This window comes from Thamnophis elegans, chromosome 8, assembly GCF_009769535.1.
Source record: "Thamnophis elegans isolate rThaEle1 chromosome 8, rThaEle1.pri, whole genome shotgun sequence".
Taxonomy (NCBI): Eukaryota; Metazoa; Chordata; class Lepidosauria; order Squamata; family Colubridae; genus Thamnophis; species Thamnophis elegans.
In genome coordinates, this window is record NC_045548.1 from 39,544,737 (window position 1) to 39,616,825 (window position 72,089).

Sequence of the window (72,089 nt, forward strand, 5' to 3'; positions counted from 1 at the left end):
TTATCCAATGAAGGAGTGCTGACAGCAGTAGGGTGGGACTTGTCAATTTTGGTCCATTTGAAATTTTGTTGAAGCCCTAAATTTAGTCTGACTGAATCATTTTGGTAAATAGTTCCAATCACAGTGTACTGTCTCCCGAAGGATATGCAGCGCTCTCTCTCTCTTTTTTTTTTAAAGTTTGAAAAACCATATTTAATAGCTGTTGACTGCTGAGTTTTACTATCATATTATTGATAGTTGATCTCTTCTTTGGCTCTATAAAAGTTCTTTAAGCTATGCTAATTACATGATAATATACTTTTGCTTCTATATGATTGAACTGTAAAATGTATTTTTATTTCTATAATTTTAATGAACATAAATTAAAATGCTACCTTTTAAAACAAAAAAGAATTCCAAATAGTTCAGAATCAATTCATAAAAAACATTTAAAAGCAGTTCCTAAATATTTAAACTATAAACAATTGACCATTATGCATTTAAGAACAACTAGAAATTTGAGAGAACCGGAAAATACCACTGCTACATAAATAATGAATAAAAGTCAACAATTCCTTGTACTTTGGGAACTTTGCCTAGAAAACAAATCAATAGTATTGACAGAATTTCCCTATCCTTTCATTCAGCCTAATTTTCAAACAAGCTTGTGCTATTGTATTATTTGAATCAAAATTTATATGTTTTGATCCACAGTTTGAATCACACAAATGTTATCTGAATATCCATATAGTATAAGCTGAAAGTATTTTGGTAATACAGCCAGGAGTCTTTATATTAACTTTATGAGCTGGCATCAAAATATTAATATTCGAAAAGGAAGATCTTACTTTTTGGGTCAGTTCTTCTGCTGTGGTGTTTGGATCATATGGAATAGGATCTCCAAAATAAGTCTGCAATTTAACTGGAAAGTTTCCATACATAGGGAATATTGGGAAACGAAAATGCTCATATATCCATCTTAATAATTCTGATTAAGTGAAAAAAGAGGGATTAATAGGGTAGCAGATACAATTGTGTATTTTTACCCATTTGGTCATTTAAAAAGTCCAAGTAGTAGTGATTCAATAAATAATCTGTATAAAATTGCTTCCTGACACAAATCTGAACAGCAAGTTAATGCCATCATCTTGACCTCTGCATTAGGAAATTAAGCTACATGGCAGTTTGCTAAAAATATTAAATGATAGATAAACATACAAGGCTAAAAAAACCTAGGATCTAGTGAAAGGAGAGGATACAGAAGAGAGGTAACTACAAGGAGAAGCAGTGCTTGTAAATAGTCACTATACTGGTTTGTAATGGTCTGGAAAAGTTTGGAGTCTCGAAGTCATCTTCATGGAAGACGTCATCTCTAATTTCACCTAAAAGGACTGAGACACTCAGAAATCTATAGAACAGTGATGGCGAACCTTTTTCTTATGGTGTGCCAAAATTGTGCTATCACGTGCATATGCGTGCCCACAACAATTCAATTCTCCTTGCCCATCTGCGTATGTGCATGCCCCCAGCCTCCGGAAGCTTTCCATGAAGCCTGGGGAGGGCAAAAACAGCCTTGCCCAGCGCCCTGGAGGCCCTCCGGAAGCCGGAAAAGGATCGTTTCCAAACTTCTGGTTGACCCTGCTGAGGCTTTCCTGAAGCCTGGGGAGAGCAAAAAACGGACCCAATGGGACAACCGGAAGTTCAAGAACAAACTTCCGGTTAGCCCATTGGCCCTGTTTTTCACCCTCCCCAGCCTCCAGAGGCTTTCCTGAAGCCTGGGGAGGGTGAAAACAGTCTCCCCTGGCACTTTGGAAGGCTGAAAATCAGCTTGTCAGTATGCGCATGTGCGCTGGAACTGACTGGTGTGCCAGCAAATATGGCTCCGCATGCCACCACGGCTATAAAATGTTTTTTCCTAACACAAATCAGAACAAAGTAAGGATGTTGTGCCAGAGTTCTGTGGAAGTCATTACCATAAAATTTGGTGATGTCCATTAGCCCGCTTAGTGATAGCACTTACTTATATTCTGCTCTATAGTGCCTTATAGTACTCTATGAATAGTTTACAAGTGTCAGCATGTTGCCCTAATAATCTGGGTCCTCAATTTACTGACCTTGGAAAAAAGGAAGGCCTAGTCAACCTTCACCTAATCAGAATCAAACTCCTGGGCTGTAGCCAGAGTTGATTGGCAATACTGCATTCTAACCCATGGTCGAAAAGAAATATGCTTCCACCGCTTATCTGTGAATATTGTAGAGGTAGGTTGGCTATTAAATAGCTGCTTCTTGCTTTATCAAGAACTGTCCTTATGAGTTAAATTTGTCAACAATAATTTTAATTTATATCTGCTTTATTTTATATAGCAAAGGTATATGTTGCTGCCTCATATTTTCCCCACAACAATTCTGTGATGAGTGACTGAGCCACAATCACCCAATTGGGTGTTATGCCTAAGAGAATACTAGAACTCAGAGTGACCAAGTTTGTAGTCAAGCAACTTAACCACTATACTAAACTGGCCTTGTAATTGAGTTTGTCAATGTTTTCAGGTTTTTAGATTATAAAATTAATCTCTCAAAGAAGACATATCAAACCTCAAAAGCAAATGATAAAAAATTATCTGTTGTCATGCAGAACAGCCAACAAATTCTACATGTCCAGACTGTAGTGTAATGTAGTGATTAAAGAGATGAACATGGATTCATCTGTGGTACTTAATTTTGGCTGTCCTTCATGCAGATCTCATGACAACTTTACATTAGACAGATTAATATATTGCAGAGTATTGTTGAACTGGCATTAAAAATGGGGGAAATCCAGATATTTCCAAATTTCAGCTGCCGCAGAAAGACAATATATAAATGAAATAACAACAGTTTCCTCTTGTATAACAGGGCAAGCAACTTATTTATATATTAGAGCAGGTTATTAAAAACCAGAGCATTTTATTTAAAATCACTTCCAGCACTATAGGCATGAGAGTCAAAATGAGCTCTAATCAGGGCGAACAAAATATAATAACAATTGACTTAATACAATGCAATCCAAATAAAATTGCATACTTATTCCTCTTCCAACTACTCGAAAATTTTCCCGAATATTTCGTGTGAACATAGGAATGATGGGCTGAAAGAATAGATTAATGGAGATATGTATTAATTTATTTCCCATAATAAACTGATTTTTTTTACTAAATTACAAAGTTATATACTTGGATCTAAAAGCAGATAAGACAGATTAACTGAAAAATGAAGAGGAACAAGTATAGGAAGCTATTTCTTTGTCACATTTCCATCTAGTAGTTGATGTAAGAAACTAAAGTATCTTTTTCTTTTTTTGCAAGCACTCAGTGGGTGAATTTTGTAATTTACAGGGAATTTGAGTCTTAGTCATCCATTCTGAGTCAAAGCTTTTCATTACAAAATTAGATAAGTCTCCAATTATTGCAATTTCAGTCTTCTATCAGGATTATAGGGCTGCACTCTGAGAAGATTTGAACTACAATGTTAAGTGAATTGATTTTTTGCGCTGCTCTATATACCTGCAATTTTATGCATGAAGTTCATCACATTTCAGAAAAACAACCTTGTCCTGCAAGCAATTAACAAAACAGAAAATTATCTAGGATCTTCTTAAATTTTCTCTTTCATCAAAGACCTTATGGAGAAATCTGAGGTGCTGGTAATAATCATTTTGTCTGCATTAAGAATGGGAAAAGCATTTTGCAAAGTGTATTGGCACATGCAATGCATTCATGCTTAAAACATTCATTCAGCTGCTTTCTCTGAAAGCTCAGACAACTCCTTGAAGCATTTCTTATGTTGTCTATAAATGTATGTGAGGCAATATTTTAAGTGGCAATATCACCAAAGCAAAGCAGCTGTGCATATACATCTGGGAAAGTTCCTGAAAACCCACAGAAGCTTCTGAGGGCTGTATCTGCTTCGCTGCTTTAAAAAAATGGGGTTTTGCTGATGCCAACTGGCTTTTCAATGTGTCCCTGTGAAGACTGCAGTTGAAACAGTTATGCATTTGTCACTACAAAAGTATCACACAACCAAAGAAAGCATAAGAGAAACCCCAGAAAGACTACATTAGAATTTGATTCATAAACTTTGGGATTACCGGTATTTGAATTGTTCAATGTCAGCTATAATTAGAGTTAACCTGGTATTAAGTAAAAATTACCACATTTCATAATCCCATAACATTTATATAAATATTATGGGAAATTTGTATTGAGAAATCTGAAGAGATACTTTCTCTTTTGCCCTTTTTAATGATATTTATGACTCTTTTTAATGTGTATAGTTATAGAATTACATCAGCTGAAAAGCCAAACAGAAGAACAGACTAGAAAACTGCTCCTTTCCCATCCATTGCCCAATGTCAAAACCACTTTTTTCCTAAATTCTTTTTTTTTAAGTTGTTTTGAAAACTTGGATAAATTTGAAAAAGACTGAACTATTTTTAATTGATTTTTTTTAAATACCATGTTTCTTATTCTCTTTTACCCCTGAAATAAGCACTTGGCTTTATTTTCGGGGATGTCTTATTAGTTTTGAAGTACAGAAGACGGCAAGCGTTGTCAGCTCATGGCTGCTTCTGTGTTGCTTCTGTGCATCACTGCACCTGTCACTCTTTTTGCAGCAGCCATTAGCATGACAAAAGGGGCACCGTGGCGAGGATTGCAGGAACAGCCATTAGGTAAGGATGTGTGGAGTGCATGGTACATGTTCCCCCTCCCTTTCCCCCCCTCTGGCCTCACCTCCTCACTTCGTGTTGTTTGCGCAGCAAGCAACCAGAGGAAACGGTGGGGACCGACTGCATATGCAGTTTATTTTTGGGGAGGGCTTATTTTCAGTAGAGGGCTTATTTTAGCACATCCGCTCAGAAGCCCGATTTGGCTTATTATCTGGGGAGGTCTTATTTTGGGGAGAACAGGGTAATATTAAGTGATTAAAATGTAAATTAAATTGATTTGCATAAGGAAGCATACTAAATCAAGGAACACGTTTCATTACAGTTTCTAGAAATGTGTGAAAATTATTTTTAAAAGGATCAGAGTAAGTGGAACCTGATACCTCAGATTCTTGTAAAGCAAAGTGAGACTGTAAATAAGCTCTATAGATACAGTCTGATACTGGTGTGTTTCTTTTTCCCCTCCCTTCAACAGTTCTTTTATAGTGATGTATAAAGTAAAAAATTACATTTTTTTAAAAAAAAAACTACATGATTTTCAACATTAAATTTCCCTTTCTTGCTTCTAAGCATTGCATACATAAACAGCTGTAATCTTATATTCCAGTTATTCCCACAGAATACTCACCACTTTTGTGTCAATGGCCACTTGAGCAAACCCTTTACGATTTTTCCACATAATAGTATAATTTTCATCACTGAACAGTGCTTCCCGTACTCCCCCTGGTGAAATTGCTACCAGTCCTCCATTTTCTAATACTTTTCTACATTCTTCCTGCGATCCATGCAGAACATGGATCACGTCAATTAATAACTTTAAACCTGGAATTCATAAGAATCTGTTGTAAGATTAATATTGATATAAAATTATAATCTCTCCATAGATACTATATTTTATCAGAACAATGCAGAATAAACAATCAATTACAAAGCAGGTGTAAATTATGAGAAAGACATAAAAAAGGATTAGATTTTCATCAATCTATATCTAATCAAATACTTTCAAATCAACAGTGATAAGAATTATAAATGTACAATTTTTTTATAATGATAGTTTTATCCTAATAAGAAATCTTCAAAATCTTTCTTATATTTCATGATAAGAAATTTGAAATCCAAAGCCAATACAATGGTATATCTAAGTTACACTGCAATTCACTTTTCTTTTAAATAGAATGCGGCTGTATAAGACTTCTGGATAGGAAACTAAATTTTAACAAGCCATACTGGATTAATTAGTAACTGAATTTATTGTTATTTAAAATAAGAAAATAATTTAGTTTACTGCTATCTTTCAATATATATCACAACTTAAATGTGAAATAAAGCTTATCCATATTGTACATTATTTGAGATGTATAATTTTTCATAATTGCTCGGGACAATTACCTGGAACTAAAAACACAAAATGATCAGCAACAACATGGAGCATTCTTTTTTTCCTGATCAAAACAGTGGCTACCAAGTAGAAAAAGTCTACGGGAGTTACTCCATGATAAAAAATAATAATTGCTGGTCCATCTGGTAGTTTTTCAAGACCATGCACCTCATAACCTGTTATGGACAGAAACATTCACAGTTAGCATTTGATACCAGTTTATTTAACAAAATATTCTTAAGATATTAAAATTATGAAACTATAATTAGTTACGAAACTAATTATGATACTAACTATAAATACATTACAGTGCATGGCAATTATTCATTACATTATAATTCCATTTCAGTTGAATATCTTTGTATTAATATTCACTGATTTTTTTATTACTCATGCCAATCAGATATTTGTGTATTGTGAGGGAAGACGCAGGAGCCATGGATCAGAGAGCAAGATCTTTATTTCAGATGACAGCGATTCCACTTCGTTACAAACGGTCACGGTATTTATACTCTCAGGCACAAGCAACTGTCATTAACTGTCACTTTATTATCCAATCACAGGCTGTGCTGTGTCCCAGCCAATCAGGGCGCAGCAGAGGCTGTTGCTGGCTATACAACAATATGGCTTTTTTGTTTTGGAGAATTATCATCTTCAAAATGAATTTGGGCTAGCTGATGAAAAATAACACAGGTCTGCGACTAAAAAGCTGTTTGATTATTTTCATCTAATTTCCATGTATTTTGGTGTGCTGAAAACAAATAAAATATTGAAAAAACTCCTAGACGTCATGATTTGCCACAACATACAAAATTGTCTTCAAATTTATCATTTTTTTTTAATTTTTGGTATTTTTTTTTATATTATGGGTTTTTAACCAAATTTAAAGTCCAAATTACTATTAATTAAGTCACATAAGTACATTTAAGATATAAAATGTCAAAAAAAAACACCTTAAAGGGTTTGTCCGAGTTCTGTAAAAAAAATATAGTACTGTAAATCTGATGGTCAGCAATATCTACATAAGCTAAGCAAGTTTTAAGTCTATGCTTCTAATGGTAGAAGGGGTTAATCTTTCCTGAAGAATCCAGTGGGAGGGAGACACAGAGCAGATAGCAGCATCTCCGATCAGTGCAGGGGGCGTGGCCAGCACGGTGACGTCGCATGTACAGACACAGAGCTGCTCTCTCCTGCATGCCACACTTGTGCACGAATCATCATCAGGTTCTTGGTTCTAGGCTGTTCACACGTTTTCATCGCAATTCATGTTAGCTCGTCATTCTTCAACCGTTATGTTATGGCTCCGCGAAAGTGTATTAATTCACCAGACAGTTTCTGTTTCATCTGTGGTGAATATACAGTGTTGAAGCAACAGCAGAACATTACAGACTTTGTGAAAAAATTATACTTTGCATACTTTGGACTAAAAATTAGAGATCAAGATAAAGTTTGGGTGCCTCACAGTGGTGGGTTTCAAAATTTTTTGGAACCAACTCTGTGGGTGTGGCCTCCTTTGTGAGAGTGGCTTGCTGGCCATGTGACCTGGTGGGAGTGGCTTGCCAGCCATGTGTTCTCTCTCTCTTTCTCTCCTTCCTTTTATCTCTCTGTCCCTTTTTTCTTTCATCTCTCTCTCACTCTTTCTTTCTTTTTTCTTTATTTCTTCCTTTCTTTCTCTTTCTCTCTCTCTCTGTGTCAGTCTGTCAGTCTGTCTTTCGGTCTGTCTGTCTGTCTGTCTCTCTGTGTGTGTGTGTGTGTGTGTGGCAGTGGTGGGTTTCAAAAATTTTTGGAACCTCTTCTGTAGGTGTGGCCTGCTTTCCAGGTCCACTTGTGGAACCTCTTCTAACCGGTTTGGTAGATTTGATGAACCGGTTCTACCGAATAGGTGTGAACTGGTAAGAACCCACCTCTGGCGCCTCATAAAGTGAGCAAATGGTGTGTTGAAGACTTCCAAAACTGCTTCAAGGGTAAGAAAAAAATCTTTCCGTTATGGGATTCCTATGGTACGGCAAGAGCAAAAGAACCATAGTGATTACTCGGATCAAGGCTGAAAAGCAGGAATTTATTATTGCCAGGAGTCTCATCTTCATGGTTCAGACATCGTGAAAAGGAGTTTGTTCCTTACTTCACCCAGGAAGACAAGTTGGTTTATTGCATCGATATCGAAGGTCTGATGGGTCAATTTAAAATCCAATATGATTCAGAGCAATGGTGTCTTTTTATGGATTCTTCAAAAAGAAGTCTCAAAGCAGTTTTACTCCACAACGGTTTTTACGCTTCCATACCTGTAGTTCATTCCGTACACTTGAAGGAAACCTACGAGAACTTGAAATTGGTTCTTCGTAAACTTAAATATGAAGACCATGGTTGGCAAGTGTGTGAGGACACGTGCATGCTGCTTGGGCAAAAAGCTGGGTATACCAAATACCCTTGTTTTCTGTGTCTATGGGACAGTCAAGACCGACAAAATCACTGGACCAAGAAGAATTGGTAGCTGAGGGTGCTAACAGTCGGTGAAAAAAAATGTCCTCTGAGAAACTTTGGTACCTTCCCACCTCTCCACATAAAATTGGGATTGATGAAGCAATTTGTAAAATCACTTCCAAGAGATGGAGAATGCTTCAAATACTTGGTCACCAAGTTTCCATGCCTGTCGGAGGCAAAATTGAAGGAAGGTGTGTTCATCAGAGCAGGCATTAGAAGGCTTATAGTTGATCAAGAATTTGTCAATACCATGACGGATCCTCAAAAAGAAGGGTGGATTGCATTTAAAGAAGTCATACAGAAATGTTTAGGCAATAACAAAGATCCTCAGTACAAAAAGATCATCGGAAGAATGCTGAAAGCATTTAAAACTTTAGGTTGCCTGATGAGTTTGAAAGTGCATTTCCTCCAGTCCCACCTTGACTACTTTCCTGAAAATTTGGGAGCTGTGAGTGAGGAACAAGGTGAACGATTCCACCAAGACATTAAAGAGATGGAAAGGAGATACCAGGGAAAATGGAGCATTACAATGATGGCAGACTACTGTTGGATGCTTCAGAAAGACATTCCAGATGCTACTCACAAGCGTAAATGCACCAAGAGGAGCCTCACAAGGAAGAAGAATCGAGTTTAGTGTGTGTAGTGAGCTCATTTCAGTTCAAAAAAGATTTTCATGAAAATATTGTAATAAAACTTTAATTTTATAAGTCTATTTCCATTTATTTTGAGGTATTGCCTTATTTAACAATTCAGTGAAAGACAGAAAAGACAGAAAATCCCTAGCCCAGTGAATCCTACTAACAAACAGCCAGTCCTATTGCACCATGTGAACTTATTGCACGTCACACCAGCTCTGCTAGTCAATCATAGTATGTTGTTGTAGAGCTGTGATGGCGAACCTATGGCACGCGTGCCACAGGTGGCATACGGAGCAATTTGTTAGGGCACGTTGCCCTGTCAGCGCCAATGTGCATGCTAGCTGGCTAGCTGACTTCGGCCTTCTTTTAAGGCAGTTTTTTGCCCTCTGAAGGCTTCCTTGAAGCCTCCGGAGCGTGAAAAAATGGCTCTACGGCCAAACCAGAAGTCACTGTTCCTGAATTTTCGGGTTCCCTGCAGGGACATTTTTCGCCTTCTGGAGCCTTCAGAAAAGCTCCTGAAGCCTCCAAAGGGCTTCCAGGGTGGGGAGGAAGGGCTGTTTTCTGCCTTCCTGGGCTCCTAGAAAGTCTCTGGAGCCTGGGGAGGGCAAAAAAAGCATGCCAAACCTGGGAGAAATTGTGCTGGTTGCATGCATATGCACATGGGAGGGTTTCGCACACATGCACATCTGGGTTGCACGTATAGCATTATGAGTGTGGGCATGCCTGCACACGACCCCCCTGTGTTCCCCCCACTTTAGGCACGCAATCCGAAAAAGGTTAGCCATCACTGTTGTAGCGTTATTTTTCATTCAGGACTCTGACAGTCCACGGATAAAAACTGTTGTTCAGCCTGTTTGTGCAGCTGCCTATGCTTCTATATCCAGATGGTAGAATAACGAAGGCTGACCAGGGTGTGAGTCATACCTGAGGATTTTCCTCATTCTTCTAAGGCAGCAAGCCCTAGTGATGTCGTCTAGCCATATCAGGGGACAGCCCACGATACACTGATCCCTAAAAGACCCCATAAAGCAGAAGGCACAAATAGATCTTTTGCTCCTAATTAATGTTTTGTTCCCAATTAACCACAATCTCTTTAATGGACCCTCTCATCCACAAATGCATTAACTACTGCTAGCACCCACCATCACATTACCACCTGGGAAACCTTTACTGACCATGTGGGACATAAATCTAACTCATAGGTGGTGCAGCTCACATTCCTTGAAATCCTGTCCACTTCCTCAGGAACAGGGTCAAATTCCCATGGCAATAAGTCACATAGACACTTTCTTCATTTCTGCATCTATAAGACTCCAGGGGTTCTGGGGACCAAAAACATAGAAAGTCCAGCCAGCAGTCTATCATCCTTCAGACAAAAAGGTCCAGCCATCACTCTTGGAGCAGTTCAGGAGAGTTCATGTTTTCCACAACACTATCACACAGCCAGAGCCATTTTAATAGAAGCAACCATATCACAAAATCATACTTGAGCTTCTGAAACACACCATATACCACTATCATTTTGTTAGGGGAACATTTATCCTATATTTCTATATGCCCTTTTTAACAATATTTATTTATGCATTATCAACTTAGGAAAGGTGAAGATTATAAACTAAAATAAAATGAATCTCTGACATAATACTAAAAGCATTATTTTGAAAAATTACAGGAATTGGAACTAAGCATTAAATTATCCAATGACTTTTATGAATATCTGTCCTTCAGACTGAGGATAATGTAATTCACAACTGTCATGCACAAGAATGGTAGTATACGTACCATTCCATATTCTTCCATGAGCATACCACATAGTTGCCAATGTTTGTCTTGCACCATCCCAGAAATCATTCAAATAACCTTCTTTTATGTCTGTCTTTCTTTTGTAAATATGAACAATGATAGCCGAAATGTAAATGAGGAGGATGATAATTGTTGGAAGCAAAAAAACTAAGAGTAGTGGCATAAATAGCCATGTGAGATAGATGAGGTAACTCAGATATTCTCCCAAGTTTTCTACTCCAGTCCATTCTTCTAATATATAAAACATGCATGTTAAATAGGATATCTGTTCTGTACCGCAGGATTCATTTTGGTGTATCATGTTCTGTTTAAAAAGGAAATAAAACATAAAGCATTTTAAAAGTCTAGACCATCGTATATTTGTCCTTGAATTGTTAATTTGACTTTTAATTATTAATTTGAATTATTAGAGAGAAAAATACAAGAATGCTAATCTACATATGTTTCCTAAGAAATGAGTCCAATTAAACTTAATAAAGTTTCATTCCAAACAAATGATTATAGAAATGCATAATATACCGCATATAGAACATACTATATTGCATATAGTAAATAAACATGAACTATAGTCATGTCTAAGTGCACCATCTGATCTAAGAACAACATATTTGAGATCTTGACATACTTGCTTAGCTTGAAAGTCTTGATTCTAACTTCATGTACTACTAAAAAACAATACAGGTTTTGTAATAAATATTATTCAAAGCTTTCGTGTGATCCCTTATTTTAATGTTGTACTTTGTATCACACTTCTATTACACTGTATCAAAAGGAAGTCACTTCAAGCAATCCAAGAAGATATAAAAAGTCAACTCCACGTCCCTACAAAATATAAGAACATACCCTTATTTTTAAATATGCATTTTATACACAATAGTCCAATTCACGCAAGGCAAAATTATTGAACATTCAAAAGGAGACTGAATTGGTGATATGTTCTTGAAATGACCTCCTATCTCCTCTTGCAATTTTATATAAAAGTTTGAAAAGGTTGCTTCTTTACAGCAAAACCACAAAGAATCTTGTGGCACCTTAAAGATTTCCAAATTATTACCATATTGATTTTTTCTGTGCTATAGTCTATTAGAGGAAACATCAGTCAAGAAACTGACTAGGTATACATAATAAATTTGTTCATGATTGGCATGTTTTGGACGGGCAACATTGCCATCTGTCAGAAATTATTTTGGGAACTTTTGCACCAAGCAAGTCAAGATCTGTTCTGATTGACACATTCATTAAATAATCTAGATCCATTGGGAATTAAGAAACACACTTTTTTTTGATGATTTTCATCCACCTGGGATTACTGGTTTACTGGGAGGAATTAATGTTGCAACTCATCAGGAGGGTAAAAGACAGGGAAAGCTGTTGGATATGCTTAATTTCAAGAAAGAAAGGTGATCAGATGCAGCTTCTCCTCTGCTCTTCAAAAATTTCTGGCTGGTACCGAATCTTCTGCAGGTTCACCTGTCCTGTAAAGGAGTAGATTCACATTTTAATACTAAAGCTGAGGTGAGCTGAGAAGGGGAAGGGCCTTCGGTTGCTTTTCCTTTGATCCTATCAAAACCCTACCAAAGTTAAGACCAGCAAAGCTTTGAATACGATCATTTCTTCACTCCAGCATCCGCAGGATTCCTTTCCCAGCGGCAGAGGGAAAACATCCTCGGGACTCCCGCCTTTACAACGAATTCCCTTGGGAGCCTTTCAAGAAGCAGAGCTGCCTCCCTTCAGGTAATCCCTTCAGGATTTTCTTCCGACCGGAGATGGGAGATCCACGGAGAAAAGCTTCAGGACAGACGGGCAGGGAAGGGCCCGGAGCTTCGCAGGAATAGAAAGGGGGGGGGGCGCCTTGGCCATAGAGGGTGCAACGACGCTGGTCAACCAAAAAAAACCCAATGCCCGCGCTCTCCCCCTCACCGGCCGGCATTCAGCTAACCCGGGACAGCCCAGCCAGGAAGTCCGTCCGTCCTTCCCCTTCGCCCTCTTTTAAGGGCAGGAAAGTGCTTCGCCGTCCGAAAGACCCCAGCTTCCCTTCTGATTTTGCTCCCCACTCTCAGGAGGGCGGCATTGGGAGTGTGCGCTTCGAAGGGCACCGAGGCTCCTTTGGAGCCCAGCCAGCCTCCGACCCTACCGTGCTTCCCAGAGGGGGACTCGCGAGCGCGCGTCTCGGAGGGGTCGGCTGCTCGAGTTGCGGGCTGCAGCTCCGCCATAAGTAGGTGCGCAGAGAGATCCACTGTCTTTCTGCAAAAGGGATGGTGGAGAGCGGAGTGAAATCGAATTAAATGAACGAATAACCCCGAGCCCTCGCCTTTTCCCACAAGCCCCAAGGCAGCATACCAGTTTTCCCCATTCCAGTTGTATCCTTCTATAAAGTTATTGGCACCGCCCCGTTGCTCTGCAGATGAAATGAAAGTGTGAAAAGCCGGAATCAGACAATCCGTGGTTTCACCAAATTGTGGTTCAAGGAAATACTTTGCCTGCTATGTAATCACCCGATACAGGCGACTCCGAATCAGGAAGCAGGCGGCCTCTTTCAGCGAATACACAAAATATAGATCGGACTCAGTGAGTTAGAGTAATTCCACAGTCCCTCGCCTTGTCACTCTACTATATTCTGGCTCTATCAAGTTCAAGGTGCCCTGACGCTGCCGAAGGGAAGGCAAGACTTTGGCGCATGCTCGTTTTGTTTTGTGGCACTTCCTGTTTTTTTCATTTGCTTGACGGTTTTGCTCGCCGAGGCGTAATATTATATAGCAAAATGCAGAAAGTTTATGACCCTTGTGTTATAATTGAGGAGGGTCTGTTTCATCTCGTGTTTACTTTCTAATGCACAATATTCTGTATGCTTGTATTTCAGATTAAAATGTCTTCTGTTGCTTATACTGCTGTTTCTGGACAAAGACTTTTACTTCAATGAGTAAAACTGGTACAATTCAGAATGAAGCAGATGAGCCTAAAAACGTCCAGCTTGTCTACATTTTAAATTGATCTAAGACGTAAGAAGATGCCCGCATAACTTTGACTAGAAGACCATTGTCCCCCCTTTTCTGATTCCACTTTGAAGTGCTACTGCTGAGCATGAATGGCTGCCTAACAAAAGTTTCTAGCAAAACATAGCAAGTTTAGGTGTGTAGCTGCTGTCCTTAGTGGTCACCTGAGATGCTGCAGGAATGTCTCCCTCATCATTTCTCCAACTAACCAAGGATTTTCAGGAACATTTGTGTTTCAGGAAGAATTTGTGTTTATAACACAAATAATCTGTATCGAAATCCCCGTTTTATCACATCACTTTTCCGTACATATCCAAATATATACCAGTGGACTTCTGACATGTCCTGAATGGCCTTGCAAGGATAGTTAGGCAGAGAGACATAAACCCTGCCCATAGCTTTGACCTATTTTTTTCATTATTTTTTAAAAAAATAAATCAATGTGTGAAAAGTGGCACCTGGGTGTCATACATTCTAATACAGTTCTAATGCGTGTGCTCACATTTGCAAACTGGTAGCAAAGGTAAGTAGATTTCACTCCTGGGTGTAAGGTTAGTGTTAATATATTTCCTTCTTGTGCTATCGGACATTTCTTAACCACTTTTTAAAAATTTGCTCTGAATTGATAATAGTGCTATACTTAAGGAAATTTGTGTAATATCATCTGCATCCCCAAACATCTCTCATTACAAATTTTCCCACCAAAGCTTGGGTTCGTGTTTCTTAAGCTTTCCTTCTAGGTGAAGCTTTGTGATGATATTCCATGAATCATTTTATTGTTATGGGCCATAATGTCCTTATTTATTGGCTGTCATGATGCTGTAAAGAAAATTTTCATCTTCATTGTCACTATTAAAATTACCAGCAAGTTTACATTTTTGAAGCTGTCATCTCTGCCAATTCAAACATTTAATGTAATTTATCTGGGCACTGACTTTTGGTTTAAAATATAAATATGCATACATATTTTTTGAAAAAAACCCATTGAAATATGTCTTTAAATCTGCTTATCTTTGAACCTCAAGTTGGATAAGAGGATTTACATCTTCATCAGTGTTTGGAAATGTGTAGCTTAATATTAAACTCTACCCTTCTGTTTTACTTGATGGAAGATCAAAAAAGTCTGGATGACTGAACTGAAAATGAATACCTGAAGTCAGACTGCTTAAAGAGAAAGTTCCTTTTAATTTTCAAAAGTATAGGATAGAAGGCTCCTGAAAGGTAGTCTATGAAATGTCCCGAGGAGCCTAAATTAGGACATGTATAAATGAAAAAGAAAAGTATGGTTTGTGGAAAACAGTTGTGTGTATATGGGTTTGTGTGTTTGTGTTGTTCTAATGTTCTGGCAGTTCATCAGAAGTTCCTTTTATTATTTGTCTTCTAAAACTATTGAATATTAGTTTTTGTATGCTCATGAATTACGTCTTTTTGAGATTTTTGTTTGTTAATCCAAATCCTCATTTGGTTGCATTGCTTCTAGCAATGCTTAGTCTTGCAATATGGTATTTGTTTCCCAATGTTACCAGCAGATAAAATTTGAATTTCTAACAAAAACAAAGCCCAACGTCAGTTTGCACTGAAAGTAGTTTATATCAGATTGGTTTCCACGCCAATATTTTTTAAATTTATTTCAGTGTTTTTATTCATTTATTAGTCAAAACATCTGTTGAAGTCCAATCTTAAGACTATTTGCACAACCTGCTACACCAGAGTTACACAAGTTGTAGATGGAAAAGGGCCATCTTAATTAATTAAAAATATTAGCTTTCTGCAAAGAAATAGCTGGTATGCCAATTATAGGTAGTTCTTGATTTATGACCACAATTGAGCCCAAAACTTTTGTTGCTAAGTGAAACATTTGTTAAGTGAATTTACCCCCATTTTATGACCTTGTCCCAGTTAAGTGAATTATTTCAGTTGTCAGTTTAACACAATTGTTAAGCAAATCTAGTTTTTCCATTGACTTTGCTTATCAGAAGGTCATAAAAGGAAATCACATGACCCGGGGACACTGGTCATAAATGTGAGTTAGTTCCCAAATGTCTGGATTTTGATCATGTGACCATAGGGATGCTACCATAGTGGTAAGTGTGAAAAACAGCATAATTTAATTTTTTCAGTGCCGTTGTTAAATTTGAATGGTCACTAAGTGAACTGCTGTAAGTCAGGGACTACCTGTAATTGTCTGATGGCTGGTGGAGCAGCAACAGAGCTGGTGGCATTGGTAAGGCCGGGAGGTGTTGGAGCAATGTGTCTTTGTGGCAATGGTTGCAGATCCTTCGTGAGGGTGAACTATCAATTTATTATTAAAAATATGGCTGATGAGCTGCATGCAGACCATGTCTTCTACCAGCCTGCCCTACATGCTTATCCAGACAGACCATCAGTTTGAACACATTTGATACAAACAAAATTTCCTTCCATTCTAAATATATCCCATAAAAATTTACTTTGTTAAAAATGCCTGGTGAAATACAGCTTCAAGATAGTCTACAAAGATTGCCTGTTTCACAAAAACCCAATAGTGAAATTATTTACCACTCCAATACATATTGCAGTGAAGCACAACACAAATGCCATCTTGTTCAATATGATTTTAATATTTTAAAAAATATATTTCTTAAGATTTATACAACTGCCTATCTCACATTAGTAATTCTGGATGGCTTACAATGTTTAAAAACAATACGGTAGTAAAATGCACAATATAAATAGCAGCCAAGGAACCAAATCAGTCTAAAACATATTTATTAGTGTGATTAATGAATCCAATAAAATGGCTGCATTGAAATTCATATACCAGTATATAAATCACATTTATAAAAAGCAAACACAAAATAATTCTTCCCTAAATTCATCCTAATTTAGTATTGCTATGATTATGTTCATATCATTCAATTACGGAAAATATTTGTTTTAATTACGCTCGCACTGTTTTTCTTTGACAGAATCTGCCTTTTATCCATTTTGCACATATGAAGATGAAGAGTGTCTAAAATCTCCACCCCAATTGCACACGTGTAACTTCACCTTAACGGAATTTTGGATCTACTTATATACAACTTCTCAAATTACAACTCATAATAAGTCTAGTATTGTATCATTCACTAATCATGACCTACCTACCCGTAAGCATACCAGTTTCTAAGTAACATTTCAACCTTGAAATAAAACCATGTTTTAAAAGCCTTATGAAGTGCTTTTTTCATGCAAATGAAAAATCGCATAATACTTTATCCTTTCTTTGCTAGAAAAAAAGTACAATACTAAATTAGAAAATAATATAAATTAAAATTTTTGATATCCTGTATGATTGTCAAACTCATAATAATTAGCAGCGTGTTGTCTCACTTGGCCTAATCATAACATTTGACCAATTTACTCCTTTTTCTTTTCTTTGTGAAATCTTTCCAATAAAGCTCGACAGATGCTTCCAGGAATTTGCTGGTGCTTTCTAATTAATGACTGGAGAGCAATTTGGGTCTGAAAATGACAGTTTAAAAAAGGAAGAAATGATTCATTATCACAATTATGTTGGACTATTGTGTATAAAATGCATATTTAAAAATAAGGGTATGTAAATAAATGTTAAATTTATGAAAGCTACATCCTTGGTACTCTCAAATCCAAATAGTATTTAGGCCCGATCTGTTCTGTGTCCCCAAAAGGCTCGGAATAAAGGGAGGCATTATATAAAATTATAGCTTTTTATTCTCATAGAAAAGTATACAGGCTAGAAATACCTTGAGAAAGGATGTGGGGGTCCCTTTTTCCAATTCCCAGATCTAGACTAAATAAAGTCTGTCAGATTACAACTCTTATATATATATTTATTTTTAAACTAGCCAATAACCTGGCATTGGCCAGGTATTTATTTATAGCGGGGGAAATGTCCAGCCCAAACGTAATTTCTAATGTTGGATTTTCCCCCTTACCAGAGGGAGCCCTCTTGAGGAGTACTGTGAAGTCGTTACCATGGCAACTCCACTGCGCTGTACAATAGAAGCCATTTTACGGGAATACAGTAGAAGCCATTTTAAGGCACAACAGGCTGTATCTTAACACAACACATATCCTGAGGGGTGTTAGGGGTGTCTTACACTCACAGTATTTTTTTTCCAGAGAAAGTCATCTGCGCACCATTTTTGGGTGAAATTGCTTGAGGCGTTCCAGAGATAGGTTGAAGGTTTGAAGGTTTATTTTATTTATATGCCGCCCTTTTCCCTGAGGGACTCAGGGCGGCTCACAAACCCAAGGGGGGGGGAAGGTAAACACAAAGGAAATACAACAAAAAGGTACAAGGGAATTTAAAAGACAATCAACAGTCACACAATTCGAGAGGGGAAGGGAACTCATCAACCCCAGGCCTGCCGGCACAGCCAGGTTTTAACGGCTTTACGGAAGGCCTGGAGAGAAGTGAGGGTCCGAATCTCTGCGGGGAGCTCTTTCCAAAGGGCCAGAACAGCCACAGAAAAGGCCCTCCCCCAGGTAGTAGCTGGATGACATTGGCCAGGAGATGGAACCCAGAGGAGGCCTAATCTGTGGGATCTAATGGGCCTTTGGGAGGTAATTGATCTCTGGAGAGCCAGGGATGGAAGTTATGCCTCCGTCCTAGTGCTCCTTGACCTCTCAGTGGCCTTCGATACCATCGACCATGGTATCCTTCTGCGACGACTGCGGGAGGTGGGGGTGGGAGGCACTGTCCTACGGTGGTTCTCCTCTTACCTCTCGGACAGGTTGCAGTCGGTGTTGGTCGGAGGGCAGAGATCGACCCCTAGGCCCCTCAAGTATGGGGTGCCGCAGGGTTCGGTCCTGTCCCCCCTCCTGTTTAACATCTACATGAAGCCGCTGGGTGAGATCATTCGACGGCACGGGATAAAATACCATCAGTATGCGGACGATACGCAGCTGTATCTGTCCGCCCCGTGCCAACTCAATGAAGCGGTTGACGTGATGTGCCAGTGCCTTGAGGCTGTTAGGGACTGGATGGGGGTTAACAAGCTTGTTCTCAATCCGGATAAAACCGAGTGGCTGGTGTGTTTCCCTCCTACTAATTGGCCAAGTTTTCCATCTCTCAGGCTGGGGGGTCAAACAGTATGCCCCTCAGACAGGGTACGCAATTTGGGAGTCCTCCTGGACCCACAGCTGACTTTTGAACATCACTTGTCGGCTGTGACCAGGGGGGCATTTGCCCAGTTCGCCTAGTGCACCAGTTGCGTCCCTACCTGAACCGGGAGGCCCTCACAACAGTCACTCGTGCCCTTGTGACCTCTAGACTGGACTACTGCAGCGTGCTCTACATGAGGCAGCCCTTGAAGAGCATTCGGAGACTTCAGCTTGTCCAGAATGCAGCCGCGCGAGCGATTGTGGGTGCACCTCGGTTCACCCACGTAACACCTATCCTCCGCGAGCTGCACTGGCTGCCTATTGGTCTCCGGATACGCTTCAAGGCGCTAGTCGTCACTTATAAAGCCCTTCATGGTATTGGACCTGGGTACTTGAGAGACCGCCTGCTGCCAATCACCTCCACTAGACCGATTAGATCCCACAGATTAGGCCTCCTCCGAATTCCATCTGCCGGCCAGTGTCGACTGGCGACTACCCGGAGGAGAGCCTTCTCTGTGGCTGCTCCGACCCTTTGGAACGAACTCCCCGTGGAGATTCGAACCCTCACCACCCTCCAGGCTTTCCGCAAAGCCGTTAAAACCTGGCTGTTCCGACAGGCCTGGGGCTAAAGAGTTGCTGCCTCTGTTTCGAATGGTATGACTGTTGTGTGTTTTTAAATTATGTATTGTTATGTTTATTTTTTGTCTGTACCCCCCCCTTCCCTGATTTGATTTGTTAGCCGCCCTGAGTCCCCTTCAGGGGAAAAGAGCGGCATATAAATATAATAAAATAAAATGAATGAAAGGAATTGGAAGCAGGCGGTCTCTCAAGTACCCAGGTCCAATACCATGAAGGGCTTTATAAGTGACGACTAGCACCTTAAAGCGTATCCGGAGACCAATCGGTAACCAGTGCAGCTCGCGGAGGATAGGTGTAACGTGGGTGTACCGAGGTGCACCCACAATCGCTCGCGCGGCTGCATTCTGGACGAGCTGAAGTCTCCGAATGCTCTTCAAGGGCTGCCCCATGTAGAGCACATTGCAGTAGTCCAGTCTTGAGGTCACAAGGACATGAGTGACTGTTGCAAGTGCCTCCCGGTTCAGGTAGGAACGCAATTGGTGCACCAGGCGAACCTGGGAAAATGCCCCCCTGGTCACAGCCGACAAATGATGTTCTAAGGTCAGCTGTGGATCCAGGAGGACCCCCAAATTGCGAACCCTGTCTGAGGGGTGTAGAATTTCACCCCCCAGCCTGAGCGATGGAATACTTAGTCAATTTTTGGGAGGGAAACACACCAGCCACTCGGTCTTGTCTGGATTGAGCGCAAGCTTGTTTACCCCCATCCAGACCCTAACAGCCTCCAGGCATTGACACATCACGTCAACCACTTCACTGAGTTGGCACGGGGCGGACAGATACAGCTGCGTATCGTCAAGGAGCACTAGGATAGAGGAGTGACCCCTATCCCTGGCTCACCAGAGATCATCGATCAGTGCGACCAAAGCAGTTTCCGTGCTGTAACCAGGCCTGAAACCAGATCCAGATAACCGGCGTCATCCAAGGACCGTCGGAGCTGAAAGGCCACCACTTTCTCAACAACCTTCCCAACGAAGGTACAGTACACACGTGGAGGCACTCACCGCTCCCATGACCTTGTCCACTTCATCAGGAGTAACAAGTCCTGACCGATATGCTAGAACATACACACACACAGCCATTTTTATATATTTTTAAATTAAATAAAGCCCTTCTACCACCTCTTGCTATATTCAACAGAAAAGTAACAGTCTTTCAGGTTTTGTAGTTATATAATCCAAGGGCTTGAAATGAACATTTAATATTAGAACCATTATTAAAAAGGCTCAATAAAGAACATTCTCCCTGCGTCAGCTCAGGAAGTTCGGGATGCCCCAGGAGCTGTTGATAACAGTTTTACAGAGGAATTATTGAGTCTATCGTTTGTACTTCTATACTGGTTTGGTACAACAACTAAACAACAGGACAGATACATTCTCCAACATAGTTAAGACTGCAGAAAAAACAACTGCAACCAGCCTGCCTTCCGTAGAAGACATGTATATTGCGCAGATCAGAAGGGAACTGAAAATATATCTACTGACCACTCACATCCTGAACCTAAACTGTTTCAACTCGTTCCCTTGGGACAGTGCTATAGGACATTATATGCCAAAACAACTAGACTATAAATTTCTCACGGCAAAATACTGTGATATATTAATCTATAAATCATAACTTTAATCTATTAATAAACCTGGGGCCCTGAATGTGTTAAGGGCCCTGTTTCCTGCTGCTATGTATGTTTTTGATGTTTTTATTGTTTCTTATTATTTTAAAATGTTTTAGTGTTTTAACCGTAATCTATTTCTTGAGTTGCCCAGAGTCAGATTGAAATGGGCAGCTATAGACATTGAAAAAATAATAAAAATGATAAAATAAATAATGTTTAGAACCCACAATAGCTAGAACTTGCCAATCTATTCAAAGAATATAACGTCATCTAAAATATTTTGGCTGGTTTTATTTGAAGCTATCTGTTTGTAAGTACCAAACTGTTTTAAGATTAATGCCACTAAGTATAATTTCCACAATTTAGTAATAGAATTTGGCCACTACTGGATTTTACTTGCACTGTTTTGAAAATACAAAAAAGAAAATACCTTTCCAGGAATAATTTGAATTATAGTAGTCTTATAAAAAGCTTTGAGACATTAAATTAATGTAATGCATTAATTAAAATAGAAATGTTTGTTGACAATTATGCAGGAATTGAAGATGTTTAATAAACAAATGGTACCTTCTCAGCCAATTCCTCAGAAGTTACATTTGGATTATACAGAATGGGCTCTCCAATGTAAGTACGAAATTTGACTGGAAATCCACCATACACTGGAAGGAAGGGAATTCGACTATATTCATATAGCCGCCTAGCTAAAGCTCCTGTGAAAGAAAAATAAAGTTAAAACCAATACCAATTTGAATCAGTTTAAATATCTAAACTACATTTTATTGGAATCACTCAACAGAACTATCGTGGCTCTTTAGCTGCAATATAGTCATAAAGCTATTCATTTAAATAAAAATTATACACACCTGCATGCATATGCTCGTGTGTGCGCGCGCGCACGCACACACACACACGCACACACACACGCACACACACTTTCTGGCAAGCAAAAAATTAAAATGCAGGCGTTTCTATTTATTATTGCATCCCAAAGTCACTCTCTTAAATAAGGGTTTAACAAAATCCATTGTTTGGAGAATAAGGAATCTATAGCAGATTAACACAGGAAAAATTGTTGTAAGAAACCATATTCTCTATTTCCTGGGTTGTATGTTGGCTTGTGATTTCACAATTGGAAAAGTTTTTATGAAAAGCTTTACATTGGGCTTCAGCAGAAACCCAGATTCAGATATATAAATTCTTTCTACATTGTTCAGTTTTGTACCATAGTTCACAGGCTGCACCAGTCAGATAGAGTAGGGATAATTTTTTTCCAAACAAAAGGAACCAACGAGAAAAGGGGCATAAGGAAAACTACCTTTCTATCCCGTTCCTCAGGCAAAGCGTAATTCATCAAATGCTTCCTCTGGATTCAACCAAAATTTCACTCGAATGTAGTGGATTTCTCTTTGTCAAAATTTGAATTAGCAGATGCCCATATACCATGCCTGATGCCTCTATCTATAGATTCCATGGCTGAGTTTTTTAGCTAAATATTTTATTACACAGGCAGTTAAACTAAATAGTAATTATGGAAATACTCTGCAAAGGAAAAAGAAATCCCATGGACAGAAATACATATATTTGTTTATTCTAATATGATTTATTTTGTCTCCCCCCCTCAAAATATGAGTACTTAAATTGCTGTTTTTAAAATAATTTTATATATATGCTTACAGATTCAACCTAGAGATCTGTGAGAAATAGAATCTGATTCTAAGATCACTTTTGTTACTTGTTTGTGCCTTAAATCATACTTTTTTCTTCACAGGAACTATATAAATTTGCCTAGCATTGAGAAGTCTGTCTCAAGAACATAACCCTTCTGCACTCGATTTTACTTTATTAGTATAATTTAAGATGGAAACTGTCAACAGCAATTCTTCTAAGGCAGGGCATGGTAATCTTTTCAGCTGCTAGATTTTAGTAATTTTAAAATTAAAAATGTAATTTTAAAGATCTATAGATAATATCAAGAGTGATAACTTGAGGATGCTCTCCTTTTTTCAGCACATCAGATTATCTGCTATCAAAGTGTGATCTCCTTTACACTGAGTTACTGTTAATGAAGCAGAGACTGAAAATTTTTGACAAGGTTAGGATCTTTCAATAACAACAATGAAGCAACAATTTTCTCAGCAGTAATTTATAGTTGAGAAATACCAATAGTTTTGGTTATTAGGCGTAGCATGTACCAGTATAAGAGGAACCACACATACATACATACACACACACACACACACACACACACACACACACACAGACATAATGTATTGCCAGTTTATTTAGCAGCACAAATGCAACATATATATATATATGGCTTACCAGGGGTTGTGACACTAATATATACCTTCTTCCCTGGCTTCAGCTGATAAGGAGGAAACCTGTGGCTTGATGGCTAAGACGTTTGCCTAAGATGCAATGCAGCACAGGTTCGAATCCCAGTAAGGGTATGGCTAGCTGATGAGAGCTAAATAACTTGAAATAGATCTATACTAGTCTCCCTTTATTTATTTATCAGCACAAATTAAAAACATATATATATATATGTGTGTGTGTGTGTGTGGTGTGTGTGTGTGTGTGTGTGTGTGTGGAGTGCTGCCGTTGTTTCAGTAAGTGGATTGATTGGATGTATGGCTATATCATGATTGGTCAATTGGTGCTGATTGGTGCTGGCTTTGTGTCCATTGTTGCTTTGAGTTGTAACGGCCTGGGTGGTGGGTGGGGCCCGTTTGTTGACTAGGGCTGCTTTCTAGATGTCTGGAAGGCGGGAGGTATCATCATATTTATTCATGTTGTGGGGGTGTTTCTCTATTTCGATAGCTTCCTGGTTCCTTCAAAATTAATTTCATGTCCTGTAGCTTTAAGGTGCGGAAAAGGGAGGAAGTTTTTTCTTTTTTTCTCCAACCCTACGCAGAATCCATCACCTCACACATACAAAACTCACTCCACTTCATAGAAACAATAAAGAAACAAAACCTACAACCCAGCGACCTACTCGTGAGGTTCGATGTCATATCCCACTTCACCCAAGTGTCTATAAAAGAAGCCTTTACAGCTATCCAGAACAAACACAACCCCCCTAAACACATCCTGGACCTGACCAACCACTGCCTAATTAACACATACTTCATCCATAATGGACAAAGATAAACAGATAGAATGAGCACCCATGGGATCATCCCTCTCACCCGTCATCGCAAACTTATACATGGAACATTTTGAAACTAACGCCTTAGATAAAATCTGAACACAAACACAAACTCTAGCTTAGATATGTTGATGACACTTTTGTGATTTGGCCACACGGGAAAGAAAAACTGGACAACTTCCTCACACATCTCAACAGTCTACACCCCAAAATATAATTCACTATGGAAATAGAAGCAAACAACAAACTACCCTTTCTGGATGTCCTAATCTACAAAAAACCCAATGGCTCCCTAGGACACACCATCTACCGGAAAAAAACACACACCAACTGCTCTTAAACACACACCAACTTGCACAGATCAACTCTGTAGCCAAGACCCTCATCTCCAGAACCAAACGCCTAGCCGACAAAGACCACCTGAAAACTGAATTAAACACTCTCACAAACGTATTAATCTCCAACGGATTCCAAAGAAAAATAATTACCAACCTAATCCAAAGGGAGACTCCCCCCAAAACTGAGACATAGAACAGGACAAAGGCATTGCCCTCCTCCCTTAAATCAAAGACACCACAAATAAAATCAGCAAAATTCTCCACAAAGACAATATAAAGACAGCCTTCAACACTGACCAAAAAATAGCCAACATCTTAAGAAACCCCAAAGATGTGGGCGGAGCCTGGATGCCGTGACGAGACGACATGCGATCTCAAAGCTCTGAGATCGCACTCGATACTTTTATTGCTGCGGGGTTCTAATGGACCTAAATCATCCCGAAGAGATGGTGAACAGGAAGATTACATCTTGCTGATCTCGGGGATATCACAAATCTCTGAGAAAAGCAGGTTTAAAGTCTTCGTCTGGCAGTAAAAATTCCAGTCTTTTAAGGCTGACAAAGTCAGTCTAGGTACACCCATGTTACACCTATCCTCCGTGAGCCGCACTGGCTTCCCATTGGCCTCCAGACCCACTTCAAGGTGCTAGTCGTTACTTTTAAAGCCCTACATGGTATTGGACCTGGCTACCTGAGAGACCGCCTCCTGCCATTTACCTCCCAACGACCAATAAGATCATACAGGTTGGGCCTCCTCCGGGTGCCGTCGACTGGACAATGCCAGCTGGCGGCTCCCCGAGGGAGGGCCTTCTCTGTAGCTGCACCGGCCTTGTGGAACGAGCTACCTGCAGAGATCCGGACCCTCACCACTCTCCCGGCCTTCCGTAAAGCGACAAAGACCTGGCTGTTCTGGCAGGCCTGGGGCTGTTGATTAATTTCCAGCCCCACTTAATGGAATGGATGTTGTATTGATTTTAATTCTGTATTTTTAAATATTTTAAATGCTTTTACTTGTTATGAGCCGCCCAGAGTCCCTAGGGAGTGGGCGGCATACAAATCCTATTAAAATTTAAAGTTTAAAGTCAGGGCAATTTGAAGAAGACGTTTTTTAAGTTGGTAAGAACCTTTTATTGTTTAAAGAAAAACGTACTGCCTAAAAATTTTTAAAACTAATTTAAATTAAAGAATAGAAGAACCTAGCGGCGATTTTGATCTTTTTAATGGTTTTGGACAGTGGTTATCTTACTCTTTAAATGTTATTCACATGGATTGATTCTAAGTAAACCTTTTCAAACGGATAGATTACTCCAACATTTCTTCTGATTCTCTGTAAGCTAGCTGTAAACTAATTGACTACAATTTGACTGTTTACATCTTGACACTTTTATTGCTTGGTTGTTCTGGCTTAAGATATGATAAGATTGTACAGCTGTTCCCTTTGTAGTCTGCTTTCACTTGCGAATGCTTCAGAGCTTTTAAGAAAAAATACAACTGCGTATAAACATCCCGTCTTTTCAAGCGTCTCTCTAAGCGATACTTTCAGCTTTGAAGAGGCTGTCTGATACAGAGGACAGAATTCAGAGAAAATTGGATTATTTGGTGTTTTTGGCAACAAATTATGAGGAAAAAACTGAGGATGTTTTCCAAATACAAAATAAGATGAAACGCGGAGATAAAGAATTTGAGCTTGTTGATATTCATGACAATTGGTTTATCTCTGAGGGAGGAAAGAATGGAATATTTGAAGAGGAGTTAAATGGAGAGAAAATTTACTTCAAAAGACAGGGCATAGAAGGAGAAGAAAATATCAAAGAATTTATGGACTATGAAATACTATTTGCAAAACATTTGATACCACTGCTGAGAATTAAAGACAAGCTGATAAAGGAAACAAAAAGAGGGCATCAACATTATATGAGAGATACCACAAACAAGAAGGTGCAAAGATTTCTTTGTATGGATTCGTTCAAAAAGATGTTTGGAGAATTGGATCCACAAATGGCAGCAGATATAAGACTGTTCTGTTATTGGAGAGATACAGGTTGATAGATGGAAGAGTATAATTCAAAATTAGCTAAACTTAGTTAAATCCATTGGTAATAGGTATAGTTAAATAAAAATTGATAATGATAGTAATGTATACAATGTTGAGTTATGATAAGTAATAATTGGATATGAGAAGGGGAGGTTAGAAATATTTTTGGATTATATATAAAGATTATTAATAACAATAATAATTATAAAAAACAAAACTATATACAGTTAAATTTTAACTAATGCTATGATATAGGATATAGTTAAATAAAGAAAGGATAATGATAATAAATTATATACATGGAGGATTAGAAAATTTTGGTATTAAATATTATGGATGTTTAGCTAAAACAGGATATGAGGATTTAATGTTAATGGAGGATTTTATAAATAAGCAAATGAAATGCCACCATGTGGTTATGGATTGAATCTTGGTATATTTAAGGATGAAGGATGTTTAAATAACTGTAGTCAAATAAAAGTGGAGGTATGATGATGTTAATGTAGTAAATATTTGAGTTAAGATATTTGAATTAATATGAATTATATTTGATGACGGTGGAAGAGATGCACAAAAACTTTTTGTAACCAGCTGATATACTTTTTACAATATATGTTTGTTTTGGAAATAAATAAATAAGTAAAAAATGTATTTAAAAAAAAAAAAGAAACCCCAAAGACAAAATCCAGCTAGAAAACCCAGGAGTCTACGAAATACCCTGCAAAATCTGCCCTGCAACATCCATAGGACAAACGAACAGGAGAATAAATGCACGCATCGCAGAACACAAGAACGCAGTAAGAATAAAAGAAAAAACTTCCTCCCTTTTCCAGCACCTTAAAGCTACAGGACATGAAATTAATTTTGAAGGAACCAAGTTAATCTCCAAAACTGAACACTTCAACAAGAGAATAATACCTCCCACCTACCAGACATCTGGAAACTAGCCCTATTCAACAAACGAACCCCACCCACCGCCCAGGCCTACAACACGAAACAACAATGTACACATAGCCAGCACCAATCAGCACCAATTGATCAATCATGATATAGCCACACATCCAATCAATCCATTTACTGAAACAACAGTAGCACTCCACACCCCCCACCAAGATTTATAGAAAGATGGCAGCTCCGATCACACTTTAAGCCAAAAACACCAACCTGAATATGGCGAGTGAGATCTCGCCGAAACGTTGCCAAGACAATCTCAATCTTACATGGGAAAAGATCCGAATACAACAAGTACAGCACACACACATACACAACACACATACACAATTTGTCTTGTACAAGGTTGGAACATAGAATCATAAGCTGGAAGGGATCTTGGAGGTCTTCTAGACCAGTGTTTTTCAACCACTGTGCCGCGGCACACTAGTGTGCCGTGACATAGTGTAAGGTGTGCCGTGGGGAAAACACTTTATATATAGTCAATATAGGCACAGAGTTAATTTTTTTTAACATTTTCTAATGGTGGTGTGCCTCGTGATTTTTTTCATGAAAAAAGTGTGCCTTTGCACAAAAAGGTTGAAAAACACTGTTCTAGACCAACCCCCTGTTCAAAGCAGGACACCTTGTACTATCCTGGTCAAATGGTTGTTCAGACAATTTTTGAAAACCTTCTCTAATGGAAAACCCACAGCTCCAGGAGACAACCTATTTGATTAATTGTTCTCACTGTCAAATTACCTCCTAAATTTCACCTCTATTTAACAACCTTCCACTTATTTCTTGTCCTGCCCTCTGGTGCTTTAAAGTCAATTCTCTTTTTTCTCTAGTACTAGAAACTGTTACCATATCCCCGTTACTCCTTTTCTTTGGTAAACTAGATATATCTAGCTGGTCATCATATCATTTAACCTTCAGACCTTTTATCATCTTCATTGCTCGTTGCAGTTTCTAGGGTCTCACAATCTTATTTGTATTTGGCAACCAGAACTGGATACAGTATTCCTAGAGCAGTATGTAAGGGTATTATCATTTCTCATAAAGTTAATGTTATCTCTCTGTTGATGCAGTCTAGGATTGCATTGGCCTTTTTTGGTACCTGCAGTACATTGCTGCTCATACTTTACTGATGTTCCGCTAGTACCCTTAAGATTTCCTCTCACAGTTACTATTATTGAGGCACGTATAGCTTATTCTGTACCTATTGCATTTGGTTTTTCCTACTTAAGTGAGGTTTTAATTCATAATTTTAAATCCCGTGGACCACCAATATGAATTTTAAAAAAAGATAAAGAGCATTTAGTACAATATAAAAAATGCAAATAATTTTTCTGCGGACCCCTAAAATTTTATTGCGGACCACCGGATGATGTCCGCTGCTCTACATGGTACCATATCCATAAATGTACTTCTACTATATTCCCTCATTGGATGTTAACCTTTTTCTGTTGACAGATGAAAGCACCACCTGTAATCCTGTCTCTTTGGCTTTCCTGCCTAATTGCCCATCATTCATTGAAATTGTTTTCAGACTCTTAGTTGTATCAAATTTCTGATCTTTGCACCTGGTAAACAACATACTTTTCTTAAAGAAATTGTATGGTCTACAAATTGATGACTGTTCCTCTGAAAACTGAGTCATCAATTACCAACATATGCCTTTTTTCTTTGGGAAAGTCTGAGCTACTTTATTTCTTGTTACTGAAACCTTACTTCTTATCACTGAAACATTTGAGAAAGTCTTTTCTTCAGCTATGTGTTTCCTTCCTGAGGGACAATATGAAATTGACTGCCTAGTTTTAGAGAAGGCTTGGGTTGCTTTCTCAATCTTTCTGTTCTTTACCTGACATAGTACTCTTATTCTTCCTCTTGTCTGGATAGACACTTCTGATTTTAACAGTTCATCATGTTCTTCAAATTCACTATTGAAACTTGCCTAAACCATAAGATGGGTGGCAAATTAATCTGATAAATAAACAAACTTGAAAGTGTTTAGTATGGGTGTGTCAGGAATTTCTGTGGCTTGACTTGCCTTCAAATTGTTTGCCTTTTCTTCACTAATCTAACCAATTTACACCTATTGCAAGTGTCAGTTGAATCCTACATAGATAGGAATACAGACATTGCATAGACATTGCATGTAACAATGTTACTAGACTCTTTCCCCATGGCTTTGTTATTTTTCATGCAAAAAATTATTCTATAGTATTTTTTATAACTCCATAAGAAGCAGGCAAATAGTGGTTTTTCTCTTGTGGCACTATTTATAAATACTCAAGAAGTAGAGCAGAGACTTTATTAAAAAAGTAGAAAACATATCTAAAATAAAATCAAGAAATAAAATAGTTTTTATAAAAAGGGAAAAATTATACGTATAGAAATAATAAAAATGAAACACACACACACATTGTAAAACAGAAAAATACTAACACAGAAGAGTGCTATTGAATATTTCTTTTGTTTTCTTCATTTCCCGCAAAAGGACATGTTTTGCAACACCATTAAAAAAAAAAACAGAAAAAAGAAGGTAGGTTATAACTTGAAACTCAAAGAAACATGGTCAGGGAATTTATTTGGAATGAATTTAAGTCTTCAGGGTCAAATTAATTGCATTCTAAATACTGAAGGAACATCTCAATAATCTAATCAAGTTAACAACCAAGTAAGGAAAGATTTCTGCAAGAGGTAACAAGCTAATCAGAATTTACCAACAGTGCAAAGATTCAAATGAAGACATTACATAGCAGGATGCTGTAGCTAGTAATAACTTAGTTAACTCTGTGAGAACTGATAAATTTGATTCTGATTTCAGACTGCCACAAAAATTCTGTATGGGAATGCTACAACTAAGTTCTAACAAGACAGAAAGCAGATTAACAATTTATAGCATAAAATGATGAGTTCAGGGTATGGATTAATGAATAAGATACCTGGGATGTAAAGAATTAATTAAAAGGACTGGAAGAAATTCAATATATCAATCACAGATGAACAGATGTAGATGAACCTGAGGGAGAGGTCAAGTGCATCATCACTCTCGAGCCCCTAAGTCCAGCTCACTTGAATTCACTTCAACCATTAGTAGTTCAGATTTTTAGAGAGTTAACCTACAATAAACCTTATTCATTTGAACCAACTTGGCTTCTGATTTAATGCGCTTGACATACTTCACTTTGCTACATTTTTGTTTCAAATATTGCTCTTCAGTTTTCAGCAATAAGCAGAGAACAGGGTGTAGCAAATTGTAATAGGGTTACAACATCTCTTTGCAAGGCACTCTGGAGAAGCCTTGATGCATATCACGCCTTAAAAGCTATAATTATTGTGCAGATTTCCTTCTTCCCTCTTCATTTTCCAAATAGAGAAAAGGGTAAACAAAGCAGCTATTGTTTTGCAGATCCTCGACAATCTAAAATGCTCCTAAGTGTTTGGAATGGTGTGAAGCTAAAGAACAAACTCAGCATTGGTATTATACTTCAAGAAAACCTCTTTCTTCACATAAGAAGCACAGTGATGACTGTGTATTACGCATATGTTGTTTTAGTTTCCCAAGAAAAGTGTTCTTCATCAAGGCAATTAAAAGTACAATAATTTATTACTTTATTACACTAGTAGACTCAACCGTGATCTCAGTTAAAACTCTGCTTCCCAAAGAGAATGGGGCTAAGAACCTCTCTGTGTCGTATACACTCTAAATGCTATGCAAAACATAGAGCTATACACTGAACAATAAATAATTTTCAAATTAAAATATGCAATATAAGTATGCCTTACTTGATCGCCCAAAGATCCAATATCCTTCGCGAACATTTTGTGTACACATGGGTATAATAGGCTAAAGAAAAAAATAGATTTTTTTATAAAAAATAATTATATTAAAGTATTAAGAGACCATCAGCCCCTATTTAATTTATTTATTTATACAGGTAGTCTTTCAACTTACAACAGTTCATTTAGTGACTGTTTGAAGTTACAATGGGACTGAAAAAAGTGTCTTGGGACAGTTTTCACACTTACAACCATTGCAGCAACCCCATGGTCACATGATCAAAAATAAGAAATTTGACAACTGGCTCATATTTATGACATTTGCAATGTCCCTGGGTCATGTGATCACCATTTGCGACCTTCTGACAAGCAAAGTCAATGAGGAAGCCAGATTCACTTAACAACAGTGTTACTAACTTAAGAACTGCAATGATTCACTTAACAACTGTGGCAAAGAAAGTTGTAAAGTGGGGCAAAACTTATAACTCATAAGTCAAGGACTACCTGTATTTCATATTTCTTAATTTCCCATTTCCCTTGTAGAGGGGCTCTGGCCAATACACAATATCTTTAATACAATGAAGCATTAAAATTAGAATAATTTAAAATTAAAAGTTTTAAAATGATAAAAAACATCATTATAAATTTTTTAGAAGGTGAAGAATTGGTCCAAGAGGCACATGTGGCTGTTTTGAATATGTAAGTGAGGAGTCAGGTTCCTCGCCATTTTAAGCTACTCTTTGCACAAAGGTTGGGATAAACATTAAACTCTGGGGCGCCCCTTATTTTGATTCACTGAGGTCTTTTCACAGAGCAGGTATCGTAATTTCTTACTGATCTTGCTTAGTTCTGATGCACACACCTAACATTCTTACCTTTTCTAACTCAACCTGCACTTAAGATATACCTAATTATTATCACTGATTGACCATAGTTTTTCTTAATATTTAAGGACTTTGCCTTTTAGCCTCATAATCTTCAATTTCTATATGCTTAAAACAACAACAATCATAATGTAGTGATGTCTGGTCAAATAATTTTATTACATTTTGCAAAGCATACACATAAAAACAACAGCATAAACTAATGATCAAGAAAAGATAAAGAGTAAAAAGAGAATAAGGATAGAGAAGTATAAAGAAAAAGAAAGGAAAACACAAATATATACAAACAATGACACCTGGCTGCTTCCATGGATATGAAAACTCTTTTTTCTATTTTCCCTTTTCTTTTGGAAAGAAAATGAACATTTTGTTACGGTCTTAAACTAAGAGTATATAATTTAGTAATGTTTGGATTGCAGTCACATTAAATATCCACCCAAATTAAATATCAATCAATTATTCAATCATGTAGCAGGGAGTTCTGGATTATATCTTACATTTGTCTTGCTCAATGTCCATAATATATTTGGTTATTCACAGTTACTTCTATGTAGTATGCATCTCATGAACCAGAATGGCTTTTTTTCAAGCACAAATTATGAAGATAAACTATATATAAATATAGAACATGCAGTACTCCTTCTAAAATGGAAGCAATAATGTAACCCAGAAAAAATAAGGAACTTTTTTAGGGCCAATGACACACAGGAAATTTGAACACTTGCAGTATATACTTTCATAAAAGTTTTCTGTTGCATATTGTTTGTTTGTTTGTTTGTTTGTTTTATTAGTTTTGTATGCCGCCCACTCCCGAAGGACTCCGGGCAGCTCACAATAAAACAGGGAAAGGGGAATAAATAAGACGATACAAAAAATTAAAAAATGCACAACATTCACAATTGAAGCAGGGCTGGATATTTCAACAGCCCCCAGCCTGTCGGAACAGCCAGGACTTGGTAGCTTTATGGAAGGTCGGGAGGGTAGTAAGGGTCCGGATCTCCACGGGGAGCTCATTCCAGAGGGCCGGAGCTGCAACAGAGAAGGCTCTCCCCCGGAGGATCGCCAGCCGACATTGGGCAAAGGTCCCCCTGGTCACAGCCGACAGATGATGTTCTAAAGTCAGCTGCGGATCCAGGAGGACTCCCAAATTGTGAGCCCTCTCTGAGGGGCGTATAATTTCACCCCCCAGGCTAAAGAGATGGAATAGCTGGACCATCTTTGGGAGGGAGCATCAATAGCCACTCGGTCTTGTCGGGATTGAGCGCAAGCTTGTTTGTTCCCATCCAGACCCTGACAGCCTCCAGGCACTGGCACATCACTTCTACCACTTCACTGAGTTGGCATGGGGCGGACAGATACAACTGTGTATCGTCCGCGTATTGATGGTATTTAATCCCGTGCCGACGTATGATCTCACCCAGCGGCTTCATGTAGATGTTAAATAGGAGGGGGGACAGGACCGAACCCTGTGGCACCCCATACTTGAGGGGCCTTGGGGTTGATCTCTGCCCTCTGACCAACACCGACTGCGACCTGTCTGAGAGGTAGGAGAACCACCGAAGAACGGTGCCTCCCACTCCCACTCCCTGCAACCGTTGCAGAAGGATACCATGGTCGATGGTATCGAAGGCCACTGAGAGGTCAAGGAGCACAAGGATAGAGGAGTGACCCCTATCCCTGGCTTGCCAGAGATCATCGATCAGCGCGACCAAAGCAGTTTCCATGCTGTAACCAGGCCTGAAACTGGACTGAAAGGGATCCAGAAAATAGGTTTCATCCAAGGACCGTCGGAGTTGAGAGGCCACCACTTTCTCTTATAAAGGGAAGGTTGGAGACTGGACGATAGTTGCTCAAAATGGCTGGGTCCAGAGACGGTTTCTTCAGGAGGGGTCTCACCACCGCATCCTTTAGGAGGAGCGGGAAGGATCCCTCCCGTTAATTATCGTCTGGACCCAACCACGTGTCACCTCCCTGCTGGTCAAAACCAGCCACGAAGGAAATGGGTCCAGTATACAAGTGGAGGTGCTCACCGCTCCCATGGCCTTGTCCACTTCCTCAGGCATGACAAATTGAAACTCATTCCATAAACTCTGCTCAAGACCTTCCCACGGTACCTCGGCTGGTACCGTGCAATTGGAGTCCAGGTCTGTCCGTATCTGAGCGACTTTATCCGTTAAATACTGAACAAATTCCTCAGCTCTACCTTGTAAAGGTTCATCCGCATCCCTCCCTTTCAGGAGGGAGCGGGTTATCCTAAACAAGGCAGCTGGGCGTGATTCAGCGGATGCAATAAGAGTGGCAAAATGCAAACATTTCGCCGCCCGTATTGCCACGAGATAGGCTCTCATCAGTGCTCGGTCTGACTCAGATTTACTGGCCCTCCAGCGGCCCTCTAGGCGTCTCTTTTGGCGCTTCATCTCCCGGAGTTCCTCAGTAAACCAAGGAGCTCTCCTGGATCCGCTACCTTGGAGAGGTCGCAAAGGCGCAATCCGGTTTAGAGTCTCCGTCGCCGCTATATTCCAAGCAGTGACTAAGGACTCGACTAGACTGTGGACAAGAGTGTCAGGTATCACCCCAAGCGCCGTCTGAAATCCCATAGGGTCCATCAGGCGTCTGGGGCGGAACCATCTAATTGGTTCCTCCTCCCTACAGTGGGGGATTGGTTTCCGAAAGTCAAGCCTCAGTAGGAAGTGATCAGACCATGACAAGGGCAAGATCTTAATACCCCTCAACTTTAGATCATGCCTCCACTGCTCCGAGAGGAATACGAGGTCAAGTGTGTGACCCGCTGAATGAGTCGGACCCTGGATTACTTGGGTCAAGTCCATGGCTGCCATGGACCATGAATTCCTGCGCCCCATCAGAGCGTTTGCCGAGCGTAGGCAGGTTGAAATCCCCCAGCACCATAAGCCTGGGGAACTCTACTGCCAGCTCGGCTACTGACTCGAGGAGCTAGGGGAGGGCTGTTGCAATGCTGTTGGGAGGTAGGTACGTTAACAGCAAGCCCACTTGACCCCCAAGGTCCAACTTCACCAATAAGGACTCACACCTGACAAGCTCCAGAGCAGGGATCCTACGAGGAACTAATGACCCTCGGATGATGATAGCCACTCCCCCACCCCTTCACTGGGGCCGTGGCTGGTGGAGCACCTGAAAACCCTCTGGGCACATTTCAGTGAGGGGGACTCCTCCCTCCGGGCCCAGCCAGGTTTCAGTAATACATGCCAGGTCTGCCCCTTCGTCTAATATTACGTCCCGGACGAGGGGAGCTTTATGAACCACAGACCTGGCATTTAGCATATTCAGAAAACAGCTTCCATGTGGACATGACAAGTCACAAAAAGGCCTATTTATAACAATGGGACTTTTTAAAATTGCAATCCACAACCAATGGTGGGTTCCTACCGGTTCGGCCGAACCAGTAGTGGAACTGGCAATGACCCAGGCCTGCCACGCCCATGAACCAGATCCCCAGTCAGCGTTGTCAGTGCCACCATCTTGTTTTTCAGTTCTGCGCAGTGCAGAACAATTTTAATTGCACTGTGCATGTACACACTGTGCGCATCAACATGTGTGCAAAGCAGTAGTGTCGGCCAGAACCCACACCTGCCTACAACCATATATTCTCTAGAATCCAAGGTTTGTTTCTGCATCATCATCATCTCTATCATTCCATTGCTTTGTTGAGACACATTCCTATGTTAAACCATTTAACACTTAACTAGCCACCCTGTTATTTGTAAGATGAGTGACCACATAAATTTCTTTTTCATTTCTTTTCTAAGAAAAGTTATGAGAGGTCTAAACAAGTTTCTAGAAATGTACAACAATAGCCTGGAATTTTGGGTTCATGGCATGCCCATTTGCTATTTTCTAAAAATAGTGGTAAGTCCTGCTTGACTGTCTTTAGACTGTTTTAACACAAACATTTCTTCTACTAAAAAGTTAGTATTTGCACATGGCATCATTTATTTCATAAGTCTCTTTAATAAGCCTTTGGGATTTGTTGCCCACATGATAGCTCATTGGTTGTCTTCATTCTATGCTTTCACATGACCGTATTTTTCGGAGTATAAAACACACTTTCCCTTCCCAAAGATATTGAAAATTTGGGTTTATACTCCGAATATAGCCCCACTCACCCGCCAGCCCCCAACCTTCGGTCTCAGCGTGTCCTCTTCCTGTCTGCAGAGATTGCCACAGACAATGGTTTGCATGTTTGGGCTCCACGCCTCACGTTTTCAGCCTCCAAACCCATTCAAGGCTGTTGCGATTGCCAGACCACATCGCCGCCAATCAATGCCTGGGCATGTCACATTTTCTGGGAGCAATTGGGGTGTTTGGAGGCTGAAAATGCGAGGCATGGAACCCAAAATGGCAAACCGGAACAGCTGCTGCCTTCTCTTACCTCTGCCATACTAATTGCAGCTTCCTGCAACAATCAGCTGTGCTTTAGAAGCTGCTTTTCAACCCCAACGAGGTGCTTGAATGCTTGTTCACAACCAGCGAACCAATGTGCTAAAGCTGTACTGAAGGATACTGGCCATTTTCAATTTGAAACTATGAGACAGCTTTTGGATTTTTTTCCTCTTCTTTTTTCCCCATTAACTGAACAGTGGGAATAAACGATAGTGCCATCTTGTAGTACCAGAGGAAATATACTATCATAAGAACAAAGAGGGAGATTAGAAGGGAATAGCCTTGGACAATGTCTAGAGACTTGGTAAACAGAATGGTGATAACAACTACCTCCTAAGAAAAAAAAACACCAGCTGTGTGCCTATCTTTTGTTTTTGTTTTTCTTCTTTTTCTTTTCTGTCTATAACATTGGGGTTTTGGAACTGTGGAGCTTTTGCTTTCACTAGGATTTAATTTTTGGTACTTGGATTTATTTTTTGGTAGATACTCTTGTAAGTCAACTTTTTCTTTGTTTTTTCTTTTTCTCTTTCCACTTACTTGTCTCATACTCTGAAAAATACAGCATTTCACACATGTATTTCAAGACAAGTATTCTCTTTGGTACTCTCCATTCAATCTCTGAAGTGTACTCAAGACAGAGATCTATAATATACTTAATCTTTGTTTAGGTTAAAATTGAGATCAAAGCCTTATCACTGAAGTGTCAAAAATAGTTGGATTCTGAGTGTTAATTAGTCTCTCTTCTTATATTGGAGATTAGTTTTCATTTAAAAAAATTTTCTATTCATAGATAAAGTCATTTATACCAAACAGCAATCTGGATGGTCTTTTTTTCTATCTGAACATATATTTGAGGATCAGAGCATGTAATGCTTGAACAGAGAGTTGGATTACAGTTTTGGTCTCCTTTTTTCCATAAGTATTTGCTGTTTCAATACCTTTAAATTGTAAATTTCTACCACTAAATGTGTACCAGTAGCATTTTGTAGGGACAATCTGGTTTCTTTAAGAGACAAACAATCTCATTTCTTATGGCCAAAATAATTTGTTCTTTATTCAATAATGCAATTGAATGTAGCACTAGGAAAATATTTACTCTTACTAATCATTCAATTATTTTGGATTAGGTAGATGTAATCTAAAGATAAAACTTTTATTACCTTACTTTTTTATGGCCCTTAACAAGCCTCAAGTTTCTTCAATAGAATTTAAAAGACGTTACTTTCTTAATCCCTGAATGTAAATGTATTACACAATTCAAGGAAATCTCTAGCCACTGCCTAATACAGTGCTATTTTCTATGTGATCTCTTTTTCATGGAAGCTAATTGCTGTCATGTAATCCTTGCTGTTAAGAAATCCTTGATGAAAGCATTGCCTTTGATTTCCTCATTCCCAGAAAGCCTCAAATTTGGCAATGACTTCAGAGCATCTTTTTAAAAAAGAAGAGGAAGAAGAAAAAGCTAACAAAAAAGCACTATTCTGTAAAGATTGCTCAGTGATGTTGCAACTGATCTTCCAGTCTTTTGCTGATTCTGTTTTACGGTGCAACAATAATTAGTGTAAAACAGTGTAAACACTGCAAAGAAGGTTTAGTAAACCTTTTAATAAATAAACAAGGTTTTTTAAAATGTTTGTTTTTTTGTTTTAATCAAACCTTTGACTCTAGCATCCATTACTGCTGTAGAAGAATTCACTTCTGACCCCATGTGTTGTGCATTTACAAGAAAGCTACAGCATGGTAGAAAAGAGAAGGAAGGTAGTTTAAAACTGATAGGGTGGAACTACCAGCAGGTCAGAGAGCAAACATTCAGACTAGTTACAAGTACCTGGTGTACCCCACAATTACATAGGAATCACAGGACAGACAAAGAGGACAGCAGCATTTAAGTATCACCAAAGGATAAAACACAGGTCCTGAAGAGCCAATTCAATGGGAAGAACAAGAGATACAACATCAGTGTGTATGCCTTACCAGTCTTCAGTGCCATGGCAAGGCAAAACCCTACATGGGATGTACCATTGACAGCTGAGTTCCTGAAATGCTGAGGGCAACAGCTGACAGCTGAAGGCAATGCTACTTGCATTGAAGCACCAATTATAGCAGCACAATAATCACTAGGGCTAGGCAATAGATTCATAAAAGCATGGATCAACTACACTAGACAGGACCTGATATTCAGACTATGCAAACAGAACATAGAAGATTTCATTTATTCCTCTTTCATCCAAGTTACTGTTTTCTATGTGCTATAATCAGTCCCAGATAGGCCCATAGATACTGAACTTCCCTACCCATCCTGCCTTGGTCAATTGAGAATTTTACATAATGCTTTTAAATAAGGTGATGATAAAAATTAGATTATCAGTTTTAGTAATGTTTGTGACAAATGCAGCATTTGCTATTAATGGTAAAGTCAGCCGGTCATTTTGGCCAGAGTATCACAAATGGAAATGAAGTCCCACTTTAATGCAAGATAGATACACTGTTCTAACAAGAAAGATAGTCTTGTTGCAGTGTACAGGTAAACTTAGTATATTTATTTTTGTATAAAAATAAAGTGAACTGTAAATGATTGAATAAGATTAAAATGCCTCTTCTTGATTATTAAAAAATACAAAATACTGGATCTGAAGGGATAGAATGAAAGAAAAAACCCAGGTAACAGAAAAAGATTTGAAATGCTAGGAATCTGAGTGAAAAGGACCCAATTATGTGAGACTTAATTTTCTCTCCAAGTTCTGTACAGTAGTACATCGGTACTTGGGAGGTATGATGAGTATCAGAAATGATGACTACCAAACAATTATTCCCAGAAGGAATAATAAAGTGAGTCATAAGACTTGTGTCTTATATTTGTGTGTTAAGTAACAAACAAACAATGATACCAGGACAAAATTTTCAAATCAAAATGTATTGGTAACTAAATTAGATGAGTTTCAAAGCAATTGACACCAAGGTACCACTGTTTTTTTCTATTTGCATGATTAGTTTTATTAAACATTCTAATATGGCCCCTTCTTGATATTTTTGAACTTTCCCTCCATACTGAATACCTGGTTCAATCATCATTATGTACACACAAAATGCCAATTATGTAATAATAAATCTTTGGAACAGGTCGTATTTCCATTTTTTAACTGAATGAATATCTAATTAGAGGGTTAAAATATAAAAAAATGTAGTTGTTTGCTAAATAATTGAATATTGAGAAAATATTTGAGATATTGAAATATTTATCATTAAGATAAGGTAAGAACTATTTTCTTTCATAGCAGTAAAATCACAGAAGATATGATATAAGCAATAGGGGAGGTATAGTATGGACCTATGTTAATTGAAGGAAAAGAGTTTTGATATCACGGCTATGAAGAATTAAGTCAAAAACTATTCCCTTTTGTTCCAAAATTAGGATATATGAACTAGGCTATTACTACTTTATTTATTTAGCTCTCAAACAGCAGTTACAGTAAATATACTTTGTCAGCTGTTATCTTCAGAAAAACCTATCATATTAAAGCTAAGTTTTCCAGTTGGTTAGCATCATGTTCTGTCTGATAAAATGTAATCAGCAAAAATTTAATAATGATATGAACACCATACTTACCACTTTCATATCTACAGCTAACTGAGCGAAACCTTTACGCTTATGCCATATGAGCTTGTATGATTTATCACTAAAGAGTGCTTCTCTCATTCCTCCTGGAGAAATTCCAAGTAGCTTGCCTTTCTTGAGAACATTTAAACACTCTTCCTTTTTATTTTGAATAATACCTGTCACACCAGCTAATGCTTGAACACCTGAAAGAAAGTGCAAGATTACAACATAATATGCTATGTGTAAAGATCTATGAAGTTGAATTAATGCTTTACCTTAAGGTAATAGAAGGGATCAAATCAGAATTTTAAAGTGTGTGTGTCTGATTGGGGTTGTATGTAAGGAGAAAGAAATTTTCAATCTGCATTTATTTTAATTTTTAATTTCACCTGAAGGCTGAAATACTAGTTATATGAAAATATACTTTCAATTAATAACATACTTTCAATTAAATAACATACTTTCAATTAATTTTCTATGTTAAAAGTGTAAATTACTTTTAATACATGTACGTCATTATGGAAATATTTCATATTTTAGCGGTATATAAGTCTACTGCTATATATATTTGGCCAAATAAAAGCATTTTCAAAATTTATACTGTGAAATAATTTATTAAGACATTGAGAATTAATCTGTTAATACAAAAATTGTGTCCATACTATATATTTGAAAAACAGACTAAGAAATAAGCAATGCCACAGCATAATTTTATACTACTTTATTAACTGTGTTGCCTAACTATGTACCTGCATGGAGAACTTGAAATTTGCATGGAGGTGTGTAGTTTTTAAATAAGCCTAATTGATTTAATATAGCGTATAAAAGAGCAATTCAGCACTATGCCATTGCAAGATGAGGTCCATTATGCCTACACTACCTACCATAATTTATAAACAATTTTGTTGCTTGTTTGTGGAAATGAATTAAAGGAATTAAACTGTTTGGGTATTTTCTGATAGAACATAGATCACAATCAGACTGGTAGGGATTAGCAGCAGAAGGAAGTGTCAGATGACGTGCAAGTTTAATACATCATCATGATCATCATCTATGCTGGGACCTCCTAAAAGAAAACAGGGAAAGAAGGAGCAATGCATACTACCCCTAAAATCAGTTCAGGTCACTCTAAGGGTTTGTTTCATGTGTTCTGTGTGCTAATAATCCAGTTCATCAATAGTGATTCTGCAAAACATCCAGAACTGCTGTGTGTTTCTTTGGGGTTAGTTGTGTGTAACACTTCTACTAAGGACATATTCTCTATTATTTCATTTTCTTTTCATGAGCAACTGATTCTAACAACTGACTATATTATGCCAGAAGCGGGTACAGAACTGTTAGTTTCATACATAGATAAGAATATGATTAGATAGAAGTAAATACTTTTTCCTACTCTTTTGTTTAACACACTTCTAAATCACTAATACTAGCTAACAATTTATAGTAAATAGAAAGTGTTCTCTAAAATAAGTTTTGAGAACCTTTGGCAGATGCTGGCTATTAACACAGGAAACCGATCATATAAAAATCCACACTTCAAGCTTCAATTTCGAAAAACAAACTAAATGAAATGTTTTACCATCATATATATTAATATAACTTATAAAAATCACCTGGAAATATGAAAACACAATCATCTGCTATTGAGTAACAACACTTGCGCTTCAGAATAAAAATTTTAGCGAGAAAACACAAGTAGTCCATAGGAACTGCTCCATGGTAATAAATAATTAACCCTGGCCCATCCGGTATGTTTTCAATGCCGTGTAGCTCATACCCTGTTTGAAATGCAAAGTATAAACCAACGGTTATTCCATATTATGCTATATAAATCAGAAATACACTAATTAAAATGCCATGCACATTTACCACATGAATGATTATATTGCAGAATATCAAATTTTAGATGTGATTAACTAGTAAATACCATAGTCACAATCAAACAACTGCCTGAAATTTCTATGTACTGAAAGCTTCCATCTGTAATCAAATATATTTTGAATTAAGAGTATGTTTTCTGTGGAATTAAGAACTTTCATTTATGGAGTCATAGCAAGTGGTGGCACCTAACTGACCTTGGCTGATTAGACCTAATTAGTACTTAAGTGGAAACTAATAGGAAATTCCAGAGCTGTAGTGTGCTCCAGAAAAATTAGGCATCTCTTAGAACATCAGTAATACAACTTCTGTAACATTGCTAAGAAAACTGTATTGGACATGTCTAGTATGTTAACTCGGGGAAGTATTAATAATTTAAGAAAAATTCATTCACTGAAACATTCCATTGACTAAGCAAGAGACAAGGCATTTTCTTCAATTAACTGGTCTTTTTACATCCCAAGATCTATCCAGAATTTGTATCTATCCTGCTCCCACTTTCCAATAACATGGTTGCTACAGATTTTACAGAGAGGGAAGAACCAGCAAATACTACTGCTTCACTTCTTTAATCAGAGCACCCACAGCAGAATTCTTATGAGATGCTCTCAATGATGGATTCCTGTGCTAAGGAACACTTGGCAGTAGGGAAAAGGCTACGCGGTGGTGCATAAACTTGAGCATCTGCAGATAACAAGTCTGTTGCTCAAGTGTTTAGACTCTACAATTGGAGCATCCTTGTCAGTTGACACTAACAAGGATGCTGCAATTTGTATTTTTCTCAAGTAGCAAAAAGCCAGAACTAATTATAACAGTAGGCATATTATGGTAGCTGTGGTAGATGACCGCTATGAGACTTAACTCCATCTTGACCTGGCAGCACACTTAACATGCACCGTGATTCACCATTAGATTTGCAACCATCAGGAACTGAAATTTGACATTATTTGAAGGATCAGTAATTGCCCAGCCCTGTAGGGCTGGGCAATTACTGATCCTTCAAACAACTAACAACAAAATCCAAAGAAGCAATACATATAAAGTGACACAAATATTTAAGAAATAAGTACAATGTATTAAATGTTAACATTATTTTTGGATGTTGGTCAATGTTCCCAATTTTAGTGCTTTTGTATAATCCATATTGACAATTGGAGGACTAGCTAATTATAACTAGCTACAAAGTTGTTTGTTTTAATAATTGTTACAGTTATTGTTTTAACTGTTGGCTGTTCACCACCCAGAATCATGTTCAGTGATATACGCAGCCATTTACATTTATTAGGTGAATAATTTATGGATACACAATACTGTGAGTTAAACATCGATTATCTCAGTAAATACAGTTATGCTGATATGATCCAACAAATGTAGATAATTCGGTAAGAGAATCTAAGTTTCTCACTAATACACATTTGCTTACCATGCCATAATCTTCCATATCCATCCAATATGATTGCTATTATTAGCCTCACAGGATCCCATATATCACTGGAATAATTTCCATTCAGTTTGTGAGTCCTTTCATACAGGAGGAGAAATAAAGCAGAAAAATAAAAAAATAATACGATGGCAAGTGGAACAGCAAATAATATAGTAGCAAGCAGCAGCACTGAATAAACAACTATATAAAGAAGATTGTTAAGAAGCCATTCTTCCAAAAGATATTGAAGGCATGTAGAGAAGATCATTGTTGACTATCAATGCAGGCAGTATTTAGTCACATTCTTTCCACAGCACTACTGTGTCTTCATCCCACAGGAAATAATTCAAGTGCCCAGTCAGAAACATCACAGAGGTCTAAATATGCTAGCTATGCAACAATCAAGATAATCTTGATAAACACACCCAAATCTAAATCAACCAATCCAAATAATAGACCTAGTTCAAGTTTATGGAGCATAAAATTAATTACTAGGAAATGGAATATTCCTGATATATGCAGTTGGGTGTGGAGCAAAAAAAAAGGAAAACACTTTGCTGGGAGAAGAAAGATGAAGTCAGCCAGAATAATATTTCTATAAAATGTATTATTTGGCTGTGTCCTAAAACAGGACAAAATGTTTCTCCACCAAGAAGCAAAAATACATTTTTTTCCAAATTCTATATATACTGGATGACCGTTAGAGGGCAACAATGCCTTTATATCTTTCAGCTGCTCCCTAAGGATCCTTGATTTCTGCAGTTCAGATCTGGCAATCTTTTCTGCAGACCAGTGTTTCTCAACTTTAACAACTTTAAGATGGATAGACTTCAGCTCCCAGAATTTCCCAGTGAGTATAGGGAAAGCAAAGCTTACTTATTGTTGACAGTATCATGTGTGTGTGTTATGCAGATATTTTGAATATATATATATATATATATATATATATATATATATATATATATATATATATATATATATATATATATATATATATATATATATATATATATATATATATATATATATATATATATGCAGATATTAATTATTAATTTGTGCTGATAAATAAATAAATAAATGCAACACAAATGTAACAAGGTAACATAAAAAAATGGCCAGAGTGAGCCGATAGACAGAAAAGGGAAGCAGTATGCCCCCTCCCATATTAACAGAAGAACTAAATTCCACATGGATTTTCTTCCATGATGATCTATTTCTAATGTATCATTTCAAATAATGATCTATTATCTGCAAAACGCCCCTGATGTCCCTACCCATTTATAACCAGGAAGAATTACCACACACAAAAATAACAATCTGGGCTACAAAATCCAGAAGATCGCTAAATAGACTTTTCAAATTGAAGAGTTTTCATTCTCTCCTCCATTGGCCGTAGAGATTTCTGCAGCCGGGACGCGTTAGTGTTAACCAGCACAAACATTTCAGTTGTGTACTTGAGAACGTGAAAAACATTTCTTCTGCTTTTTCTTTAACATGCTGCTGTAACGTGGGTCGGCGTGTTTAATTTCAAAAGAAATGAGAGACAAGGGTTTTCTGACATTCGTACATGATGATATGGATGCAGTTCTGAATCTCCAATGTGGTGTCTCCAGTTTTGTGGGGGGGGGGGGGCAGTTCCCAGGCTGGGAATTCTGTGACCTGCAGTTCAACACGTGTGGATGACCTGCTCAGAGGAAGAGATTCCGTCCCACAGCCGCTCACTAAACCAGTTCTGCCATTTTCCTCCTCCATTACGCCCCTTTCTTTTTCAAGCCTGTCCTAACCACGCAAACCTACGGAAGCTCCCAGGCAACTCCGTCGCCATTCGCTCGCCCGACTCCACTTGCCTGCTCGTTATTGCTGCTTCTTTCGCTTTCCATCGCTGGTCCCATGGCACCTCAACAAACAAACAAACAGGCACAATCAGGGTTTCAATCCAAAAGAGTCTTAGCGACCATGGGTGAAGAGTACAGAAGTGGCGGGGAAACCACAATGCTCCAAAGAGCGAGGGTTGGTCCTTTACATCTCAATCTTCCTGATCCAGCCTGAAGATTTTGTTTCTTTTCTCCGAGAATAAAACGCCCGCTGAGCTGACTCTTCCTTCGACAGTAAATTTCCCTAGCGCTTTCATTAAACACGCCTGAAGAAAATCCGCACAGGTTACGCTGCTTATATAAACATTCTTGCGACACCAGCTCTCAGAGAAAGGCCAACGGCGTTCAGGAGCTGAACCCGAACTCGGCTGGCACGAGCTTCTGGGTAATATAGTGGCTACCTGAAGATCTCAATGCATTACAACTGAATCAGCATTATTGGAGTAAAATCAGTTACGAATAGTAACCCTCCTGCTGGTATTTTTATTAAGTTCCCAACACCCCAGAATCTTCTGGATGTAGGTAGAATGACTCCCAATGCCCATTTCACAATTGCTTTATTTATTATTTTATTCATTAGTTTGTACAGGATAGCAGGTATAAGTATGAACATGGACATGAACAAAAAATATGAATACAAATAAAGGGACAGTAAAACAGGGACGGTAGACATGCTGGTGTGCTTATGGATGCCCCCTTTATGGACCTCTTAGGAATGGGATGAGGTCCATGTAGACAGTTTAAGGTTGAAGGTGTGAGGGTTTGAAGCATTAACAATGGAGTCAGGTAGAGCATTCCAGGCATTGACCACTCGGTTGCTGAAGTTGTATTTTCTGCAGCCCAGTTTGGAACGGTTTACCTTGAGATTATCTTTAATTTTTACCTTTATTAAAAACTAAAAAATTTAAAAAAATCATTAATTTTTACCTTGGGATTATCCTGAATTAGAATTAGAGACAATATGCTGGTTCATCAAAGCCAATATATTTATTGAATTTTATTTTTAATTTATTATGTGCCATCAAGTGGTTTTCAGTTCTTAGGGTCCACATAGATTTTCTCCATGATGATCTATTCTTCCAACAGTCCACTCATCACCACTGTAATTGAGCCAATCATATTGCTGCTTTTTTCCCTTTAGATTCCACCTTCCCCAGAATTAGAGACTTCTCTAGGAAGCTACTCTTCCCCCCCACCTCCAATGTGTCCCAAATTGGATCATTTTATCCTGATCGTTTGTGCCTTGAGTGAAAAGTCTGGATTGATTTGTTTGATGATCCATCAGTTTGGAGTTGTTGGTTTTTTTGGCTGTCCATAGTGTTTGGGAGGTGGGGGAAGGCATGATGGCTGAGCGGTTAAAGATGCTGAGCTTGACAGCTGGAAAGCTAACGGCCTGGGTTCAAGACTTGAGCACCATGTGATGTGATGACCTCCTGTTCCTGTCCCAACTCCTGCCACCCAGCAGTTCAAAACCTTAAGAAACAGAAGTGAGCATCGTCCCTAAAGTCGGACACAACAGGACAAGGGAAGCCTTTATCTTAACCTTTTTAGTATTTTTTTTGTAAAAAAATATTTTTTATTTTTAAACAAACACAAACGGACAGAACAAAAAACATAAAACCATCTTCCATTACAAATTATAGAAAGTGTGTCAGTTGGTTACAAAATTTCTGTGGATCCCTTCCATAGTCATTTTAAAGTACGAGGCGTGAGGTAAAAGTTAACGTTTTTATTAACAGGCAACAGCAAGAACAACTTCAGAACACAGACAGTGCTCGGGCCGCCTGACAGCTATTTATATATGACAGCTGTCAGGCGGCTGGCCAATTGGCGGCCAGTGATTGTCCCGCCAGCCGGCAGGCACGCCTGGGCCAATCAGGAGCCTGCGGCTCTGGCCCCGCCTGCCGGTTGTGTCGGAAGAACACAACAGCCCGCGGCTGGACGTGGCTGGACAGGTTGGGCGGCCGCTGGGTAAGCAGACCCCGGCCGCGATGGTTGAACGGGCAAAGTGGCTGGTGGCAGTGGCCCCTCAGTTGCCCAGTGGCGCAGCTGGTTCAGATGGCGTCGCCATAGTCTTCCGTCACCCAGCTAGACGCTATAAGAGCATGGGCCTGTTAGCTCTGTAATGACCCCGGGCAGCCATTTTGGGTCCCCTGCGAGATTTTAAGCGAAGACCCCCCTCACCCACCAGAAAAGACCTAGGGGGCCCGGTTGGTAGACAAGGGAGTAGGAATAGGCGGAGAGGAACTCCGACCAATGGCCCATGCGGGGCGATAGGATAGGTGATGTGGGCCGGTCGCCGGAGATGATGCCCAAGAGAGGTTTGTGGTCTGTCAGGAGAGTGAAGCGGTGACCATAGAGGTAGGGATGAAAACGTTTTACTCCCGCAACGGCCGCAAGGGCCTCCTTGTCCAACTGGCTATAATTTCGCTCAGCTTTGGACAAGGTGCAGGAGTAGAATGCAATCGGGGTCTCGGAGCCATCGGGGTAGGAGTGGCTGAGCACGCCCCCCACCCCGAAGGGGGAGGTGTCGCAGGCGAGGAGGAGTGGGAGGTGCTCGTCATACTGCACGAGCACAGGGGCAGAAGTCAAGAGGGTTTTGACAGCTGCGAGCGCATGCGCTTCGCGGTCTGTCCAGTTCCAAGAGGTGGAGGCCTCGAGGAGGCGATGCAGGGGCTCCATGACAGAAGCTTTTTGGGAATAAAAGAAGAATAAAAATTGAGGAGCCCCAGGAATGCCTGGAGCTCCACCTTCGAAGAAGGAGTGGGGGCAGAGGCAATGGCCTCGATTTTAGAAGGGGTGGGATGGATTCTGCGGGAATCCACAAGGAACCCAAGGAATTCCACAGATGGCACGCCGAGCCGGCAGCACGGAATCGGGAGAGGACAGCCCTAAGGGTCTTGACGAGTCCTGATTGGTCCGGAGCAGCAATCAGGACATCGTCAAAATAGGGCACAACTCCCGGGATGCCATGGAGCACCCGCTCCATGAGCCCTTGAAAAATCCCGGAAGCCACACTGACCCCGAACTGAAGCCGGCGGCACTTGAAAGCGCCATGGTGGGTTACAATGGTTTGGGCTGTGGTTGAGGCCTCATCTACCGGCAGTTGCTGGTAGGCTTGGGCCAGGTCCAATTTTGCAAAAATCTTGCCCTGGTCCAAGGAGTGCAGAACATGCTGCACCACAGGTACCGGGTAAGGATGTGCCTGAAGGGCCTTGTTCAGGGTCGCCTTGTAATCGGCCAGACCCTCAGGGACACATCTGCCTTTAAGGGCAGGATGATGGGGGTTTCCCAGGGGGCATGGTCGACGGGTTCCAGGATGCCCTGAGAGACCAGTTTGTCTAGCTCGGCATCCACACAAGCCCGGAGGGTGAAATGAACCCGTCGTGCCTTCACCCGTGGCGCCACCATGGGGTCCAAATTTAGGGAGATTGGGTTGCCCTTGTAGCAACCCAGGGTGTCGGAGAAGACGTCACCAAACTCTGACAAGAGGGAATCTAGGGAGGAAACAAAACGGAGAGAGTTAATGCCGGCAATGCTGAGCCCAAAAGCCCTAAACCAGTCGAGCCCCAGGAGAGTAGCTAGGGGGCTTTAGACCACCAAAAGGGGCAGGGAGCCGTGGAACTTGCGAAATTTGACAGGGAAGTACCTGCAACCCAGGATGGGGATCGGGTTGCCCTGGTAGTCACGAAGGAGGCAGTCAGCAGGGGCCAGCTGGCTAACAGTGAGGGTCGGTATTAATGACCTCAAGGTGTACCAAGACATAATTGTGCGGGCAGAGCCGGTGTCCAATTCCATTTTGCAGGGCGGCCGGCGAGTAAGATGCGAAGATGCATCTTACCCTGGCCGCCATAGGAGGAAGAGGCAGCGGAGTCGGGCTGCCAGTCGGGGAGAGGAGGTTCGGGGTCGGAAACCACGTAGCACACCAGGCGGGTGGAAGCGGACCCCGGAGGCTAGCGTCAGTAGGCAACAGGCAGAGCGGTAGAAGCTGGAGGAGGGGACCTCGGGTTTCGAGAGTCTCCCAGAGCAGAGCGGCAGACGTTGGAGATGTGGCCCTTCTTCCCACATCAGTGCAGAGGGCCGTACGGAAGCAGAAGGAGGCCCTGGGATGGCGGCCGCCACAGCTGAGGCACATGCCGCCATCCCAAGGGGGCATGGAGCGGAGGCAGTCGACAGAAGCAGTGGCATCGGCACACGGATCGAGCACCATCATCTGGCTATGCACAGCCGAGTTGGGCAGCGCCGGCAACGCTGATGGAGGGAACCGGCGGACATCCAGGGTGGACTGGCTGGCCATTTTGTAAGTCCAGGCTTCGTCCACCGCAATCTTCATCGACAGCTCGGTGCGGGACAGAATTTGCCGGTGAAGGTTGATATCAAGGAGCCCATAAATAAACTGTTCCAGGAGAGCGTCCTCAAGATCAGAGAATTCACAGTTTATTGCAGCAGCCCTCAGTTCAGCCACGTACTGGCTGATGGATTGTCTTTGGATACAGCGCCGGAAAAATTGCCGGTGCGAATACTTGGAAGGCGTCGGCTCATAGTGTAACTTGAGCCGAGCCATGAGGAGATCCAGTGGCATAGTGTGCACCGGGGTTGGTGCCGAAAGAGCCCGGGCAGTGGCGAACATTTCAGGCCCGCAGTAGTGCAAGAAGGTGCCCCGTCGTCTCCCCTCAGGGAGCTCGGAGAGGTCATGAGCTTGGAGAAAGACCTCGAACCTCTCTAAAGAAGCGTCCCAAGATTCGGCCTCTGGCCTGAAAGCGAAGACTGAGGAAGGAGCCAGGGCAGGGACGATGACGGGGTCCGTGTCGCTCATCCTCGTCGCCAGTTTAAAGTATGAGGCGTGAGGTAAAAGTTAATGTTTTTATTAACAGGCAACAGCAAGAACAACTTCAGAACATGGACAGCGCTCGGGCCGCCTGACAGCTATTTATATATGACAGCTGTCAGGCGGCTGGCCAATTGGCGGCCAGTGATTGTCCCGCCAGCCGGCAGGCACGCCTGGGCCAATCAGGAGCCTGCGGCTCTGGCCCCGCCTGCCGGCTGCGTCGAAAAGACGCAACACCCATCATACAATTCATATCAAATCACCTATTTTAAAATCAAATATATTTATATATATTATTGTGATTGTACCTCAACCTTCATTTGACTATAATTGTTTTTACATCCTTTTATATGAAATATTCTAAGATCGCACATCATGACGTTATGACGTGATCCCCTACTTTCAACCTTTTTAGTATTTCCAGGAGTCTTCCCCAATATCAAAGTTCAAAGGCTTCCTATCATGCTTCTTTAATTTTCAACTTTAGCATCCATAGAGTGTCACAAAGAATACTTTGGCTTGCGCATTAAAAAAAAAAAGCTTCAAATTATCAGTAATCTTGGTAAAATCTATATTTTGGAAAATGGGTCAGCTAATTATGTTAAGCAGTTTGCCATTAATTTTCAATATTGGTGAAATATTGATAGGAGGCCTGATGATTTCATTTTGAAAGGCACTTTGGAGTGTAAATGCAACACTTTTTTGTGACGCATGCAAACATCTGTATTTGTTTGCCAGATCTGATAGCAGATCTGGAATGAAATTCTCTTTATAATAACATCCTGCAGAACAACATTATTTGCATTCATGATTTGTACAGATAATCCTTGACTTATGACTAAAATTTAGGCCGAAATTTCTCTTGCTAAGCAAAACATTTCTTAAGTCAATTTTATCCCATTTTACGACCTTTCTTAGCTTGTTGTTCACTTAACAAGTAAATCACTGCAGATGTTACATTAATAACATGGTTGTTAAGTCAATTTGGCTTCTTCATTGACTTTGCTTATAAGAAGATCTCAAAAGTGGATCCAGGACACTGCAACCATCATAAATATGAATCATTTGTCATCTATCTGAATTTTATCATGTAACCAAGGGGACACTGAAATAGTCCTAAGTATGAAAAATAGTCATAAGCCACTTTTTTCAGTGATTTAGAATGGTCCCTAAATGAACTGTTGTAAGCCAAGGACTACCTGTAATGAATTGCAGGCATCTGCTGCATTCATATTCCTCTTCTTCTGAATTAAATCTTACAAGAAAATCTACAAAAAAAACCCAAATATACCAATATTCTTGAAACACTAAAAAGCTAATCAAAAGGCATAAACATTAAATAAACAGGCTGCTCATAAATCCTTAATAAAATCTAGATTTTTCTGGAATCTTTAGAAAGAGATATACCTTCTGTGATTAATTGTAGTACTTATTGCTTTAAAGCCTTCTAATTTTATTTTATTGGTAAGTTAACACTGTGTCAGAATAAAGATTTAATTTTATTTGATTTGACTGATTGTGAACTAATGTTCTTATTTTGTCATGGGGGGAGTATTGTTACATGATGACAACATTGAAAAAATATTTTAAAATAATGTACTTATTCATCTGTAATACAGACAATAATAATCTCCAAATTAGAAAATGAAGTAAATTCCATTTAATTTACTTCTGTTATTTCATCTTCAGTTTCTCCATTTCTATCATTTATATCTATGTTGTTTGTGCAGCTAGTCCTCATTTAGTGACTGCCTCAGTGACAGTTGTTCGCAGTGACGACAATGACTGAAAAATAACTTTGCAACCAGTCCTGGCATTTACAACCTTTGTAGATTTATAAAGGAAAGAAAACTGAAATAAGATCGTAGGCACAGTCCCAATTTTACTTAGTGACCACTTTGCATAATAATTGAGTTGCCAGTCCTAACTGTGGTCATTAAACAAGAACAACTGGTATGTAGAAACTTTGAGTTCTAGTTCTGTCTGTATAGTACATTCCATACTTTTAAGGGATGTCTTTTAATCATTTTATGCTGTGCATTGTCATGAAAGTGAGGATACAGTCTCATTCTGTTCTCAAGTAATTTATTTCAGTAGAGCTAACTGTTAAATGGAAATAGATCGGGTTCTGTGACTTTTGCACCATTTCAACATTGTAAGATAGAAAATAGAATGAATTCATTTTAAATTCAAGGAAAGAATACTTTCTAAATTCTACTCAATTAATTTTATAATTTTATGATAATTTTATATTATACAACCCATTACTCATGGATCATCATTTGGAGATGTTTTCTTTCCCAAACAGAAAAACAGATGTCAAGTTTCAATTCATTTTGTATTTGAAAAGGTTGGTTTCAGTTGCCAAGAATATGATAATGGAAGTTGATGTGTGAGGGGTCATTATTCTTCTCTCTCTTTTTATTTGATTTAATCCTCATTTTTAAAGGGGTTGTGTTTTGTCAAATTTGTGCTTGTGTGTTCCTGTTTACTTTGTTCTGTTTTTATTCCCACCACTTCCTAAAGAACTAACAATTATATATCTTGCTCTTCACCTTTAGAAACCACAAATCGTAATTGCAGAGTTAGTTTTGCACCTAATAAGTCAGAAGCAATTTCTCAACTCTTGAATTATGCAAAAGATTGATGGGTTCTAGCCACTGAATGTAAACAGCTCATTTCCCACCTCCTACTGAAACAGATGCTCAAACACCATTCATTCTATTTGGCATGACCATAATAATTACCGTTCCGGATTACACTTCTTCATGTTATTTGATTATATAGATTAATAAAGGCTGGTTCTGATCATTAGTTGCCTCTTGACTTAGCTGAATACCTGATATCAAATTAGTTATCACAATGATTAAATGTTTACAGAGTTTAGTATACCAATTTAATGGAAGGTAAATAAAAGGTAAGGAAAGAAGGTCATAGTAAAATGTCTGTGAAAATGTACATAAGGTGGATTGCTGCCATTTCTGTATTCTAATGATCTAAGTGCCAGAGCCAACTATAATAACATTGCCAAAAAGGTATTAAGGGTTGTTAACCTAATTTTGCGTAGCTTCTTCTCTGATAATATTGTACTGTTAACTAGAGATAAAAAACATTTGCTAGACTAATTCTCAAATGCAGGTTATCTGCCTGGAACCTGCACTGCATATTGGGCATTAATACAATCAAGCGAGTCCAGAGGTATTTCACGAGAACAGTTTTCCACTCCACTGCTCGCAACAGAATACCTTATGCCACCAGGCTTGAAATTTTGGCCTTAGACAATTTAGAACTATGCCACCTTCAGTCTGACCTAAGCATAGTACACAAAATTGTCTCCTACAACATCCTACCTGTCAATGACTACTTCAGCTTTAACAATAACAATACACAAGCACACAATAGATGCAAACTTAAGGTAAACCACTCCAAATTCGATTGCAGAAAATATGACTTGGAATGCATTACCTGAGTGTGGTTTATTCACAAACCCCCAAAACTTTAACCTTAGATAAGGTGACCAGACGTCCCGATTTCAGCGTGACGGTCACGCTTTATAACAATTTGTCCCGTGTCCCGGGCCGTTTTAAAAAAGTCCTGATTTTCTGGCTTCATGTTGAAAGCCCAGTGGATTTGCTTAAGAAATCCTAACCGGGGCAAGACAAAAGACACCCTGTCTAATCCCTCTCTCTGTCTCAGTACTTTCATTGAGGATATTAAAACGTTAAAGCAACAAAATGGACCCACCCCGCGCCCCTTTTACTCACTTTTATAAGAAAAAATGACCAAGTACCATAGAGCTGCAGGAAACAGAGCTGCCTAGAGTAGTAACAACTGTTCCTTCCTGGATTTCCCGGATGGGAGGGGCACGGAAGTTGGAGGTCGGCTCATGTGGGAAAAAATGGTGGCTCCTATTTTTCTTTGAAAAATATTTCCCTGGGACTATTTCACCATTTTAATTTGCTCAGCTCTTTGTATTAACATCTATATCATTCTGGATTGACTTGGAGTTCCTGCCTACTGGTAAGTGGTTTTTTCTTTTATTTTTTAAATGTATTTTAAAATAATGTAGGTTTTTAAAAATGTGCAGCTGCTGTTTTTTTATTCAAAACAATATGTGTAACACTATGATGTGCCATGGAAAAATCATTGAATTGATATTTACCAGGAAAGCAAATATGAAGGCTTCCTGTGGAGCAATTGTCTCAAATATCTGTAGTAGCAAGAATGGTTGTTGTTCCCAAAGTAAGGTTAAAAAAAAACCCTGAAAGAACAAAAGGTTTTTTTTAGGGTATTTTCCTGATCAAAACTATAATTGTTTCTGCATGACACCCTTAATCACAAATAGCCAGCTACACTTCATTCTAAATAGTTTTATTTCCTTTATTGTATGTGATTACTCAAGTCCAAAAACTGAGTTAATTGGCTAAACTCAGCTCCACAATTTACTAAATATACAGTTACAGGATTTTCATGTATAGTATGCTGTCTCTTAGGGTTTATTGAACATAGGAGAATAATATGAGAGGGATTTGATGTAAAATAAGCTCTTTTAATGAATTCAAAATCAACGCAGCAGACAAGACATGGGAGTAAACATAATACACACTTTAACAATATTTTTTTTCTTTTAGCCATCAAATACTGCAGCAAGTGTGTCAGTAATAATAGCAAGACAGGCATAGGATTTTCCAGCCAGGTTAATTTTACTTTTTTATGGTTTTGATGTTGTATTTAATTTTATCTGTATTAGAAACTTATGAAGGCTGTGCAACATTTTGAGGTAATATAGAGTATGTAAAGGCATGAATACAGTAGAACCTCTGGTCAAAACCATAATTTGTTCCATAACTTTGGTCGCAAACTGATTTGGTCATGAATCAAACCTAATTTTGGAAATTTGGCACTTACAAAAAAAATGGTGCAGAAGGGGAAATCGGGGGGGGGGGGGAATATTTTGGTCAGAAGCGTTCGTGACCAGAGGTTCTACTGTATAACATTTTCACTTAAGACACAAGATTCACTTAAGATATAACATCTTCACTTAAGATTCACTTAAGTGACCAAAGTTACAATGGCATTGAAAAAAGTGACTGATGACCATTTTTCACACTTAGTGACCATTTTCACACTTAGCGACCATTGCAGCATCCTCATGGTCACGCGATCAAAATTTTGATGTTTGGCAACAGATTCGTATTTATGATGGTTTCAGTGTCCTGGGGTCATATAATCACCTTTTGACAAAGTCAAATGGGGAAACCAGATTCACTTATGTTACTAACTTATCAGCTGCAGTTATTCACTTAAGAATTGTGGCAAGAAAGGTGGTATAGTGACCAAAGTTACAATGGCATTGAAAAATGTTGCTGATGACCATTTTTCACACTTAGTGACCATTTTTCACACTTAGCGACCATTTTCACACTTAGCGACCGTTGCAGCATCCTCATGGTCACATGATCAAAATTTTGATGTTTGGCAACAGTTAAAATTTATATTTGTAAATTGTAGTTATGTTGAAATAAAAAAATTACAATACTATTTTTGCGTTGTATGAAAATTTTTGTTGCTCCGTATAAAATTTTTAATTAAGCCCCCCCCCATCCCCGGTCAAAAGTGTCCCTCTTTACCAATCTGAAAATCTGGTCACCTTAACCTTAGACTGTCTACTGTTGATCTCACACCATTCCTAAGAGGTCTGTAGGGGCGTGCATAAGCCACCAATGTGCCTACCATTCCTGTCCTTATGTTCCCTTTTATTTGTATCCATTTCATGTATTCAAAATCATGTTTATACTTATATATATTATCTAATACATGCTTGATGAAATAAATAAATAAACAAAAAGTTCTCATTTCATACTGCAAAATCATCAACATCTCAGGTAGGCAAGATCAGGTAGATTAGAAGTTCTGCAGATAGCAGAAACTAGTGGGCTGGCTTGTTACAATTGGCAAACTGCAGACTCATCATGTTCCTTTTTTCCTTCTGTGCCTCTTCCCTTTTGTTTGTAGAGACTAAGGGAGATGACATTGATAGAAATATGTAAGAGCTATTATCTAAACAAAGAGATGAAATATTCTTTAAGATTGGGGAAACAATAATAGTTGGAAGGCAAATGCCTCCCTGAGTCACTAGGATAAAAGAAAAGGAAAAATAGTACAATCAGACTTGTAATATTTTATTATTATAGCCAATCTCAATAAAGTAAAGTTTTAGACTTCCATTGGAACTGATTTTCTGGACTGATCTGCCTGTTGGGTCTGATACCGTTTAAAGCTGATTATTATTATTATTATACAATTGTATCACAGCGGCCAGTTGTTTCGCCGGATTTGGCATTGGTTACTAGTCGGGCCTCACCCAGGGGCCTAGGACGTCATAACGTATTTTTGTAATATTCGTGCAGATCCAAGCAGTGCGGCTTTTTGCATTTGACTGATGGTGATTTTGTCAATTTTTAACTGTTTTAAATGTAATTCCAGTGCTTTTGGAATAGTACCAGTGTGCCAATTACAACTGGAATTAGTCCTTTGCATTTTCCCACAATTCTTTCCAGAATTCAACTGTGGCCTGCTTTTCTGTGTTTTCACTTTTGGTGTCACCATTCACATTAAAACTTTGATAAAAATGCTGTTGGTCTGATCGAAATTGCTGATTTTGTTTATATTGGATGATTCATGCCTCATATCTTTCAATTTTTCTAGCTGTTGCTGTTATCTGCTGTTTTACAATCTCTACAGCTTCATTGATGTTTCTTGTATCCAATCTATATCTTCTGATTAGCCGATCTATGGTTTTGTTGTTTTTAAGCCGTTGCTCATGCATGTTCTTTAAGTTACTAGCATCTGCCCTTAATTTTTTGACTTTTTGTTCTAATCGGATTTTCCACTTTGGCTTTGATGCTTTTTCTGTTGTGTGACTAGGTACTTTGATTTTAATGCCTAGTTCATTAGTGACTATTACAGCTGCACTGTACATTAACTGGTTCGTTTCCAAGATGGATCCTGATTCAATTGTTGAAAACACTGCATTAACCATTTTCATGATAGGGGCCAAAATTTTCTAAGGCACAGTTTTTAGTGATGGTAAATGTTGCCTTTCCTCATTAAGCAGAAAATGCTCCATGATCTTATCCTTCAATTCTTTTTGTTTTTGAGTTAGTTCATCAGTTGGTTCAATGATAACTGGTTCTAGTGGTGGTGGTGTTATTTCCTCCCCGAGAGCTTCTTCTGGGAGTTCTACTATAATGTCTTTAGTTGTGTCTTGAATGTCAGTTATTCCGCTTGTGATATTGTTTTTTTGGTTTTGCAATTTGCCTGAATTTCCTCAAGTTCAACTTCACTAAACACTTTATTCCGTATAATAAATCACCTTTGATCTGCTAGTCGTTGTTCACTAACATTTGAATCTGGATATTATTGTTTCCATAATTCATACAATTCATACATTTAAATAACCACTTTTTTCTGGCTCTGAGTTGTAGTAACAGGCCATTATGGCACGGTTTTAATCTGCACTATATTTTTGTCCTTTTGTTGGCTGGTCCACTTGTAGCCCACTTGTCGACGGATGTCCAGGGACCCCAACATCTGCCGTGGCACTTGTTAACCTGCACGATGGCCGATGCGGTATAAACTTTTTATTCGTTTCTTTCTCCATATTTTATGGGTTGGCAGGTTTTCTTTATGGGGCAAGGTTGCCAACCTGACCCCAACCCTCCTCCTTTCTCATCCGGGCTTGGGACCGGCAATGGCGGAGTATTATTATTATACAATTGTATCACAGCGGCCAGTTGTTTCACCGGATTTGGCATTGGTTACTAGTCGGGCCCCACCCAGAGGCCTAGGACGTCATAATGTATTTTTGTAATATGCGTGCAGATCCAAGCAGTGCGGCTTTTTGCATTTGACTGATGGTGATTTTGTTAATTTTTAACTGTTTTAAATGTAATTCCAGTGCTTTTGGAATAGCACCCAGTGTGCCAATTACCACTGGAATTATCACTGCTGGTTTGTGCCATAGTCGTTGAATTTCGATTTTTAAGTCCTGGTATTTTGCAATTTTTTCATGTTCTCTCTCGGCGACCCTGCTATCACCTGATATTGCGATGTCTATGATTGTGACCTTATTTTTCTCAACCAGTGTGATGTCTGGTGTATTATGCTCCAGTATTTTGTCTGTTTGTATACGGAAATTCCACAAGATCTTGACCATCTGATTTTCGGTGACTTTTTCAGGCTGATGTTCCCACCAGTTTGTTGCTGTTTTAATATTATAATTTTTGCACAAATTCCAATGGATCATTTGTGCTACTGAATTGTGCCGCAATTTATAAACAGTCTGCGTGATTTTTTTTACAGCATCTGAGTATGTGATCAACAGTTTCATCAGCTTCTTTGCAAAGTCTGCATTTGGCATCATCAGAGGATTTTTCGATTTTGGCCTTAATGGCATTTGTGCGGATAGCTTGTTCTTGCGCAGCCAGGATTAGTGACTCTGTTTCTTTCTTTAATGTACCTGTTGTTAACCATAACCAAGTTTGTTCACTGTCCACTTTATCTTTTATTTTTTCCAGAAATTGGCCATGCAGTGCTTTGTTCTGCCAACTCTCCATTCTTGATTTTATCACATCTTTTCTGTATTCTTGTTTTGTCTGTTGGGCCTTCTGTAGATTTTTGTTCCTTACTTCGATTAATAGATGTTCTTGACTTTCTTTTAAATAATCAGCCAGTCCATGTTTTTCTTCTTCAACTGTTTGCTTCACTTTTAATAATCCTCTGCCACCTGATTTTCGGGGCAGATATAGTCTATCAGTATCACCACGTGGATGTAAACTGTAGTGCATTGTCATTAGTTTCCTGGTTTTTCGGTCCAAAATATCCAAATCAGCTTGTGTCCAGTTAACTATACCAGCTGTGTATCTTATAACTGTATTGCCCAGGTATTTATGGCCTTGATTGTATTTCCACCATTCAATTTAGATTTCAAAATTTTCCTAACTCTGTTGGTGTACTCTCGCCTGACAATAGTTTTTACTTCTCCATGCTTGATGTTATCCAACTGCAGAATGCCTAAGTATTTGTAGGCTTCATTTCCGTTGCATTTAATTAGTTGGCCATTGGGCATTTCAATTCCCTCACATGCAGTGATTTTGCCCCTTTTTATGGATACAGTGGCACATTTTTCCATGTCAAACTGCATTGAAATATCGGTGCTGAATACTCGGACTGTGTTTGTCAATGATTGGATTTCTATTTCTGACTTTCCATAGAGTTTCATTATTATTATTATTGTACAATTGTATCACAGCGGCCAGTTGTTTCGCCGGATTTGGCATTGGTTACTAGTCGGGCCCCACCCAGGGGCCTAGGACGTCGTAACGTATTTTCGTAATATGCGTGCAGATCCAAGCAGTGTGGCTTTTTGCATTTGACTGATGGTGATTTTGTCAATTTTTAACTGTTTTAAATGTAATTCCAGTGCTTTTGGAATAGCACCCAGTGTGCCAATTACCACTGGAATTACCACTGCTGGTTTGTGCCATAGTCGTTGAATTTTGATTTTTAAGTCCTGGTATCTTGCGATTTTTTCATGTTCCTTCTCGGCGACCCTGCTATCACCTGGTATTGCGATGTCTATGATTGTGACCTTATTTTTCTCAACCAGTGTGATGTCTGGTGTATTATGCGCCAGTATTTTGTCGGTTTGTATACGGAAATCCCACGAGATCTTGACCATCTGATTTTCGGTGACTTTTTCAGGCTGATGTTCCCACCAGTTTGTTGCTGTTTTAATATTATAATTTTTGCACAAATTCCAATGGATCATTTGTGCTACTGAATTGTGCCGCAATTTATAATCAGTCTGCGTGATTTTTTTACAGCAGCTGAGTATGTGATCAACAGTTTCATCAGCTTCTTTGCAAAGTCTGCATTTGGCATCATCAGAGGATTTTTCGATTTTGGCCTTAATGGCATTTGTGCGGATAGCTTGTTCTTGCGCAGCCAGGATTAGTGACTCTGTTTCTTTCTTTAATGTACCTGTTTTTAACCATAACCAAGTTTGTTCACTGTCCACTTTATCTTTTATTTTTTCCAGAAATTGACCATGCAGTGCTTTGTTCTGCCAACTCTCCATTCTTGATTTTATCACATATTTTCTGTATTCTTGTTTTGTCTGTTGGGCCTTCAGTAGATTTTTGTTCTTTACTTCGATTAATAGATGTTCTTGAGTGTCTTTTGAATAATCAGCCAGTGCATGTTTTTCTTCTTCAACTGTTTGCTTCACTTGTAATAATCCTCTGCCACCTGATTTTCGGGGCAGATATAGTCTATCAGTATCACCACGTGGATGTAAACTGTAGTGTATTGTCATTAGTTTCCTGGTTTTTCGGTCCAAAAGGTCCAAATCAGCTTGTGTCCAGTTAACTATGCCAGCTGTGTATCTTATAACTGGTATTGCCCAGGTATTTATGGCCTTGATTGTATTTCCACCATTCAATTTAGATTTTAAAATTTTCCTAACTCTGTTGGTGTACTCTCGCCTGACAATAGTTTTTACTTCTCCATGCTTGATGTTATCCAACTGCAGAATGCCTAAGTATTTGTAGGCTTCATTTTCTTTGCATTTAATTAGTTGGCCATTGGGCATTTCAATTCCCTCAGATGCAGTGATTTTGCCCCTTTTTATGGATACAGTGGCGCATTTTTCCATGCCAAACTGCATTGAAATATCGGTGCTGAATACTCGGACTGTATTTGTCAATGATTGGATTTCTATTTCTGACTTTCCATAGAGTTTCAAATCATCCATATATAGTAAATGCGAAATTTTTTCAGCTTTTTTGGCTGTTTGGTAGCCTAATTTCATTTTTTTTAAGATTACTGATAGTGGGATCATTGCGATGATGAAGAGAAGAGGTGAAGGTGAATCACCCTGGAAAATTCCTCGCTTGATATTAACCATTCCGTAGCTCTCATTCCCTACTGCCAACTCAGTTCTCCATTGTTTCATTGCCTTTTCAGTAAAGGATGTAATATTTTTGCTAATGCCAGTTGTTTCTAAGCATTTTATGATCCAACTATGTGGCAGTGAGTCAAATGCCTTTTTGTAATCAATCCAGACCATATTCAAGTTCGTTTTTCTGTTCTTACAATTTTCTAATATCATTTTATCAATTAGAAGCTGATCTTTTGTGCCCCTGCTCCTTCTTTTGTTGCCTTTTTGCTCTACTGGCAAGATGTTGTTTGTTTCCAAATAATCCATCATGTTATCTGCAATAATGCCTGTGAGTAATTTGAAGGTTGTTGGTAAGCATGTTATTGGTCTATAGTTTTCAGGTGTTGTTCCTTTAGTTGGATCTTTCTGAATCAAGTATGTTTTTCCAGTTGTCAACCATTCATCAATTTGGCCCTTTTGTAAAATTTCATTCAGTTGCCTGGCCAATATTGCATGTAAACTGGTCAGATATTTGAGCCAGAAACCATGTAATTGGTCCTTTCCAGGTGATGTCCAATTCTTTACCTTTTTAACTCGATTTTTGATCATCTCAGTTGTTATTTCTAATACTTGCATTTGTTTGTTGCCAATGCTTTTCTCAAAGTCATGTATCCACTTTGCTTCCTTGTTGTAGTCCTTTGCATTTTCCCACAATTCTTTCCAGAATTCAACTGTGGCCTGCTTTTCTGGTTTTTCACTTTTGGTGTCACCATTCACATTAAGACTTTGATAAAAATGCCGTTGGTCTGATCGAAATTGCTGATTTTGTTTATATTGGATGATTCATGCCTCATATCTTTCAATTTTTCTAGCTGTTGCTGTTATCTGCTGTTTTACAATCTCTACAGCTTCATTGATGTTTCTTGTATCCAATCTATATCTTCTGATTAGCCGATCTATGATTTTGTTGTTTTTAAGCCGTTGCTCATGCATGTTCTTTAAGTTACTAGCATCTGCCCTTAATTTTTTGATTTTTTGTTCTAGACGGATTTTCCACTTTGGCTTTGATGCTTTTTCTGTTGTGTGACTAGGTACTTTAATTTTAATGCCTAGTTCGTTAGTGACTATTACAGCTGCGCTGTACATTAACTGGTTTGTTTCCAAGATGGATCCCGGTTCAATTGTTGAAAACACTGCATTAACCATTTTCATGATAGGGGCCAAAATTTTCTTAGGCACAGTTTTTAGTGATGGTAAACGTTGCCTTTCCTCATTAAGCAGAAAATGCTCCATGATCTTATCCTTCAATTCTTTTTGTTTTTGAGTTAGTTCATCAGTTGGTTCAGTGATAACTGGTTCTAGTGGTGGTGATGTTATTTCCTCCCTGAGAGCTTCTTCTGGGAGTTCTACTATAGTGTCTTTAGTTGTGTCTTGAATATCAGTTATTTCCGCTTGTGATATTGTTTTTTGGGTTTTGCAATTTGCCTGAATTTCCTCATGTTCAACTTCACTAAACACTTTATTCCGTATAATAAATCGCCTTTGATCTGCTAGTCGTTGTTCACTAACATTTGAATCTGGATATTGTTGTTTCCATAATTCATACATTCGCTTTAAATATCCTCTTTTTTCTGGCTCTGAGTTGTAGTAACAGGCCATTATGGCACGGTTTTCATCTGCACTATATTTTTGTCGTTTTGTTGGCTGGTCCACTTGTAGCCCACTTGTCGACGGATGTCCAGGGACCCCAACATCCGCCGCGGCCCTTGTTAACCCGCGCGACGACCGATGCGGTATGGAATTCTTATTCGTTTTTTTCACCATATTGTATGGGTTGGCGGGGGTTTTTTTACGGGACCAGATGCCAACCTGATCCCAACCTTCCTCCTTTCTCATCCGGGCTTGGGACCGGCAACGGCAGAGTCAATTCCCTCACATGCAGTGATTTTGCCCCTTTTTATGGATACAGTGGCACATTTTTCCATGTCAAACTGCATTGAAATATCGGTGCTGAATACTCGGACTGTGTTTGTCAATGATTGGATTTCTATTTCTGACTTTCCATAGACTTTCATTATTATTATTATTATTACTATTATTATTATTATTATTATTATTTTATTACATAATCATTACAACACAATGATTAATATTCATCCTTCTTGATCATACCCCTCTCTTCCATATATGGAGCAACCATTTATCTTTTTTTCAAAATGTCATCTTCTATATATGTCTGTAGTTAGGTACTAAGTTTCTTCTTTAGCTTGCACTATGTTATCTAAAACAAAACATGAAGTAGACATTGACATAGTATCTATACATAATTCCAATCATCAAGCAATTAATTCCTTATGTTTCCTATGATTCTTCCAACTCTCTTTACACTTTAGATCCTAACCCCACCCCCATCATGGAAAGTCTATATTATTTCCATTGATTAAAACATTCTAACTCTGTAGTTTTCAACCTTTGTCATCTCACAACACCCATCTTACAATTGGGACTTCTGGATCTTAAAGCCAGATGTCCCATGACGTCCGACACATGTTGTATTATGTTGTCTGGGTTAATAGACAGCAGGTCTTCTATTTTCTTTCCCAGTCTTGGCACCTTGACCACATGTGTGGTCTTCAGCTCCAGAATTCCCCATCCAGCATCTTAAAAGTTGCCAACACTATACTATATAATGCCCTTCCAAAGTATCTTTTGAATATTATATTTTTCAGTTCATAGTTTTGTTTATAATAATTATTTGCTTTACCTCAAATCAGTATGTAGGCAGAAGAATACACTATCAGAGAAGAAATATCTATATTATTATTTCTCCCACTTCTTGAAGGTGTGTGCTGATGTTTTTCTTCATAACAGCTATTAAAGATAAAGACAAAATTGCTACTTTATGAGTCAGAGCATACTTTTCATACAATGACATGACAAGCAATTATCTTCAGTTACATCACTTCTATTATCATTAATATGATAGGAAAAGGAAAGAGAACCTTTTAAAAATGATTAGTTAGATTAGATTCCATTCTCATTTTGAACAGCATCATATTTTAAAGTAATTTGTGAAAAAAATAAAATAAAACGTCTGGCTATATAATAAATGGCTTACCTGAAATAAATGACTTGCATTGAAGTTTTCTGAGTCTTCTGGACATAGAAGATTCTATAATTAATTATTTACTTGGATGCAGATAATCAAACCTTCCAATCTAATAAGCTGTTAGCTTGGCTTTTTCTCCCTGAATTGAGATTAAGATATTTCTTTTAGCTGTGTTGCATGGTTGAGGGACTTCAAGAACATCATACACTTTTAAAAAATGAATAGGGAATAGTCAACAAGTAGTATTATTGGTTGAACATCATTGATCTCACAATAAAATATTTCACAGCTACCCCTGCATGCGATACTGGGAGGGGTGCTGACTCCCATCACTGACCAGTTCCAGGTACAGCATCAGGTGGGCAGTTTGACTGGGGGGTGCACCTGTCAAACCGTAACACAGGTGTCCTAAGGCGAGCTCAGGGAGGACAGAAACTTCCACGGAGCAGAAGGGTGAAAGCTTGCTTGATCTTGATTTTCAGCACAAATACAGACCGTGAAAGCAGGACCTCACGATCTTTCTGACTTTTTGGGTTTAAGCAGTGGGTGTCAGAAAAGTTACCATGGGGATAATTGGCTTGTGGCAGCCAAGCGTTCATAGCAATGTCGCCCTGACGAACCCTGACACAAACCTTGAGAGTCATAGAACTCTGGTGAAGGAACTCCTAAGCTATAAAGTTTGAGGTCTAATATTGAAGATCAGATAGTGGTAAAGCTTCACATAATGCTGCAATCTGCAGAAATGTTCTTTCTGATGAAACATTAGCAAATACTTTTCAAACAACTGAATCATGCTAAAACCTAGATATGATAATGAGAAACTGGAAAACAGAAGAAGTTAGTAGGAACAATTGACTGGGATCAAAATCAATGATACCTGGTTTGAACAAAATTTGCTAAAAAACAAGAAAGAATCTTACTTAACTAACCACATTTAGCCTAAAATCCGAATGTATAGGCATTCCCTTCTTTCACTGAAAAAAGATGTGTTTGTGAGTTTCAGGACTGATTGGATAAAATATAGACTACAACAGCCTTCTTATGTACCCTCTCAATTGTTTTCCTTTAGTAGCAAAACAAGGATACAAAAATATCAATTTCCATAAAAGGTGTACTTTTCCAGTTAACAAGACAAATGGAATTCCGCTGGTGCATATAAACTTTCAGCTCTTCAAGGTAACCAATGTCAGGAAGCAGCCTAGTGATTGCAACTTTATTGTTGCAAGGTACAGTAACAGACTCTTGAAAGCCCGCCAGAGTATCCCTGTGTCCTTCTTACACCTGAAAGAATCAAGGCGGAGTTATTTTGAATTTCTTTCTGACGCCTTCTTCTTTCCCAGGACCAACTTATCTTTAATTTTCCATTACTTGCTTCTGCACGCCTTCTTAAAGGTTATCTCTTTCTTCTTCTAAAGAAAGAAGATCTATAGTCCTCCCACTTCTCTTTCCTCAGGTTGTATCTTCAAAAACGTTTTGCACTACCATTCTGAAATTAAGTAACCCTGGGCAATAATAACCCTTCTAGTTAAAGAACATTATCCCTGTCCTAAAATGCAATTACCATTAATTTTTCAAAGAATTATTCAAAGATTGTACTTAAAATTTAGCTGCCTGTTTCTCCTAACTAACAATATCTTCTTGAATTTCCCTTGGAATTTGCATCTGTTCATCAGCCAAAGACTGCATAAATTCAACTTTGCTAATTCCCATCTTATTTTTTTCCCTCTGTGTCCAGCTTCCTCACAACTGATCTGCTGTCAGCTTCTTAGTCCATTTCACCTGCCCTTTCCTAACAGGAACCATGCTACAGTACAGACCTTCTAAAAGGTTTCTAGAATCTTCTGTAAAGTCTTTTTGAGAATTTTGTTACAAAAATGTAAGAGTCATTCATTGCCTTAATCCCTTTTTTAATGATAGTATATAAGATCGCTCCACATTTTCCCATGGCCTTGAAAGTAGTCTACAGTATATGATAAAAAAGATGACTATTATCTGACAATGTATAAAGAAAATTATGTATGCAGTATAAGTGAATAAGTAAATCTATAAATAAAGCATAAACTTCTTTATAAGCATATAAAAAAATTTAACTGAGAAATTAAAAAAAAGAATCTTTCTTGAACTCAAATAATCTGTTCAGAAGTATGATTCAGTTCCTAAAGTAACTCAGAAGGACCAAAAGGGACACTAATGAGAATCAAATGTCTATGAAATGTGTTGACTTCTGGAGAGGAAGACAGAGTTGCGTATTGAGAAATTTATGGATGCTGTGGACAGAAGCAAGAATAATAGCAGAAGATATCAAGATCACGTGAAGTGTTAATACCACTTTATAATGCCGTGGTAAGGCCACGCTTGGAATACTGCATTCAGTTTTGGTCGCCACGATGTAGAAAAGAAGTGGAGACTCTAGAAAGTGTGCAGAGAAGAGCAACAAAGATGATTAGGGGACTGGAAACTAAAGCATATGAACGGTTGCAGGAACTGGGTATGTCTAGTTTAATGAAAAGAAGGACTAGGGGAGACATGGTAGCAGTGTTCCAATATCTCAAGGGTTGCCACAAAGAAGAGGGAGTCAAACTATTTTCCAAGGCACCTGAGGGTAGAACAAGAAGCAATGGGTGGAAACTAATCAAGGAGAGAAGCAACTTAGAACTGAGGAGAATTTCTCCCCCATCTCCTTTAGTCACTTCCGTATCATGTTTGTAACTGTCTTGCCTACTAATGTGTATGTTTGTACTATTCATGCAATACTCTGCCTTGCCATGTCTCTTCATTGGTCTTTCATGTAGGTCAATTTGTTCAATCCAGTAATTGTCAATAAAGATTCTCAATCATCCAGATCATGGTTGTCTTGGACTTTCCTGGGGATTTTTTATATTGCTTCTCATCTAAGAAGTTTCTTCAGCCCTAACTGACAACTGCAAAAGTTTCTTGGATGAGAAGCAAAATGTTTTCAAAAAGAAAAAAACAACAACAAGACAGTCTAGTTGCTTTTTTTAAAAAAGCACCTTTATAATCAGTAAACTTTCATGGTAAACTAGCTTCAATGCATTTTCTTCACTGTCCATGAGTGAAGGGCATTCTTCCAATGCCCCTTTTTCTTGGTGTACAGGTAGTCCTTGACTTATGACCACATCTGAGCCCCAAATTTCTGTTGCTAAGCAAGACAGATTTTAAATGAATTTTGCCCCCATTTTATGCCCTCTCTTGCCACAATTGTTAGGTGAATCACTACAGTTGTTAAGTGAATCTTGTTTCCCCATTGACTTTGCTTGTCAGAAGGTCACAAAAGGGGAGTACAAGGTCTGGAAACAACCATCATCAATATGAATCAGTTGCCAACCACCTGAACTTTGACATATGGCCATTGGGATGCTGCAAAGGTTGTATGTGTGAAAAATAGTCATAAATCACTTTTTTCAGTGCTTTTATAATCTTGAATGGTCACTAAATGAACTGTTGCAAGTCAAGGACTTTCTATATTTACAACATTTCATGCCTACCTATGCTCTTTGGTAAGTTGAGTTTCTCACTGCTGCATGGATGAAGAACACAATTCATTCTAATCCATTTTTTTCAATCCAAGGCTTTTAGTTCTGCTTGAGCCCATTCCATTATTCTAATTGTGTATTTAATGACTGGAAATGTACAGATGTTAATTGCCTTGATGGTATTCAACCAACTTTTATTTTATTGGTCCTATAGAACTATGGCTCTGGTTGTTCAGCCAAGACCCGAAGTGGACATATGTGTAGCCATTTTTAATTGTAGTCATTTCTTATGCATATTTTTTCAATATGCTGCATGTGGATTAATGGTGCTTCAAGCTCACCACATCTGGTAGCAAGAAGGGAGGTAGGAGAGATAAAGGGATTGTTATGGCTAGGTGGCATTCTTTCCCGTGAGAAAAGTGGAAGTGCCTGCAGTTGGTGTAAGGTGTAGTTTGGAGACACCAGACTGATGGACTATGAACTAATTAGAAAACGTGACTCTGGGAAGGATATTTCTAACTTTTAATATACAGTATACGTTGGGTGTAATTCCAGAGGCTGGCCAGATTTAGAATTACACTGAGACCTTGCCAATTTGATATATTCCTAATAAAAAGACTTCGTTTGAATATGACTGCTTTGGTCTATTCTTATTTGGGACATGTTACTTGTTAGCTTGACACCTGAGTCCTAGCCCATTTTTCACCAGATGTCCAAAACTTCAACACCTAGAGTGTACCTTGTTGACCTGAGTGATGACCAATCTGGTAAGAATTTCTGAAAATTACTTCTCATTATATTGATTATTATTACTGTGAACTTCTCTGTCAACATCTGACATATCTATTGATATCTGAGCCAGGCCAAATATTAGTGCTTTCAGATCAAGGGAAGGTTTTCTAGTATTGAATTTGGTATAGAATTACTCAGCCAAGAAAGTAAGAGTAAGAAATATTAATAATTATAGAAATAGAGCAGAATGAAGAAGTCCTTGAAGCTGAACGCTTGTTCATCTATTTCCAGTCCAGTCTGCTGCATTACCAGTTCTATTGTTTCTTGCCATCTAAGTCCAATTTGAGAATAGATTAATATATATTATAAAATTCTGCTAATATACTCAAGAAAGTTAAGTACTTTCTTCAGTAACTTATAACTCCTCCAGCTATATATATTAGATATGACTGGAATACAATATTGCACTAGTGAATTTATCAACATTTCATTGTGCAACTAGATTGAAGAATTATAATATGCACATCAGAGCGCTTTTAAAAAGTTTAACTTCTGGAAAACCTATATATAGTATCATTCCCAGAACATTAATTTTTCTGGATGTTGCTGAGAAAGGGAAAGTTCTGGAGCATTAGGACTTCCACATCCATTGTTAATAACAGTGTAATTTGTTTAATAAAAACCATTCTAAATCTAAAGTGTTGTATGGTGGCACTTTTGCATAATATCATTATGAAAGAAACTTCTTTTCAAATTTAATGAGTGGAATTTGGTAATCCAAGAATAGATTGGTAATGAGTGATACCATAATTGTATGCATAAAATTAGAATTGGGAACCATTGTTCTTTTTCTGAATTTTTTTTTTAGTATGTTCAATTTTTCTGGACATTTTGTAGTCATGTTACATTATATTATTAAATATTCATTATTTTCCATTGTGTATTTCTGTACAGTATGTAAAAATTTTTTGGGGGGAGGATCTCATTTGTTTAGAAAAAATGAAGCCTTGGATGTGCTTGGTTAGAAGCAGGAAAACATTTTGAATGTGGGATAATAGTTGGTGTCCTATTATAATACTAGGACTTCAGTGCTAAAATATTCTTGTTGTTATTTACAGTACACTTGTTAGATACATATATAATCTGTGAATTACCAAGCAACTAAAATAAACATTTTCAGTTTATTTCACTTAGTCATTTAAAAATTGATGTGGATTTTAGTATTATTTTAACTATAGAGAATAATAAGAGAATAATAATAAGAGAATTAACATTCTCAGTTAATCTCTCAATCTAGCAATATAACATAGAATTTACATTTCTATATTTATTTTGGTGTTCTTTCAAACCCAAAAATCTCACCTCCTGTGAGAAAGTAGGTAACAGTAATGAAAGAACATGGAATAGCTAAGTACACTGTGGTAGAAGCTACAGTAAGCTTTTTCTTTTTAATTCTTTTTTCTTCTTTAAATTCTTCTTGAAAAAGAATCTGTTATTATGGCACATTATTGTATTGGAGTAATGTTATATAATACTAAGATAAAGGTTCTCCGTGCACATTTGTGCTAGTTGTTCCCAACTTTAGGGGGTGGTGTTTATCTCCATTTTAAAGCCAAAGAGCCAGCACTGTCTGAAGACATCTCGGTGGTCATATGGATGGCATGACTTAATGCCAAAGGTGCATGGAACTCTGTTACCTTCCCACTAAAGGTGGTTCCTATTTTTCTACTTGCATTTTTCATGCTTTCAAACTGCTAGGTTGGCAGAAGCTGGGACAAGTAACAGGAGTTCACTCCATTACGTGGTGCTAGGGATTTGAACCACCAAACTGCTGACCTTTCTGATCGACAAGCTCAGCATCTTAGCCATTGAGTCACCACGTCCCTTATATAATACTAATGTAATAATAAAATAAATAACCCCTTAACACATACCTTGGAGAATGAAAGTTTCAATTTTTTTAAATTACCCTTTTATATTTAATAAATATTGCAAAGGATAGACAATGAAAATTCAATGATGTAATATGTGAACCAAGCTAGACCATTGATTGTCAGCTTAGATAAAATGAAATATTACTTTTTTTTAGGCTAATATTAGAATTTTATTGTGTTTTCTAGTACAGTAATACAATGAAGAGCGGCTGCAGGAAGCTCACAGAACTATTTCGTGGGATTAGATAGACCTTTAAGAAAGGAGCATTTTGCAATGGGTATCTGTGAGGCTTAGTTATGTACTGCCAGCAGAAAGGAGGCAGGCGTCCCTTTTACGAGTGGGAGGTAAGTCTTCAGTAGTAGGACCACCGGGTGGGGTTTCTTCCTGAAGCTGCTGGACCTCCTTGTCCCAACTTTCCAAGCGCAGTTTCTTCCATTGTTCTCTCTTAGCAAAGTAATCTGGGTACATTGCTTTCTCAGATGGATGCCATATTTCTAGGATCCATTCAGGTGACTTATAGCACTTGTATCTCTCATAGCCTGTGCCACCTGGAAAGTCGGGAAAGATGTACAGCTGAGGATGTTGCCTTTCCCAAAATTCTTCGGCGGCCATCAAGAACTTGGTTGCTTTAACCATGTCTTTTTCATCCTTGTGCTCATCAAATCTTGCTCTCATCAGACAGGCGTAGTATCTATACCTATCCCGGTAGACACACCAGGACTCAAGGTGCCGCATGGCTTGCTTGTAGCAGCACCTTCTGCTGATACGACAGGTAGCCCACCATCGAAATATGACTTTCCTCAAAGGAGGAAAAAAAGGGAAGAGATTGCTGAAGTGATGGGCATCAGGAGAAGTTACCTGAACTTCAGGTACAAAAGTTTATGGGGGTCCATCTGACTATTTAAGGGAGATAAGAGTTTTGAATGATTTTAGTAAACCTCTTAATTATTTGAGTATATAGCCACCTGTGTTTTGAGATAGTTGTACAACACTGAGCAGTAATATCTGATTGTAATTGATTGCATTAGACTATGTTCTGGATTTTCTGTAAAAATATGTCTATTATCCATCAAATTTATTTATATGCCAAGAACCCAGTCCTAAAATTAAACTTGATAATACAAGTGCCCTGGAGAGAATATTTTTTTCTGAGTCTTGTATGTGAAATAGCTTGGTTGTCTTATAATACTTATATTTTGACCCTGCTAGATAGGTACACATGCCCCTTCATTTCAGGTAGCAAAATATTTAAGGACAATCATGAACTAACATTAAAATCAAGGTTTCCCTTAATATGAACAAAATAATAAAAATAATTATCACTCACAAAAATTGTATATTTATTTATTTATTGAACAATACTGCAGATTCAAAGACTATTATTACCAATTTATTATTGCCAT

The 72,089-nt window shown here is 38.6% G+C and overlaps 3 protein-coding genes and 1 long non-coding RNA gene across 9 annotated transcripts in view; 1 reads left to right on the forward strand and 3 right to left on the reverse strand.

The window, feature by feature from the left end:
• The window catches only part of LOC116512282 (transmembrane protein 68-like), a 19,642-nt gene extending 6,033 nt beyond the window's left edge, over positions 1-13,609 (reverse strand). The window contains exons 1-8 of one of the 6 annotated variants that reach the window (XM_032222689.1): positions 13,477-13,606; positions 13,322-13,379; positions 12,258-12,456; positions 10,961-11,285; positions 6,071-6,235; positions 5,310-5,503; positions 3,043-3,106; positions 828-967 (exon numbers count right to left, since the gene is read on the reverse strand). In XM_032222689.1, the coding sequence (XP_032078580.1) occupies positions 828-967; positions 3,043-3,106; positions 5,310-5,503; positions 6,071-6,235; positions 10,961-11,282 (885 nt within the window). In that variant the 5' untranslated portion in view covers positions 11,283-11,285; positions 12,258-12,456; positions 13,322-13,379; positions 13,477-13,606. The other 5 variants (XM_032222691.1, XM_032222688.1, XM_032222690.1 and 2 more) reach the window with 5 other exon arrangements.
• LOC116512283 lies at positions 12,639-13,979 on the forward strand. Its single transcript, XR_004255866.1, has 2 exons — positions 12,639-12,715; positions 13,842-13,979. It is a non-coding gene; the product is annotated as an uncharacterized LOC116512283 (long non-coding RNA).
• A 2,119-nt stretch (positions 13,980-16,098) lies between these two features.
• On the reverse strand, positions 16,099-50,462 carry LOC116512457 (transmembrane protein 68-like). Its single transcript, XM_032222944.1, has 6 exons — positions 49,784-50,462; positions 42,082-42,246; positions 40,478-40,671; positions 31,574-31,634; positions 21,896-22,038; positions 16,099-17,457 (listed from the first exon to the last, which is right to left on the reverse strand). The coding sequence occupies exons 1-6, from the start codon at positions 50,460-50,462 to the stop codon at positions 17,353-17,355; spliced, it is 1,347 nt and encodes a 448-aa protein (XP_032078835.1). The 3' UTR covers positions 16,099-17,352.
• Positions 50,463-70,980: 20,518 nt separating this feature from the next.
• LOC116512696 (NADH dehydrogenase [ubiquinone] 1 beta subcomplex subunit 9-like) lies at positions 70,981-71,421 on the reverse strand. The gene has a single exon (XM_032223304.1). It carries the CDS (start codon positions 71,419-71,421, stop codon positions 70,981-70,983), a length of 441 nt encoding a protein of 146 aa, XP_032079195.1.
• Positions 71,422-72,089: the final 668 nt, after the last annotated feature.

Coding starts and splice junctions, on each gene's coding strand:
- LOC116512457 (XM_032222944.1), bottom strand. CDS start 50,462: ATGAGCGACACGGACCCCGTCATCGTCCCTGCCCTGGCTCCTTCCTCA. Junction 42,247..49,783: donor CATGCCCCCTTGGGATGGCG/GCATGTGCCTCA, acceptor CATTTCAAACAG/GGTATGAGCTACACGGCATT. Junction 17,458..21,895: donor CTGAGGAATTGGCTGAGAAG/GTACCATTTGTT, acceptor TGTCATTTTCAG/ACCCAAATTGCTCTCCAGTC.
- LOC116512696 (XM_032223304.1), bottom strand. CDS start 71,421: ATGCGGCACCTTGAGTCCTGGTGTGTCTACCGGGATAGGTATAGATAC.